The 72089-nt window shown below is 37.0% G+C and overlaps 7 protein-coding genes and 2 long non-coding RNA genes across 10 annotated transcripts; 7 read left to right on the top strand and 2 right to left on the bottom strand.

Annotated features, from left to right (window-relative positions):
- Positions 1-12927: 12927 nt before the first annotated feature.
- LOC110790542 (uncharacterized) lies at positions 12928-13818 on the top strand. Its single transcript, XM_021995319.1, has one exon. It carries the CDS (start codon positions 12928-12930, stop codon positions 13816-13818), a length of 891 nt encoding a protein of 296 aa, XP_021851011.1.
- A 1927-nt stretch (positions 13819-15745) lies between these two features.
- On the bottom strand, positions 15746-17681 carry LOC110790541 (uncharacterized). The gene is made up of 8 exons (XM_021995318.1): positions 17531-17681; positions 17177-17415; positions 16904-17056; positions 16683-16775; positions 16475-16582; positions 15997-16395; positions 15906-15913; positions 15746-15797 (listed from the first exon to the last, which is right to left on the bottom strand). Exons 1-8 carry the CDS (start codon positions 17679-17681, stop codon positions 15746-15748), a joined length of 1203 nt encoding a protein of 400 aa, XP_021851010.1.
- A 4804-nt stretch (positions 17682-22485) lies between these two features.
- Positions 22486-24546, top strand: LOC130459974 (uncharacterized). Its single transcript, XR_008919747.1, has 3 exons — positions 22486-22920; positions 23517-23578; positions 24426-24546. It is a non-coding gene; the product is annotated as an uncharacterized lncRNA (long non-coding RNA).
- A 175-nt stretch (positions 24547-24721) lies between these two features.
- On the top strand, positions 24722-26073 carry LOC130471703 (14-3-3-like protein; the record flags this gene model as incomplete). Its single annotated transcript, XM_056841970.1, has 3 exons — positions 24722-24910; positions 25020-25210; positions 26007-26073. Coding segments are annotated over 3 exons (447 nt in total), but the record flags the coding sequence as incomplete, so codon positions are not given.
- A 1225-nt stretch (positions 26074-27298) lies between these two features.
- Positions 27299-28926, bottom strand: LOC110790538 (uncharacterized). The gene is made up of 3 exons (XM_056841969.1): positions 28512-28926; positions 27852-28420; positions 27299-27778 (listed from the first exon to the last, which is right to left on the bottom strand). The coding sequence occupies exons 1-3, from the start codon at positions 28924-28926 to the stop codon at positions 27299-27301; spliced, it is 1464 nt and encodes a 487-aa protein (XP_056697947.1).
- Positions 28927-31070: 2144 nt separating this feature from the next.
- On the top strand, positions 31071-31691 carry LOC110790537 (uncharacterized). Its single transcript, XM_021995315.1, has one exon. The coding sequence runs from the start codon at positions 31071-31073 to the stop codon at positions 31689-31691; it is 621 nt and encodes a 206-aa protein (XP_021851007.1).
- Positions 31692-31758: 67 nt separating this feature from the next.
- LOC110790536 (uncharacterized) lies at positions 31759-32448 on the top strand. The gene has a single exon (XM_021995314.1). The coding sequence runs from the start codon at positions 31759-31761 to the stop codon at positions 32446-32448; it is 690 nt and encodes a 229-aa protein (XP_021851006.1).
- Positions 32449-35150: 2702 nt separating this feature from the next.
- LOC110790529 (BRI1 kinase inhibitor 1) lies at positions 35151-36503 on the top strand. Its single transcript, XM_021995312.2, has one exon. It carries the CDS (start codon positions 35307-35309, stop codon positions 36309-36311), a length of 1005 nt encoding a protein of 334 aa, XP_021851004.1. The 5' UTR covers positions 35151-35306; the 3' UTR covers positions 36312-36503.
- A 5008-nt stretch (positions 36504-41511) lies between these two features.
- Positions 41512-68511, top strand: LOC110790533 (uncharacterized). 2 transcript variants are annotated; one of them, XR_008932497.1, is made up of 7 exons: positions 41512-41843; positions 42468-42577; positions 42960-43028; positions 43291-43445; positions 56683-56759; positions 57132-57325; positions 68282-68511. It is a non-coding gene; the product is annotated as an uncharacterized lncRNA (long non-coding RNA). The 2 variants fall into 2 exon arrangements; XR_002533821.2 differs by having other exon boundaries at positions 56683-57325.
- Positions 68512-72089: the final 3578 nt, after the last annotated feature.

Genomic DNA, 72089 nt, shown 5'->3' with positions numbered 1-72089 from the left:
CTGTCTCGAACTTCCTCGTAAATCTCGTATGGACCTTCCCAAGTAGGAGTGAGTTTCCCTTGTTCATTGGCGCGTCCGACGGCTTCCATCTTCCTAAGCACAAAATGTCCAACTTTTAAGATTCTTCTAGAGACCCTTTTGTTGTACTCCCTAGTCATCCGGAGTTTGTATAGTTGCTGGCGCAAAGCCGCGTTCCCTCTAGTTTCTGGCAAGAAATCCAAGGCCGCTTTCATCATTTCCCAATTGGCGTCTTCGTTAAATAACATGACGCGCAGAGTTGGTTCACACATTTCAATGGGTAGGACGGCCTCAGCTCCATAGGCTAATAAGAATGGTGTTTCTCCTATGGAGTTCTTTGCCGTGGTCCGTATAGACCATAAGACATTGGGTAACTCGTCGGCCCATAAGCCTTTTGCTTCATCAAGTTTCTTTTTCATCCCCTCATAGATGATTTTGTTGAATACTTCTACCTGTCCGTTAGCTTGGGGACGGCCTACTGATGCAAAACATGCTGTGATGCCATGGTCAGCCAACCAACCCTCCAATCTGGGTGTCTTGAATTGTGGCCCATTGTCAAAGACAATGGACTGAGGCACGCCGAATCTTGTGATGACATTTTTCCAGATGAATGCTCTCACATCCTGGGCCTTAGTGTTTTTCAGAGCTTCAACTTCTACCCATTTGGTGAAATAGTCGACGGCAACTATCACATAACGCAGTCCACCTGGTGCCGTCGTATAAGGGCCTAATAGGTCCATCCCCCATTTGGCAAATGGTATTCGGCTGGTGAATGGTGTCAGTCTCTGTGCTGGTCGTCGAATTAGATGAGCAAACCGTTGACATTTATCACACCGCTTAACCAAGTCAAGAGCGTCCTCTTTGAGAGTGGGCCAATAGTATCCAGTTCTTAGAGCTTTTTCTGCCAGGGCCCTACCCCCTATGTGCGAGCTGCATAATCCCTGATGAAGATCTTCTAGTACTCATGCCCCTTCTCGAGGGTTACGCAGCGAAGAAGAGGTCGTGAGAAAGCTTTTTTGTATAGAGTCCCGTTCCATATCTCGAACCAGGTGCATTTCTTTTGTAATATTTCTACCTGCTTGGGATCATCAGGGAGTACTCCATTCATTTTGAAATTGACAATATCATCCATCCAGGTGGCTGTTCGGTCTAAGATGTCTGTTCTCGAGGCGTTAATGCTTTTGAACTATTTTACTTCCCAGAATACATGACGTGGCGTGTCGCATGATGCTGAGCTTGCCAGCTTGGATAAAGCGTATGCCTTGTTGTTTTCAGACCGGGGTATGTGTTGTATTTCAAAGCTAGTCAGCTGCTGAGCTTCTTGGTGGACCTTTTCCAAATATTTTATCATGGCGTCATCCTTAGCTTCATATTCTCCTTTTACCTGACTGACAATTAGCTGCGAGTCGGATAAAACCAGGACCTCTGCCGCCCCTGCTGCTTTGCTCATTTGGATTCCGCATATCAAGGCTTCATATTCAGCTTCATTGTTTGACGCATGAACGTTAAAGTGCATTGCATATGCATAGACATCCCCTTCTGGTGATTCGCAGATAATGCCGGCTCCACACCCTTTTTGGGTGGAAGAGCCATCCACGTGAACCACCCACTGGGTTTTTTCATTTTTCTTATAGGGTTGCCTAGTCATTTCCGCTATAAAGTCAGCAAAAGCCTGTCCCTTTATAGCCTTCCGTGGCTCATACGAAATATCAAATGCATTAAGCTCGATTGCCCAGTTGAGCATTGTCCCGGACGCTTCCAGATCGGTAAATGGCCGTTTCAGAGGTTGATCCGTGTACACTATTAGTCGATGGGCCATGAAGTATGGACGAAGCTTTTTGCTAGCCAAAAACAGAGCGAAGCCGAATTTTTCAACAGTTGGATATTTGAGTTATGCATTGTGCAACATGTGGATAACGAAATAGACAGGTAGTTGCATCCCATCCCTCTTTGTAAGTAGGATGGCGCTTAGAGCGTAGTCTGAGATGGCAAGGTAGAGACACAGAACCTCTCCTGAGAGAGGGCTGACTAGCCGCGGCAGAGTGTGCAGATGTTCTTTTAAACGAAGGAAGGCGGCCTCTGCTTGCGGCGTCCATTCAAACAAGGTGCCCTTTTTGATGGTACTGAAAAAGTAATGACACTTATCTCCAGCTCTAGACAAAAATCGTCCCAAGGCGGCAAGACAACCAGTTAAGCGTTGCACATCTTTGACCGTCTTTGGCGACATAATAGTGATGACGGCCTGTACCTTGTCCGGATTGGCCTCAATGTCCGTCTCATCAATCAAAAAGCCAAGGAACTTGCCAGAAGACACCCCGAAAATGCATTTCTTTGGATTGAGTCTCATTTGGTAAGTCATAAGTGTCTCAAAGGTCTCCCGCAAGTCGTCGAGGTGATCCATCTTTTGCTTGCTTTTTACAATCATATCATCAATATAGGTTTCTATATTCCTCCCTAGTTGCTTTGCAAAAACCGTGTTCACCAATCGTTGGAAGGTGGCTGGGGCATTTTTAGGCCGAATGGCATTACTTTGTAGCAGTACAATCCTTGTTCTGTGACAAATGATGTCTTCTCATGGTCTTCAGGCCACAAAGGGATCTGATGAAATCCGGAGTAAGCGTCCATGAAGCTCATCATGGCATGCCCTGCCGTTGAGTCGACGAGTCGATCTATCTTCGGCAACGGGAAACTATCCTTGGGGAAGGCTTTATTTAGATCAGTGTAATCGACACACATCCTCCACGTCCCATTGGGCTTAGGTACTAGTACTACATTGGCTACCCAGTCTGGGTACTGACATGGACGTATGAAGCCTGCGTTCATTAGCTTCTGAACTTCAGCAGCAGCGGCTAAATTTCTTGCTTCTCCATGATTCCTTTTCTTCTAACGTACTGGTTTCATAGCGCTATCTACATTTAGCTTGTGCACGGCTACTGTCGGATAAATTCCTGACATCTCCTCTACCGTGAAAGCAAATATTTCTTTGCATTCTCGAAGAAGTTGCACCAATGCCGTTGTCATGGGGTCGTTAGGGGGGACTCCAATGGGGACTGTTTGAGATGGATCCGCTAGGTCCAGAATTATAGTATAGTGTGCTCCCACTGGCTCAGGGCGTCTATCCGTATTATGTGCCGTGGGTGTCTCTTGGAGTTTGCGCTGGTTTGTCAGTGGTTTAACTTAACCAGTAGTAAATGGGGAACAATCACAGCTTTTAGATCATTGAGTGTTGGGTGGCCAAGTATGATATTGAATGCGGTGAGGCTTGCTACAATTGTAAATCGGATGACACCTTCCTTGGTCACCGGAGGGTCACCAATTGAGACTGGGAGCAAGATGGATCCAATTGGGCGGACGATGCTTCCTCCAAATCCTACTAAGGGCCTGAATACTTCCTCTTTTGCTCCGGCATCGTGCTTCAATTTTTGCAGACAGTGCAGACTGATTATGTCGGACGAGCTCCCCGTGTCCACCAGTACTCTCTTCACCCTGAGATTAGTCACCTTAATCTCTAGAACCAAAGGGTCATCATCATATGGTGCTGCCGCCTTTCTGTAATCGTCTTTGGAAATATCCACAGAAGGTAAATTCATTTGTGCGGGACGAAGATAAGATGGACCTGCTTGCCGTCCTTCCTTACACGGTTCTCCCGCAGCTATCCCCCCTGATATCACTGTAACGACTCCTTTGTCTGAATAACTATTGCTATTGGTGGGGAGACTGGTTTCTTTGCCTGCGCCCGTTAAACGGATGTACTGACGTAGGCGTCCTTTATCCGCGTGGTCACTCAGTATCTTCCTCAACATCCGACAGTTTTGAGTGTCGTGCCCTTCTTCTTTGTGAAAAGCACAGAACGGGGCCTGTTGGTTTGAGGTAGCAGGTCGTCGGGGGGACCGTTGTTCTATTCCCAGATTCTGTCCCTCAGCCAAGAGAATGTCTTCAAGAGTCGTGTTGAATATAAAGGAGCTTCTTGCCAACGACTTCCTTCGTTTTCTTTTTACTTCAGTGCCGCGGCCACTTTTTCTCAATGTGACGTTCTCATGCCGCCTTCCAGAAATCCTGAGAGAGTGATGACCCTGAGATTCATAATTTGTCTGCCGTGAAGCTAGACTCGTCCGCCTCCCCGGACGTTCTTCTCTTACATGCTGACTTTCCTTCTCCAGGGTGCGTCCTTCCAGAGGTGAATCAAGATCATCTGATAAGGGTTCCACCATTCTGCCGTTATCCTGCTCAGGGTTGGCTTTGTGGAAAGACCTGGTGATTTCTTTTTGGAAGACGTGCTGAAACCCTTCTTGCCATTCGTCCGCAATATTCTGATGGAGATCGTTCAACAAGTACTGCAGGGACCTCGCAGAGGCAGGTCGGCTAGTTGCTGCGTCACAATGATTGTTGGCCTTATTTTTAAGCGTCCTTTCATTGGTAGGAAATCCTGTTCTTTCCCCTGATCCGTCTTTGTGCTTTTCGCGCTCAGATTGCATTTCAGCCATGATATTGTACCTCCCCACAGACGGCGCCAAATGTTGTGGGATCTTTTACGGTGATGACGTGTCACGCGTTCCTCGGAGGTATCAAGTATGAGCTGGCAGGAACCTCTGGCAACCTGCAAAACAAGAATATTCCCGTAGGAATATTCCCTCCGATGCTTAAGTAAGTATAAGCTAGAGAGAGAAGTAATTTGTAGAGAAGGTAGAGCAAAGATAGTTTTTTGGTTGGTGGGAATTGAAATATCTTACCTTGGGATCTGAGCCTTTTATAGGACTAGGGTTTCTTGGGAAGTGATCCTTCAACTCTATCTGTGGGATGTGTGCCCCTTGGGGATTTGGGACATGTGTCCTTTAATCATGAGCTTTTCGTAAATTGGGCCAGAGATCGTGGGCTTTCCCAAATAAGGTCGTGCCTTTTATTTTGCTTGAGCATCAAGGTCCAAGCCTACTTCCTGGGCTTGAGCCATGGGTCAGTCAGGCTGGCTCGATTGAATATTATGACTTCTTTGGACCTTGTGGTGGCAATTATTAGGCCCACATCAGTACCCAAAAATACAAAAAAGATTAACCGAAAAAACCCCAAAATAGATTCAAAAAACTTTTTGGGTTTTTGTGGGATTTTTTTCGTACTTTCGGATATTCTGATTTAATTAGTTTTAGAATGTTTTTTAATTTTAATTAATTAATTAATTAATTAATTGAAGTATGAATTACGATTGAGTATGATATAATTAGTGACTAATTAGCAGAAATATGGACTAAAGTAACAATTAACAACAATAACGAAACATTATAGGTTGTAATTGACCACTTTTAACAACTTAGGTAGTAATTCGCAAAATCACTAAAAATATAGGTAGTAATTGACAAATTTTTCTTAATTTTACAAAACAAACTACATACGAGGCGTAAGACATATATAAATGGCTAAGGTTTATGTGTCATGCCTTTAGTTAACATCTACTCCCTCTGTCCCTTTTCTTTGCCCCATATATTTTTAGGGTGTCCATTTGAAATTGTTTCATATCTTAAATGAAAATTTTTTTCACTTGCTTTGTCTCTATCTCTTTTCTCATGGACCCACTTCAGCAATTCCACATGCACATTTACACTTAATTCATAGTAACGTGAATTTTGGGTATAGAGGAATTAAAAAAGGACAGAGGGATTATTATATTATAATAAACCATGCACAAGGAGTGACACGTGTCACTTCCTGTGTGCAAATTTTTTTCGCCAAAAACTTTTTGCTTAAAAATCTGAATTATTTATTTATTTTATTTTGTATCCTTTTTTATATAATGTTTATGTATGGAAAAATAATATTTGTTCATATATTTTGGAAATAATATAGTAATTCTTTTTACCCTCTAAAACAATCGAAAATTATTTTACCACCTAAAACTAAAACTTGTATTTTAGCACCTACAAAAAAATTAAAACTTGTTTTTTACCACCTAAAAAGGAAAAATAGACGAAACCTTTATGTCGAGGACCATAATAACATTAATATTTCTGATATTTTCTCTTCTTCCATGATTTCATGTAATTAGCTCCATTATCTTTCACGGAAGGAGTGTAAAAAATTGGAGGAACATTGAAATAGTGGGGCCCAAATAACGATTTTATCTACTTCCTCAGTTCCGGAAATATCGCACCATTTGTTTTTACACTATTCAAACTACGACTTTGGCCATTTTTTGTGATTCGTACGTAATAAAATTTTAGTCATGTGGGGTCATGTTAGATCCGTATCGATATATATTTTTTAAATATTAATTTTTTATAATTTTTACTTGCACACGATTTGAGATATTAAGAGTCAAAATAATGGTTAGAGGAGTAAAAGTCAACCATGGTGCAATATTTCCGAAAAGGAGGAAGTATGTATTTTCCGTTTTCAGGTGGTAATTAAAAAACAAGGTTTATTTTTTTACGTGGGGGGTTTTTTAGGTGGTATAAAAAAAATTATAGTGGTAAAAACTAATTTATTACAATAATCAGTAATATTCTTCCCTCATTCCCATAGATCTACAAAATAACCTAATAAAAAAAAATTACTCGAAGGAAAAGAAAAGTCCTATCTTTCAAGGGAATAAAGTTTCTCGCACAAGGAGGAAGCGTTATAATAACCTAAAGACAAACAAAACTAAATGAATAAACCAACAAAATAACAAAGATTGAGGATTTCCACCGATAAATATCGATGGAAACCCCTTCAAAATTCGCTAAAGGAGGCTAGGATTTGAGAGAGAGGGAGGGGGAAGGAGGAGCGGCGTTTATTTTCTTTTGGTTTTTGTGATAGTAAAATTATATATTAATAATAAAAGCATGTTTAGTCAATGTTTTGGTCAAATCAGGATATTAGTATATCAAATATTTTGGTCAAATTATCATATCAAAAATGTATCCATGTAATACGTAGTAGGACGAAAATTATATAATCCGTATTAGACAATTAAAATAGTATGTTCAAGATTTAGTAATTATGCAGTAACTTTAGGGAGAGGAATTTTAAAGTCAAGTATATTGATGTGGCATAAAATAGGCGGATATTGTGGCCTAATGATAGCTTGAAATGTGTCCTATGTAATGCTAAATCGGCAAAACAATCAAGTTATCTTGCATGCCAATGTGGCACAATATGCTTTCCAAATCCAGTAAAATAATAACTTATTAATTGGCCCAAGGCCCAAATAAATACTATCTATCACATCTGCTAAAACACTTGTCATTCCAAGAATGATCAGCCAATTATAGGCATTCTCTATTAGGGGTTTCCCTAGTTTGAAACCATATAAATACCCCCCATTTTCCATCGCAAAAGAGGAGGGTCTTCTTTTTAATAGATTACACATTACAAAGCAACATAGCTCTGCCTTCTCTCCAAACTTTTCCTATTTTCTCTCTCTAGAAAAAATATTTACTTAAGCATCGGAGGGAATGTTCCTTATGGAATATTCTTGTTTTGCAGGTTATCCAAAATATTGGGCCAACGTGTACCAAATACCTCCATGGAAGTTTCCACCTCAGCATCTGGAAAAAACCCCACAACATTTGGCGCCGTCTGTGAGGAGGTACGGTAACGTGGCCGATTAACAACCTGACATCGAGGCAAACAATAAGTTAGCTCAGTTGATCGACCTCCTCGAGGGAGGGATCCACCTAAAAGCACTCGTGAAGCCCTCGACACGGGAGCCAAAAGGAATTTACCTAACGTGATATTACATGACGTCAGTTAAAAAAATAATACTCATATATTACATTGATTAAACTAGCAGTAGTTATTACCAATGGATATTAGCAAGTGGTCCCCACTTGCAAAATCCTAGTGTGCCCCAATTAATTATTTGGAGCTCGTCAATCTTATCCTAGTATGGAGCTCGTCCATAAGGGACCAGTTGAGTCACTTAGAGCATCAACACTCATGGGGAACCCATGACTTTCTCTCCCCTCATCTCATTGGTCCACATCACTTTCCACTAACTTTATCACATAACCTTCCCATTTCACAATTCATACCTACATTCATTAACCTCCCCATTTACCTTATCTCTCCTACTTTTCCATACCCCACTACCTTTTCTAATAAATAAGATTTGTTAATAATTAAATCAAAATTTTTTAATTATAATTAAATAATTACCATTTAATTAATCGGATTAAATAATTAATTGTAGTACGTTAAAAAAAGCGGAATTTTTAATTACACTAATTTAATCGTTAATTGCTATTTGATCGTTAATTTAATAATTAATCGCGCTGATGTTGATGATAATTTTTATCATTGGAACAAATAAATACTTAAATAATAAGATTTGTAATTTGGTAGTGGGTCATGCTTGGGGACCACTAGTTTATTGGATGCTTCCCATATTATTTACCTCCTCATTTCTTTTATGATTATGAGATACATCTCACATTCATGGGAACCCTCCCTTTTCCATTTTTTCTCAAATGGGAAGGGTGAAATCCCATGAATGTTGATGCTCTTAGGATACATTCAATGGGGATTTACCTTGTAAAAATGTAAGACCCATTTGAGGGGCAAATGCGTGGAATAAAATAGGCGAATATCGTGGCCTAATGATAGCTTGACACGTGTCCTATGTAATGTCAACTCGGCAAAACAATCAAGTTGTCTTACATGCGAACCTGGCACAATATGCTTTCCAAACCCAGTGAAGTAATCACTTATTAATTGGCCCAAGGCCCAAATAAATACTATCTATCACATTTGTTAAGACACTTGTCATTCCAAGAATGATTAGCCAATCATAGGCTTTCTCCATTAGGGCTTCCCCTAGGTTGAAACCATATAAATACCCTCATTTTCCATCGCAAAAAGGCAAAGTCTTCTCCTCAATAGATTACACATTACAAAGCAACATAGATCTGCCTTCTTTCCAAACTTTCCCTATTTTCTCTCTCTAGCAAATACTTACTTAAGCATCGGAGGGATTATTGCATAGGAAATATTCTAGTTTTGCAGGTTATCTAGAAGATCGGGCCGTCGTGTACCAGAAAACTCAATGGAAGTTTCCACCTCAGCATCCGGAAAAACCCCACACAACATATATTTTATAAAAAAATATCAAATAATTTTAAAATATCAGTACATACACGATACTTAATCTAGTATGAAGTATATAACATATGTGACACCTCGCATCTAACATTGTAGTTTATGCACAAAATGCAGTCGTTTAGCTGTTTATTGTAGACCATGTGCATCTTTGACCTTCGGTCAAATGAAAAATAATTTATCTCAAATCCTTATTCTTTTTCCACCTCATTTTCCACTAACTTGACATACCTCTTACTTAATCTATCATTTTCCTTCTACAATCTTGACTCAAGGTCATTAATTTCTCATACCTACTTTTTACTTTTACATATACCCCATTTCAAATTCATCTTCAAATACAATTATTAATTTTACAAACATATAAATATGAAATTAAATTATCATGTAAAATTTTCTAACAAAAAAATTATCATGCAAAATTTTCTAAAAAAATAATAATATGCAAACCATGAAGTTGCATGGCAGCACACATTACTATAATTTGGTGCATGCATGGTGCAGGCTCTAGTTACTTATGTCCACATTTGGAGCAGTGAGCGGTATAGGAAGCAATCAAAATAGGTAATCCATGCAAGTTGCACGTGAATTTGGCCCCACATGGCCACATCCCTTATTTAATAACTTGACCTTGGATCACATATTCGATCCGGATCAAGTTAATAAAATTTTGAACCTTATACACTGTCAACATTGTAGTCATATATATTGTCTTGTCAATTATCACTTGACACAATCTACATGTCAAGGTTGTGTGTGCTATAACATTCGGTCAAGTGAAAAATAATTTCTCTCTCATCCTTCTCCTTCTTCCATCTCACCTTCCACTAACTTGACATACTTTTTACTTAAATTTCTCATTTTTCTTCTACAATCTTGACCCAAGATCATTAATTCTCTTACCTACTTTTTTACCTTTACATATTCTCCAAAATATGGTTCATGCACCCGTGTGCACAATTCTCATTGTGCACCCTGTTTTTAAATGAACATATAGTTCAAATACAAAGAACATATTGTTCATACCCAAAGAACAAAGAGCCAATGAACATATAGTTCAAATCCATATAACATTTAGTTTAAATATTTCACTATTACATGTACATTGAAATTATTCTCTATGTTCATTAGATTTTCAATAAATGTTCAACATAGAGCACAATAAGCACTGTGCACCCGGGTGTATAATTCAAATTGCGCATATACTCTAAATTCATCTTCAAACACAGTTATTAATTTCAACAAACAAATAAGTATGAAACTAAATAATAACATACATATAAATAAAAATGGCAACACAAAGAAGGTGTGTTTCACAATCTGTAGCACAACTGGTGTAGACACCTACTTTTATCCCCATTCCCGAAAGGGAATGTTCGATGATAAAAGCATAAATCTCCACTTGACAACGCATCTCCTATAAAATAACGAATCTCGATCACCCCTTTTCATTTCACCCGAAACCTGCTATTTATAGAAACCTGCTATTTATGGAAACCTGCTAAAAATAGTAACAGCCGTAATGGGTAGTTGTTAAAAGTGGCAAGTCATAAAAGATAGAAACCTGTCAGAATTAGGTGTTGCACTCCAACATAAATCCTAATGAGATAGAGATTACGAGAGAATCTTATTCCTAATATGATTCGAAAATAAGAGTCACGTATTAATTAAAATCCTAACGAGCCTAGAGTTCGTAACGGGCCCAGACGCATTCCGTCACAAGGTTAATACGCACTAAAAGACTCGATTAAGTCTCAAACACTCCGAATTCTAGGAATCCGAATCTGACTAAGAAAACAGCCCAGATCCTATTTTCAACGCCTGGCTCTGGGCGCCGAAATCTTCGGCGCCCAGGCCTGGGCGCTGAAATTACCTGGGACGTGTTCTTTCCTAATTCCTCGTGGACTAGAGCTCTACAATTCTATCTTTCCACGAACTCTTTTCTATAAATATAGCCCAAGTTCGACGTGAAAAAAACAACACACAATTATTATTTCTGAGTATTGACTCCAACCCCTGAGCCTAAGCCTCACGCTGCGAAATTGATCACGCGTTCTGTCGCAATCGAGCCATAAATCGAACAGAACGTATCCTGTCCCGTACCTTGAGATTCGTTAAATAAAAGGAGAAATAACAAAGTCAAAGTGGTTAGTTTTCTGAGAACCGTGACGCACCTCTCAAGGGTGCGTCGTAATGTGTCCCTTTTCTATGATTTAATTGCTTTCCTCGCCCTTTTTATGAACTGTTAAACTAACTAAATCTGATTGTTCTATCACTCCTAATAAATATGATATTTTTGGGAAATTGGATTATCATGTTAGGTCCCTTAATACAATCTAAATCAGATAATCGCGCTCGATCTAGTACTATATGTTGCATATTGCTAAAATCAACTCAGATTAGTTTAATAGTTAACATATGTCCCTTCAATTATTTATGCTGAGCTAGTAAGGATATCCTGCCTCTGGAGTTATCGAAGAACGAGTACTCCTTTCGGTAGTTACAGTCCTCCGAACCCTCAATCTCTACCTTGCGGGTGTATGTTGAGAGATCCCCACACCAGGGATCATAAGGGAACCTATGGCCGTCGTGGTCAAACATAATTGCACTCCCTTTATGTCACGATAACCGGGTTTTGTCAGTTTTTCTCATTGTCATTAAAAACTGAATGGCGACTCCTATATTACTAGTCAATTGGGTGTAAACTCACAGGAAATCCAATTACACTTGATTTGACAAAAAGAAACGTCACACCCACGAGGGACAAGGTCACGCATTAGCCTCGTGCTTTTTCGACCCCCTCACAAGTGGCTACTGTGGAGGTTCAGAAACCTAATGGATTCACTCAAGCAACTAAGTTCAGCAAAGTAGTTGGTCAGCAACTTAGACCAGTGATCACTGCTAACTCTTTTCAAGTTTTGTCTGAGTCTGAGTGTGAAAGGGAAAATGTAGAGGAGGAGAAAGGGGGTGTGTTAATTGGTGTTCCATCATTAGGCAGGGGTGTGACAGCCCCTATGCCTAATGGATAAAATCCTCTGCTGGAATGTAAGGGGTCTAAATAGACAAGATAAGTAAAAAGAAGTGAGACAGATGATTCAGTCTCACAATGTTGGTCTATTTAGTCTCCTGGAAACAAGGGTGAAGGCTTCCAAGATGGCCAACTTATACGTTTCTGTTTGTCCTAATTGGTGCTTCACTTCTAACCTCCATTGTCACAGTAATGGTAGGATTGTTCTGGCCTGGGACCCTTCCCTATTCACAGTGAACATCATCTCCATGTTAAGCCAGATCATTCATTGTTTCATTACTGCTAGGAATACAGGTTCTGGATTCTTTTGCTCCTTTGTGTATGGGTTGAACACTCCTGCTGAGATGCAATGCGAACATGGATGATAGAATTGGCTCTCCTGTCAGACTTAATGACATTTGGCCTATGAAACATTGTATGGACCTGTGTCAGCTTATTGAGGTCAAGACAGTTGATAGACACTTCACTTGGAACAACAAGCAAGATGGGGAGCAAGGGTGTATACTAGAATTGATAGAGTGTTGTCTAACTCCAAGTGGGATGATAACTACCCTGCTGCAGAGGCAATGTTTCTTCCTGAAGGAACTTATGATCATAGACCAATGATTTTGCATACTACAGTTCACAATACTCAGAAAAAGTCATTCAGATTCTATAACATGTGGATTTCTTCAGCTGATTTTATGCCTATTGTTGAGAATCATTGGCAGAAGTTTGTTTATGGTTGCTGTATGTTCAGAGTTGTGCAGAAGCTTAAGTGGATAAAGATTGACCTCAAATAATTGAACAAAAAAGGGTACAATGATGTTGAAATAATGAAAATTGCCAGACACAAGGAGCTTTTGGAGGTGCAGAACAAGCTACACTCAGACCCCACTAATATTACCCTCATTTCAAAAGAAAAAAGCTCTACTGAGACTTATAGAATGGCTAATGACAACTTCCTTTCTTTCCTACACCAGACAGCCAAGGTTCATTGGCTGGAGAAAGGGGATGAAAACTCTAAATTGTTTCATCAAAGCATCAAACAGAGAAGGAAGCACAATGCTATCCACTCTATCCAGAATGCTAATGGTGCATGGGTTACCACTCCAGATAAGGTTCAGGATGCTTTCCTTTATTTCTACAATTCTCTTTTCTGCTCTCAAATGACTAACAGAACCAGTATTGATCCTATCATCATGGATAGCGGGGCCAGGTTAACTGATGAGCATAGAACTTTGCTACACTATGACTTTAGTGTGGATGATGTCAAAAGAGTGCTGGATGCTATTCCTAGTAACAAAGCTCTTGAACTGGATGGTTATAATAGCCATTTTTTCAAAGCTGCTTGGGATACTATCAAGCATGATGTTCATGCTGCAGTTGCTGAATTCTTCAGAACAGGCAAGATGTTAAAGGAAATAAATGTAACTTCTATCACACTGGTGCCAAAGGTGAGTGTACCTGCCACAGTAGGGGATTTCAGACCTATTGCCTGTTGTTCTGTGTTGTACAAATGCATTTCTAAGTTATTGTGTGAAAGGTTAGGAGCTGTGTTGCCTGATATCATTTCCCAGAATCAGAGAGCTTTTGTGGCTGGGAGGTCCATTCTCCATAATGTACTCATCTGCCATGACATTATTAAGATGTACATAAAAAGTCAAGTGCAACCCAATTGCTTTTTGAAGCTTGATCTCCAAAAAGCTTATGACACAGTGGAATGAGATTTCATTCATGAAGCCATGCAGTATCTAGGGTTCCCTACTACTTTCATTAATCTCATCATGACCTGTCTAACCACTACTCAGTACTCCATTATGATCAATGGGGTGCCTTCTAAGTTTATTCACCCAAAGAGAGGACTGAGACAAGGTGATCCCCTCTCCCCCTTGTTGTTCCACTACTACATTTCTTATCAGATGCAACGCCTAAAAACGTTACATTAGACATCAAAATCCGTCGCGTTAGACCTAATGCGACGACAAATGACCCTTACATCCGGTGGCGTTGCATTAGGTCTAATGCGACGATCAGTGACCTAATGCAACGGTAAAATTAATACCGTCGCATTAGATAAACATCTAATGCGACGGTCATTAGATGGGTGTCGCATTAGTTCTTTAGCTAATGCGACGGAAATTTAAGCTAATGCGACGGTTTGTTTTAGCTAATGCGACGGTTTGTTTTCGCTAATGCGACGGTTATTTTAGCTAATGTGACGGGTATCTACAATGGCTTAAAGAAATAATGCGACACGTTTTAGCCTAATGCAACGGTAATTTATTGTCAAAATAAATCGATCTGTTGAGCACCTAATGCAACGGGTTCATTTATTCATAATAATAAAAAATAATTAAAATTATTCAAAATTAAGAAAGGATGTCAATAATAAAAGATTTTCATTGACTTAAAGAGTAATATTACAATATTAGTGCCCATAGGACACATGCATTACAAAATAATTGTTCACTAATAATTAATTTAGTGTATTTAATGACAAAATGCATAAAATTAAAATCCACATAAACAAATTCAATGTACATTACTAGAAATCACAAAATGACTCAAAAACAAACAAGAGTCTCCACTGTGTCATTTCTAGATCTACATTTCTTCTCCATTTAGCTCACCATGCTCCTGCAAGTTTAAATCACGAATGGGCACAAGTTAGAGATGGTGCACTAGCTAAAACACGATAAATTAAATAATTTAATAAACTTCATATTTATTCAAATAAAGCATGAAATTTCAGACCCTAAACTTACTATGAGATGAGATGATGAATCTGTGCAGCAAACGATTCTATGAGATGATATATATTGGCAATACCATTCTATGAGATGATGATTGTCAGAAATGTAGATAATATATATATGTCCAGCAAAAAATATATATTTATTGGCAAAACCCAATAAATAAGGTAGAAATGTAGACAATATATATATATATATATATATATATATATATATATATATATATATATATATATATATATATATATATATATATAGCAAACAATTATATGAGATGCAGACCCTAAACTTACTTCACTGAAATCCAATTCCACGCAATGTCAGGTCTCTTGGTTTTACCGAGATCAAACCATAAGCTGTTGAACGTGATGACAAGAAACCAACAGTTATATAGCTAGTGAAATGTAAAGTCTTACTATCTTACTAGTCAGTAAAGAATCAATGTGTCTTAGAGAAATAAAGTGAAAGTGAAAGCTCATATTTGGACTTTTGGAGGGCACTGTACATTTGTCCCTGCATGTGATGGTGCATTCTCTAAGAACTTGGGGAAGATAAGGTGAACAGGTGATTATGAGAATCTTAAAGCATGCTTACACAGACCAAAAGCCCAGAGATTGCATAAAAATCTAATCAGTTTTGATGTCTCTCATAACGAGCAACATTGATTTTGACTAGTGGCAATTAGTTAATAGAATCTGATTGCGAAGGAATGCAGTGAGTTGTGATGGAAAGTGGCTGATTGGCGGTAGTGCAGGCACTACGTCTGAAGTCAGTAGGGAGCAGAAGGTTTAAAGATAATTGAAATTCAGCAAATTTAAGCCTTTCTCTAATTCAACAAGGATAATTGAAATTCAGCAGGTCTAGTAGCTGAGATAGACAGACCAAATACACAAGGAGACTATGATTCACAAAGCTGCCCTAGAAGAGTTGCCATCAAATACACAAGGAGACTATGAACAAACATTTCAGTCATGAGAATGAATTAGCAGGAATTCCATGAAAAAAGTTGCATCTGTTAAGATGAAAGGTTCTGCCAACCTACCGAAAACTGAACGAACCTGTCCAACTATACAACCAAACACCACAACAGAATTTCAATAAAATAATGAGACAATGCAACATATTATAATGCAAAAACAAATACTTTACCTGGTTAATTGTCCTGCTTGTCCCATCAGACTGTCCATTTCGCTCACTGACATGCGGCGCACTAGATGCATCCTTTTGAATTGATGGTGTCACAAAATCAGGAATAACTATATTAATCTCGGGATTAGCTTCTTGAATTTGAGATACAATCATAGACACAACGTGGGGTGCAAGTTGCTGCACCAACTCTGTTTTCATACTCTGCAAGAACTCTTCCGGAATCAAGAATCCTGATTTTTTTTCCTTTTTCTTCAAGTCACTCTTTGTCACACCTTTTCCGTAAAGTGGTACACGGCTTTTGCTTTTGCTTTTGGGACCTTGTATCACTTCAGAGATAAGGTCTTTGGAGTTTCTCCCTTCTTCTCCGTCTTGGGTGGACTCTAAAGCATCTAGTTTTGCCTATTTATGGAAATTTAAGTCATTCTCTTACTATATTATCAAAACAATGCAAATATGTAATTGCAACTTGTTAACTTACAATATTCTCTTTGGTTTTCTCAGGGTTGGTAAGGTATGTTCTCCCTGGAACTCTTTTCCTTGATTCTTTGTAGACCTTTGCTTGAGAAGGTTCTTGCTTATCCGGATCCTGCTATTGCTATTAAAAAGCACAATAACATATATAAGTAACCTCTAATATGCAGCACCAAAATATAAGAAATTTACTAGAAATGAGAATAAGTTGTTACCAATTCATGACGTAAAATTGCAAACCCCTTACGGCCCATCGTGTGCATATCATTTAACAACAAATGATTTTCTCTGTTGGTCTTACTTTCTTCCTATGAGATAAAAACAATAAGTTACAACTACTAAGACCCATTCTTACATGAACATATAAGGAAATTTCATTAAATACCTCAACTTTTTCACATTTCTAGTAATTCAAGAGGTCTTGAAAATGAGGTACTGAAATAGTGTCTGGTTTATTCTTCCATCTTAACTCATCAGTGGCATATGCATAGAAATGATTCTTCTTAAATCTACATTTATAACTACGCCAACTTGTATTGACAGCCTCCATTGCATATTTTCTTCCGGCTTCAGGAACTATATATTTTTCCTATACCACTCATTGAAGTGACCATTAGTAATATACGAAGCCACAAAGGTCATAATATTTCAAGAAATATCAATGAATATCACTACCAAACTTGTGCAAAACAACAGTAATACAACATACCAAAACATAATCCCATATTTTGTCATGTGTGGGCAGATCTCGAAAATTGACATTATTGAGTGGCGCAAGCTCAGAATCCTTCCCCAAAGTTCCGAGGAAGAACTTAAACTCTTCAACAATTTCCTTTGTAGGTCCTACTGGTTGGCCAAATGAGTTCAGAATAATATATTGGCGTTCTTCTCTTGTACGCGCATGAACTTGTGTAAGCTTTGTTGGCCCTCGATGCTTCTTCTTAGGAGCTGTTTCAGTTCAAATATTAATTCAAGTATATATTCAGTATGCTAATAAGTTACAGGTTTACTAATTGACTCATAAATTATAACTGACTTCACAAATGTAAATGATAACTCATACCTTCCTTTTCGTTTTCAGCTATTGTCTCCAATTCTAAATCAAACCCAAGGCTATATCCAGCATCATTATTATTCAGTTGTACATCATCATCATTTTCGTCTCTTATTTGTGATGTTTCAGTATTCAGAATTGGATTACCGGCTGCAACCATTTCATTGTTTTCTAATTGCTTTTTTTCGAAAATCAAGATACCTTGTCATGGAACCTGCAGAACAATATGACTTCTGTTTTTGCTTCCTTTTCTTAACAATATCAAGCTGCTCTTGCTCTTTCTCAGAGCTTGTATTGTTGAAAGGTTGGTTCTTCTTGTGACTACATTGTTCTTGAACCTTCTGAACAGAGCTAGTTGAGTTATTATCACGACCTTGCTTAACCTGATGATGCTTCTGTTTGGGATTATTATTCTTCACAAAATCACCCATAGTCGGGGACTGAGCCACAACCTGTAGTATAAAGATCAGGTATACAACAGTCAGCATCCATCTCAAGTTAGCATTTTTTTTGGCAAATAAAGTATTACTACCTAAAGGAATAAGCAGTAACCTTATGTCCAATATCAGATATTATCACTGTATTTAGTTGATAATTTTCTTTCTGAAATTCAAAATAAGAATATTATGCAGAGTTTTGAGCTCCAAAATTCACAAAAGGGTACATTACCACAAGATAGAATGCGAGCTAAATCACATGTGTAGATTTGTGTGATCAAGTCTGAACTTGCCATAAAGGTAATGCAGACAATAGAGTAATGCGGAAAATGAAATACATCAGGATTCAATGCTTGTGATACTACTAATTGTAGTTGTACTATCATGAATCTCTTTCAATGCTATGGTTAATTTGTTCTACATTACATGCATATTCAACTCTATCTCGGGTTAAGAAAATTAATTCTGGTAGCCGAAGAACCATCCAACTTGATGATTTGACCATTATCTAGCCAACGCCATCTAACAGTCTAACACCAGTGAAAAATCTCCACTTCCCTTGCTATATTGAATGTTCAAATTCACATACCAATTCAAGAATCCTCTATGGTTTCTAACAGCCACCCAATGATTCTGTTGTTAATCAAACGAGCATCCTCTGCCAAAACATATTTCTGAATCCATGGACTCCTCACAGGGACTGTTTGATGTGTACTGGAATCAAGTAATTTAATAACGCAGCTTCATCTCCCCCTTGACATCAAAGGGTTTATTCCACATAATATAGACAGATGATATCTAATCTCTCATTCCCTTTCCATCACATAGTACACAAATTTGGATTTAATATCTAAAAAATCTACTAGTTCATAGTCTAATATCAATGGTAGGCCTAAAAAAAAACACAACAATCTTTGAAACCACCTATCTGACTAACAGCTCCAGGTCGATTAGTGTGTGGTACGGATTAACTGCTAACTCAAGGAATAAATACCGCATTTACAATAATAACAGTAAGTTGTATCTAGGCATGAAAATTGTAACAACCTTCAATTTGTGCCAAATAAGAATGTCAAGGAGCACCACATTGTACCTAATATCCCCATTCTTCACATCAAATATCATGTAGACCTTATATAGGCAACCTTCACAATCGTCTGACAAACACAAATCAATTATTATGTGCTAACTGCAAACTCAAGGATTATAAATGTCATGGATACCAAATTAAGTGAAGTTATATCTAGGCATGGGATAGAGCCATCGCATATACAAAAGGAAAAAAGCATGACCAGCACGAAAGGGTGCAAGCAAGGCCAGAGGCCATCCTAATTTAACAAATAATATTTAGATGAGCTTCTGTCATTTACCGATGGCAAGATCACACCTGTATCTATCCTTGTGGAAGTAAAGGCTTCATGTCATTTACCCTAGACAGTAGACAGTGACTACCAAATGCAACTCTCAACTTATTATACAAGGTAGTTAACAATAAGGCAAAGAGATGGATGTCATGCATAAGTGGAGTTTAAATGACCAAAGGTGTAACTATAATTGACAGACAAATCTAAACCAATAACAAGCAGCAGCAGCAGCAAAGTGACAAGTTTTGGTTAACATTTAATAGAAAAAAACCCAAAAACTTATGAGCACATTTCCTTTTTCCCACGAGGCTACTATAAATCTATAATCCAGACTGTAATGGATTTTCCTATTTTGTGTAGTGAACCATAAGAATATCGGCACACACCTCATGCACAAGCGCAAACAGGATATCCAGTTATATACTTCTACACTAATATGAGCTCTGAAGCTCAGGAAGGTTATTGCTTAAACACAAACCTTACAAATTCATCTAGAACTGTTTCGTTGATGCCAAATTGCTCAATCAACCAGAACAAAAGTTGAAAAACAAGATAATATTATAACGCCAAGTTCAATAGAAATCAGAGAATCACATTAACTAATTTCGTTCTTTATAGTCATAAATTTCGGAAAATTAAAATGCCACACCAGGGAATAAATTAAAAAAGTCTGTCAGTTTCAGTAACAATGAAGAACAAGATTTACAAACCAAGCAGCTAAACACACTAATTTCAAATTCTACCAGTAATTTCTTAATTTGAATTTAGACCTCAAATCTGTAATTCATCAGTAATTAAACAAATTCAACTTTTAATAGCTAATAAAAAACAAGTTTAAGCCTAAGAAATCCAAATTTTCACCCAGATTGATATTAAAAAAGAACCATAAATCAAAAATGAAAAACAGGTTAATAGATGAACTCAATTGGAACTTGGTGTATCATAAATTCACATACAGCCTGTGAGCATGCGCATAGCATGTTACTTAACAACGTTAGCCCTCACTTAATAGTTAATAACTCAATTGTGTGTATGTGTATCATATGAACAATTTATCAAATACATCTGTGAGGTGACAAAGAACGGATTACATTAACACATTAAGGGATGGCAAAGAAACAAACCCAATTCCACTGATTGTCACTGCCCCCTTCTAATAGAAGGGGATGGGAGCTGATATAATCACCTCGAGTGTAAAGATGTAACAGGTAAGGCTCCTCACACTCTGGGCAGAGTGTGGAAGACAGAACAGAAGAAAGAGAAAGAAAATTATAGGTGCTGGAAATTTTCTATTAAAGCAACATCTAAATTATGCACCACATGCTCATTAGAGACCTTAAAGAACAGCGAACTGCAAATTCAAGAAAAATTACTATCGAAACTTGTAATAACAAAACTTCTAGATGCGACAAGTAATAGAAGGTTTATGTGGCTTGTGAAATCAGTTTACTTGCATCATCGCACTTTTCATCAGTTTATTTTAGACTAACAAATAATGGCAATTAAAAAATGCTGCAAAAAATGCAATGAAAAACAAATGAGTGAGACAATGAGAACTAAACATTCAGATAAGTACTGTTGTACTGTAGTTATTCCAACCAGATGCTGCAACGTTACACTTCGAACTACAATCTCCTTTAGTCAGCTAGAACCGATAAGCAAGGATTGGCATGTTTGTACTAGCAGCACATCAAGTAAACAACGCAACAAACAGACTCATCAGTGATCAGTCATCACTAAGCCACAAACAGGACACAAACAGGAGTTAATGGCTAAAGCTAACAGTAAAATAAGAGTAGTTCCATTTTTTACCTTTTTTTTTATGACGGGTGAAAACTTCAATTTCCATGTTGCTAGTAGTTTCATCCTCATTACAGCCTCCATCATACTCAGATGTTGACTCATCATCTGGTTCTTCCACCATGTTATTGCCATTACCATCTGGAAAACCCGAACCTCGAAGTTTTTCTTGTAGTATTTTCTTAGCTAAGTACCCGGCACCTTTAGCAGTCATTCTGTCTACATTCATTTTCAAATTCTCCATCCGCATTCTTTCATATTCTGGAACTCTAGCCTGATGGTGTGAACTAGGAAAGTTGGCCTTATTGGCTTTCATCTGCAAATTTGAAAAACCATAAAAAGAATGTCAAAAAGAAAAGGCATGTACATATAGGTCAAAACGATATATGAAAGGAATAAAAAAATAAAAATAAGTTAGACTATGATGACAAACAATAAGTAATTTCAATACCATCAGACAATTCTCTAGGAGGGACTTGAACAGCATACTGCCACCCCTCCTTATTTAAATTTTCTACAAAAAATACTTGATGTGCCTGGGATGCTAAGATAAATGGCTCTCTCTCAGAAATTTTCTTATTCGTATTAACCATAATAATCTCATCATCATCTTTTTCCGAGTGAAACCACACACATTTAAATAAGACAACACTAAAATGACCATGATAAGATATCTCAACAATGTCTTGGATTGAACCATAATAATTGACGTCTCCCACAACAGGATTTTGATCTTTAGAACTCGCAAAGCTATGTGTCATTGCTGTGAGAGTGAATCCACTATTTTGAGTTACACACTTTGCATCACGCTTCATTGTATGAAATCTATATCCATTAACAAAGTAACCTGTATGCTTTTTGGCCACATAAGAAGGTCCTTTAGATAACCATATGAGATGGTCCGAGATAATTTCTTGACCTTCTTCAACTTCCAACTCAACTTTTTCCCTAAACCAATCGATAAAATCCTTGTTATGGTCTTGCGCACTATTCCATTTCCTCTTTCGTTTACTGCTTACACACGTCTTGTGTTCACTGTGATTAAAAAAAGAACATATTTCAAACAATATACAATTGGATAATATATATGCAAAACATAAGGATAGAAAAACTTGTGTTATGGTTTGATATCTTACTTTATGTATCTCTCAACGTCCTCACAATCACAATTGAATAAGACATAACGATGTGCTTGTGCCCATGTAATTCGATCAATCATATGTCCACAATGCTTTTTCTTTGAGGTCCTTCCCTTTCCTTTGATAGGACGTCCTATCTTAGGTAAAAATGATTGGGAGACAGTGCACTCATTGACATCATGTGTAGATATGTTTGATCGTTTTAAATGTCACTAGTAGAAAAATATTCATTGGCGGCTACGTCTTTGCGACGTTTTTTTGCATACGCCTCAAAATAATGTCCCGTTTTAGCATTTAGGCGTAATGACCATTTATTGGCGGCGTTAGTTCTAAAGAAAACGCCTCGAACCAATATTAAGTATTAATCCGTGGCGTTACTTTCTAAACGCCTCAAACGAATACGCTAAATAAACAAAACCTAGGTTTTTAATTTTCTGATTCACTCCCTTCTTTCATCTCACAGACCCTCTTCTTCCCTACCGTTTCGCCACCCTCTTCACTCCCTTCGATTCCTCGTTTTCTTTGTCCACCGTCCCCGTACCAGACTACCACTACCCAATCAAAGGCGTCAAGCTCAAGATCTCCTCTATCTTCGACGACTCATGAATCTTCCAGTAGGAGTTCTACGATTCGGATCAAAACGTCTCATGAATTCAAAGGTTTGCTTGAAATCTTAAATATTCGTATATGTTTTGCTCGCATTCTTTTTATTTCTCGACTTGGATCATTCAAGGTATCACCATGTTTGTTTCGTTAGGGTTGTTTTGTTTAGATTTTACTTAATTAGGTATTCAAATTGCGATCTCCCCGAAATATCGAACCTAAATCCTTCACATTTATCCAATAAACCCTAATTTAGTCGAAAACTGGTCGAATTTTCTAAACTCGTTTGCTGCTCAGTTCGTAAGCTTAAAGATATGATGGAAAATTGCTCGATTTCTGTTGAAATTAGGTCAAATTTCGACTTGCCGGTATCATCTATTTTTGTTTGATTATTTTTTCATAATTTTTTGTTTTTTGCTGGTGCAATTTCGATTTTGTTGGTAAATTGCTTATACATATTCTTTTTTCTCAAATCTTAATGTCATTTCTATGATTAACAATAATGGAAGGTTCCGTTGAATATTATTTGTGTTGAATGATTTATTCCAACAAATTGTAAGTTCTGTTAGTTTCTATTTCCTTATTGTTGTCTTTACAATTTGTAATTGGAGATATATTATTGAACTTGATTTTGGTAGTTTTGTATCTGCAGGTGATTCCAGGTTGGATAATTGCAACTTAAGTAATGTGTTGAATGATTTATTCCGACAAATTGTGAGTTCTGTTAGTTTCTATTTCCTATTTCCTGATTGTTGTCTTTACAATTTGTAATTGGCGATGTAATTTGTGTTTGTATGAATTTTGAATTTTTTAAGTGTTGCATCTATAATTGAATATGAATTAATCTATAGCTCCTGGAAATTAATGTAAATATGCAACATTGTACTATCTCAAGTCATGCAGGAAAGTTGCCAACTCATGTAGTCTGCTTGATGTGTATGTATTTAGCAAGGTAAGGAAAAAATGAGATAAATAGCTTACTCGAGCCTAAACGCTGATTATTAAGTCAAGCATGGCCTCGTCTTTAAGGGATTTTTTTATGGTTTCTTTTCCTTTCTCTATTTGATTGCAATTTTCCCACATAGCTGCAAAGTTATTAATTTGTTTTGGTTGACTTCTGGGGTTTTTGTCTCAAATAATTTAGATGTTGTTTTGTTGGTTGAAGGATTTTTGGTGCGAGAGTAGTAGAGTATACACTTACAATTTGTATACTAACCATTTCAACAGCATTTGATTAATAATCTAGCCACTCATAAAGGAACTATAAGCAATTAAGCATATAGTTTTAGTAATGACAGTACACAAGTGACTGCACTTTATCTGATTAATATACTTAGTTCTGATATTCCTCATTGCTAATCTGCTCTAGAGAAACTGCCTGATCAAATAAGAAGAAAAGAAAATAGCAAATGGAACACACATGATAACTAGCAATACAAGAATCAGCATATAGTTTAGTTTTTTTTTCTGGTTATTAAGAGTTAGGCTTTTTTTTCTGTTGCTGGCCATAAGTTGTGTTTAGGGTAATGAAATAATTCAGTTTTTTTTTCTGGTCATTCAGATGAGCCTGTAATTGTGAAGGATTTAACAAATGCTAAAAAGAAAAGGCAGGGGAAGAAACCACAAGTTGAAAGTGAAGGAGGTTAAAACTACTACTACTGCGGTGTTGCCTTATGTACGTTTGTTTGTTTGGACTATAGATTAAAACTGCTACTGCTACTGCTACTGCTACTGCTACTGCTACTGCTACTGCTACAGTGCTGCCTGCTTGTTAAAAATTAAAATGTTGATGTTACTGCACTGCTGCCTCTTTAAAATGTTAATGTTGATGTTGCTGCAGTACTTAATGAGTATTAGGATGATGTTGATGTCATTGTTGATTGTTGTATACAGGGAGTCAAGACTTGTAAACTTAATTTATGTTTAGATGTGGCATACCATATTTACAGGAAGGGTGACTATCACAGGTACCTTGCTGAGTTCAAGAAAAGAGTTGAGCATAAGGAGGCTACTGAGAATACCCTGTTGGCTTACAAGTCTGCTCGGGTGGGTTTTATATTTCATGATGTATTGGTATTGATATTTTTCTACTGCATTTATCACAGTATTCTTGTGGTTCAGTTGTGCTGACTCCAGTTTTTTTGTTTTGTTCAAGGACATTGCTCTTGCTGAATTGGCCCCTACTCATTCCATTAGGCTTGGGCTTGCTCTAAACTTCTCTGTGTTCTATTATGAGATTTTGAATTCACCTGACCGTGCCTGCAATCTTACAAAACAGGTATCTTTACTAAACCTTAACTTTCTGCGAGACCTTAACCTTAACCTAACCTTATTAACTACAAACCTATACCTTAACCTTACAATAACTACAAAATGCTAAAGGAGTATCTTTTATCATTTTGTAGTTATTGTTAGGTTACAGTTTAGGTTTGCTTGAACCTGATTTATATTCTTCCAAATAGGCATTGAACTTCTTGTCTGAAGATACTGGGATTATGTGTCCCTGCTATATAAGTTGTCAAATGTTTTCGGTTTCACGTGGAAAATATCCCGAGTCATCGTCTGAGGCTTTGAGCACTTTAAATAGCATACCTTGAGCTTTTGGATCATCTATACGCCTTTTCAAATATAGCAGTGTACTCTTCTTTTCACTAGCTTCTTATGGAAATTGCCAGCCTAGTAAGTATGGCATAAAAAGTAGTATGACTTCTCTTAAGGGAAGTGTTACCCCACTACCTATTTGTCCCTTAGTAAGTGACAGGCTTGCAGCGTTGCGAGACAAACATTATTGCAGTATTGCTTTAGAAATGAGATCATCTTATCCTATTTTGTCACATAAGAGAGAAATCTCAGCGTGCTGTACTCCTGTCAGTGGGGGGATTGTAGTTGCACAATTTTCCCCCATATGCCACGTGATTGTGAAACTTTGTAGTAGAAGTATTTTATTTACGCTTGAGAATCCTCTAAAAATTTGCCTCATAAATGGAAAACAGAGTAATGGCAAGGTAGCTTATTGAATGTTTGGCACGGCAGTTAACCTGTCCTATCACTTTATTTGGTTCTCTTTGAAGTACTGTTGTTTTTGTATCACAATGTTGACTATTACACCACTTTTTAACAGACCATGCACAAATCTATCTACTGAGGAGGAGAGTGGTGACGAGATTAAGGAAGCTGAAGGAAAGCGTGAATCAAGCGAACAACAGTGATAAAGATGGAGAATTGTGCTCTGTATTTTTAGCATAAGATTTTGAATTATCGACTTGAAAGATATATTTATTATCGACTTGAAACTATTTAGTTGGTTTATTTTTGTAAACATATGATGGTGGTATTATATGTAAAAATCAAAGTTTATTGGAAGTTATTGGTGGTTGATGATACTTTTGGACATTGTATAAATGTGGCGTGAGTACAGGTTCTACATTTTTTGGCTTATTGAATATAGAAAATAAATTATTTTATAAAACAAAATTACACATTATTCACGGCGTTTTAACTCCTGAAATTTTACAAAGTTTGAGGCGTTTAGGTACAAAACGCCGCCTAACAATACTATTAATTTGAGGCGTTTTTCTACGTATACGCCGCAAATGAATCATTAATTAGAGGCGTTTTTTAACGCCGCAAATCAATCCTATTCATTTGCTGCCACTCTAATTGCTGCTACGCCAAAAACGCCGCAAATGAATATAAAAGTGACGCCTCAAATGAATGTTTTTCTACTAGTGTGTCTAGCAATGAAAGCAATACATTCTTTAGCTTGGTAACCTTCTGCCATTGAGCCTTCTGGACGACCCTTGTTTCGAACATCCAACTTTAACTCATGAAGATACCTCTCAATTCCATACATACAATTTGAACTAACAGGTCCACCCAGCTTAATTTGCTTCACCAAATGTACAGGTAAATGCACCATTATGTCAAAAAAGGCTGGTGGAAAAATCCGCTCAAGCATGCAAAGTGCTTCAACTATCTCAGAATGGAGTTTGTCGAGATGTCGAGGATCAATAGTTTTACTCCATATGCCTTTGAAGAAACCACAAAGTCTTATTAACGGTGTAGCAACATCTTTGGGTAATGTTGTTTTCACGGCAATAGGGAGCAAGTAATTCATCATAAAATGAGCATCATGGCTCTTGTAGCCTGTGATTTTCCGATCTTCGACTTGCACACATCGAGAAATATTAGAAGCATAGCCTTGTGGTAACTTCGCATTTTTTATGACTCGGCAGAACTTGCGTTTTTGTTCCAATGACATCCAGAAGCGAGATCTTGGGAATACTTCTCTACCATCTACCAATTTTGGTTGAAGCTCCGGCATGATTTTCATTTTTACCAAATCTCGACGAGCACTTTCATGATCTCTAGTCTTCCCATGTATGTCTAATAATGTCCCAAGAACATTATCAAACACATTTTTCTCAATATGCATTACGTCGAGATTATGGAGATTCGAACAATGCTTCCATATGGCAACTGAAAAAGTATGGACATCTTTCTCCATGGAATTGGATCATCCTCATCACCCTTCCTTTTCTTTTGGTTTTTTCCAAATTCATTTGGAAAATCACGCAACACATACTCAACATCGGTTCCTTTCAAAGGAATAGGCTCACTTCTTTCCTCAATCACTCCGTCAAAATTCCTCTTATTATAACGCCAAGGGTGACCTGGATCAAGAAATCTACGAGTTGCCCTATAACAATTCTTGTTGCTACAAGGCAATCTCTCCAAATCAGTGTCATAATGACAATCAGGGCATGCAAAATATCCTTTTGTGCTCCACCCGGACAACATTGCATAAGCTGGAAAATCACTAACAGTAGTCATCAAAGCTGCACGCATGTCAAACCTTTGATTGCTTGAAGAATCGTAAGTTTCCAACCCAAACTCCAACAATTCCTTTAGATCCTTTATTAGTGGCAGCAAATAAATGTCAATATCATTACCGGGGGAAGAAGGACCAGGGATAAGTAAAGCTAACATCAAAAACTCTGGCTTCATAATCATCCATGCATGGAGGCAAGTTATAATTGATCAATATAACTGGCCATGTACTATGTGCAATGCTCATTGAATTGAATGGGCTAAATCCATCAGTAGCTAGCCCCAACTTGACATTGCGCGGATCCTCAGCAAAGTTTGGATACAAAGAATCAAACTCCTTCCAAGCTTTTCCGTCTACTTGATGTTGTAAAAGATGATCATTTTCTCGCCCACTAGTATGCCATGTCATGTAGCTTGCAGTCTCTTGGCACATAAAAAGCCTTTGCAACCTTCTTTTTATTGGAAAGTACCTAAGGATCTTTTTGGGAATCCTATGGATTTTTCCATTTTCAAGTGGTGTGTCGTTCTCTGTATCATTCGACTTCCATCTTGGCATATCACAAACATGGCAACTTGTGGCATTTGCATTCTCTTCCCAGTAAAGCATGCAATCATTGGGGCATGCATCTATCTTAGTATAATTCAACCCCAACACCTTTAAAGCACTCTTCGCTTCATTAAAAGACTTAGGCAATTTGGCATCAGGAAACGCCTCCCTTACAAGGTCTGCAATATCAGCATACGCACCATTGGTCAACTCTTGATCACACTTTGATTAATAGTCTGATCATAAAGGAAAGTTTTGAATGCGTCTTGCACCCGGGATACAATTCCTCCTGGCCTCCTTCAAGTAACTGGAAAAACTTTTTTGCCTCATCATTCGGCCCCTCTCTAAAAGCATCATGTGCATCATGTAACAACCCTACTAGATCATCATCCAAATCATCTTGGTTCGACCGTTCATCAGCATCCAAAGTAGGTATTTCTCTTTCAAAGTGCATCCCTAATTCTGACAACTTGTCCGCTCTTGGCACAAAACCATTGCAAACTAGGTGATATCTCACAACTTTTTCATCACACCAATAACGATAATGACAACTACCACATGGACAACAAAATTGGTTTCCTTCAGACTTGGTAGAAAAGGCCCTTTTAATATATTCGTTTATTCCTCGTTCATACTCTTCACTCCATTTGGCAGCCATCCACCATTCTTTATTTCCATTATCCATTTCCGCAAGGTAATAATTAAGTGTGTTAACTCTAATAAAAACCACAAGAAAAAGAATTATGGTAACCACCAATCAAATTCAATTAAAGAAAAGAATAGATAGATAAATTAGCTACCTAACTTCGTATAACTATATAATACACCTATCTTATTTCATTAACGTTAAAGAAAATAATAGAGGTGTTCACCATTTCCCAGCGTATGCTAAGATTTCTATCTCTTCAACTTAAATTTTTTGGCCAGTCAAACAAAAACCAAATATTTAATGTAGAAAGTAACAACTTATATTATAACAACTCTCAACTCTAACAAGTCAATTTCAAGGAACACGAGCAAACTGGTCGACTTATATTATTATTTGAGCAGCAAAGAAACAGATCAATGAGGTCTATTATGTGTTAGATTAATTATTAAGCTCTCTTATAAGCAGCATCCTAAGATGAGTCTGATGATTTCAGAATTACACGCAACAGTTGGAAACTTCTACAGCTATTCACACTGCATATTTCCAAATAAACAGTTACTACTTACATTCAAAAGGATAAGTAACCGAATTAATTGATCACGAAACTAATAATAGGAAGTTTCTAGACATAAATATGCAGCAAGACATAATTGATTTCAATTGCATGGGAATAGTTGTTTATGGTTTACCACCCTCCAAAGACACTACGTGTGCACAATCAGGGCGTCCCCTCTTCAAAGTCTAAATTCATCAGAAATAAGGGACAAGAAAAAACAAAAACACAAAAGCAACAAATACCTCTAATCCATTTCCAAAAGAAAGGGGCAAAAAGTAGCTATCTTAATTCTACTGTGGAAAACATCAATCAGAAACAAAGCTATGGCAAATTACACTAAATTACAATATATATCATCACCAAATTTGCTTTAGATCCTGTTTGGGACTTGGAATATAATCCCTTTCACTATTGTATCCATTATTTGTGCAATCTTTCTGCATCTAAAGCATCTGTTCTCTGCATCTAAAGCACATAACATAGTTCATACTTCGTATATTATATAACATTCTGATAATACCAAGTTCATGCTGCACCCCTTCTAACATCTTTCATATTACATTTGCCGTAAACATTTTGAGTGGGAAACCCCTATGTCTATTTTCTAATCCAACTCATCTGGATATCTCACTCCGTATGACATGAATAATCCAATTTTAAATTTCGTTGCTGATACAAAGAACTTTTAGATTCAAGTCACACATCAGAGAGACTCTAGACGCCGTGAAATGTCTGTTCCTTATATATTTGACTTGCTGAAAGCAAAATTTCATCTTACGAAAAGTTCAGTAAAACTAAATCAGATACACAAATTTACAGAATATCTTACAATAATCAACTATGAAGAAATTTAAAAAGCGTGTAATTATGCTTACTAGAAAAGGGGGAAAACAGAACAAATGTCAAACCAACACAAAACTATCCAAAATTTAATACACAAACCTGAATTGTGAGTTGATTACATACCGTGAATTTCTACTCCTAACTTGTTCGAATGCAAAACCCCAATTCAACCTCCAACTCGATTAACACACTATTTCAAGCACCGGCGTGAGAGGGAATTTCGCAAATGATTTCGCGTTCCAATTTCGCAGAGAATTTCGCAGCCAGTTGCAAGAATTTCGAATTAAGGTCGAGCCTGATTGTGAATCGCAGACCAAAATTGTTAAACTTGGCCAAAGTTTTGATGAAACCCTAACTACGTAAAGAAACTCTACCTATTTTCTCTCTCCAGGATAATTGGAAAGGAAAGGAAAGTGCAGTACGTGTACGTTTGCGTGTGTTTTTTTTTTACTTTTCTCTTTTTTTTTTAATTCCAGTGGGTTGGTTTTGAAAATTTGTGAAAATAATGGGAGGGAATAATGTAATAGTAGGCGGGAAATATTAATTGGTACACCCGTTGCATTAGCCTAATATGTCGTCGCATTTGACCCTCTATTACAACGGCTTAGAGACACCGTCGCATTAGCCCGGGTTTCTAAAATATTATACAAGATACCGTCGCATTAGCCCTCTCTATTGCAACGGTTCTCGATAAGGTGTCGCATTAGCCTTTTCTTGACCGTTGCATCTGAACAAAAATGTAGTAGTGTTCACTCTTTGCATGGAATATTTTTCCAGATCAATGAAGATTGTTGGTGATCACCCAAGGTTCAAGTTTCACTCTAGATGCAGAACATTAAAGGTAAATCACCTGTGTTTTGCTGATGATTTACTCATGTTTTGCAAAGGGGATAAGGAAGTGGTGCATCTGATGATGGATGGGTTTCTCTTATTTTCTAAGACCACTGGTCTTGCTGTTAACTCTGCTAAGTCTTCCATCTACTGTTGTGGCATGAACGATCAAAAGGTGGCTGAGATCACCACTTTGACAGGTTTCAAACATGGTTTGCTTCCTTTCAGATACTTGGGTGTTTCTGTTAGCTCTTGCAAGCTCAAGGCTAGTGACTGTGATCAAATGGTAGACAAGATGACAACTAGGATTAAATTATGGAGTTCTAAACATCTATCTTTTGCTGGAAGAGCTCAACTCATCAATTCTGTTTTGATAAGCATCTGTGTCTACTGGTCACAAATGTTCCTTTTCCCCAAAGCTGTCCTCAAGAGAATCAATGCCATTTGCAGAGCTTTTCTGTGGTTTGGCACCTTTGACTGTGCTAAACCCGATTCTGTAGCATGGGATCAGTTGTGTCAGCCCAAAACACATGGTGGGTTAGGTTTTAGGAACTTGCTCCTCTGGAATTAAGCTGTAGTAGGTAAACAACCCTGGGATATTGCTCAAAAGCAAGACAACCTGTGGGTCAAATGGATCCATGCTGTGTATGTCAAAGATCTCGATCTCCTGGGATCAGTTTACTATCCCTACTGCTGCTAGTTGGGTGGTAAAGTTTGTTTGCAAGGTGAAAAATTATTTCAGTGACCAGATTGGTTACCAGTGGCTTCAGAGTGCCAAATATTCTATAAAAGGGACATACACACAGCTAAGATGTTTGGGAACTAAGGTTCCTTGGCAAAAGTATGTCTGGAACAGGTTGACTATCCCAAAACATAGATTCATTATGTGGCTTGCTATGCTGGATAGATTAAAAACAAAAGACAGATTGTTCAAGGTGGGAATCAGCACAGGTGACAGTTGTCCCATCTGTGGTGCTCAGGTTGAAAAGGTGGAGCACCTGTTCTTTGAGTGTGAACTTAGCAGACAGTGCAAACTCCTGGTGTTCTCCTGGTTAGGGGTTCAGCTCAACAGGGTCACTGTGTTCAGTCTCCTTATGGGGGTTCAGAAGTATAGCAGGAGCAAGTATAGGAGATTTATCATTATCACTGCAGTGGCTAGTCTAGTTTACAACATTTGGAGGGCAAGGAATGCTGCTATTTGGTCCTTGCATATCCCTATTGTGCAGTCAATAGTCAAAACCATTCAAGCAGAAGTGAAGGGTAGGGTGATGAACTTGTTAAACAGCAAAACTAGTTCCAGGGACCTTGATTGGTTCCATAGTTTGTAATTGTTGTCTCTAGGCTTGTTAGCTTAGTTTGGTTTTTTGGCTAAGTGTTCTTGGCCTTCTTTGTTGTCTTCAGCTGTTGGGCTGCTAGGTAGGTTGTAATACTGTTTTTGTGTAATCAATATAAGCTTTATTTGCCTACCAAAAAAAATAATAAAAAATAAATAAATATGTAACGTATAACCTTGAACATACATATGTAGCACAATGAAGTAACATTATATATCATGCAAAATTTTCTACAAAAAATAATATGCATTGCATGCATGGCAGCACCACATAGCCCAAAATAAAATAAAATTGCATTGCATGCAACAATACAAAATGATACTCCCTCTGTATTTATTTAAGAGATACACTTGATCGGGCACAGATATTAAGAAGACGAATTGAATGAAATAAAGTAATAAAACAAGTGTGGTTGAGTAGATATTTTAATAAGTAAAACAATTGGGGACCATGTCATTTTAGAGGGTGGGGGTGGGGTGTAGTTCTGAAATTATTTGTTTAAGGCGCGTTCTGTTCACCTTAAAAAAAATAAGTTTCAGGTCCAATAAGTTCAGATAAGTTCAGATAAGTTTCAAAAAGTTCCAATAAGTTCAAATAAGTTCGGATAAGTTCCAATAAGTTCCAATACTAATAATAATATTATTTATTATTTATTATTTATTATTTATTATTTATTATTTATTATTTATTATTTATTATTTATTATTTATTATTTATTATTTATTATTTATTATTTATTATTATTATTTATTATTTATTATTTATTATTTATTATTTATTATTTATTATTTATTATTTATTATTTATTATTTATTATTTATTATTTATTATTTATTATTTATTATTTATTATTTATTATTATTATTTATTATTTATTATTTATTATTTATTATTTATTATTTATTATTTATTATTTATTATTTATTATTTATTATTTATTATTTATTATTTATTATTTATTATTTATTATTTATTATTTATTATTTATTATTTATTATTTATTATTTATTATTTATTATTTATTATTTATTATTTATTATTTATTATTTATTATTTATTATTTATTATTTATTATTTATTATTTATTATTTATTATTTATTATTTATTATTTATTATTTATTATTTATTATTTATTATTTATTATTTATTATTTATTATTTATTACTTATTACTTATTACTTATTACTTATTATTTATAAGTTTCAAGAAGTTCCAATAAATTTCAATGAGTTTAGATAAGTTCAGATAAGTTCTAATAAGTTCAGATAAGTTCAGATCAATTAAGTTGAACAGAACGCACCATTAATAGGGTGATGGGACATAGGATATATTAGATAGATTATTTAATTAGATGGTATGGTTGATAAGTTACTCCCTCTGTATTTATTTAAGGGATACACTTGCCTTTTCCGGCCGTATTTATTTAAGAGATACACTTGTCATTTTTAATAACTTATCAACCCCACCATCTAATTAAATAATATATTTACACCCCACCCCCACCCTCCACTCCCTAAAATGACATGGTCCCACTTGTTTTTCTTATTAAAATATCTATTTAACCCCACTTGTTTTATTACTTTATTTCATTAAATTCTTCTTCTTAATACCCGTGCACGGCCAAGTGTATCTCTTAAATAAATACGGAGGGAGTATTAAATATGACAAGTGTATCTCTTAAATAAATACGACCGAAAAAGGCAAGTGTATGCCTTAAATAAATACGGAGGGGGTATTAGTCAATATTAATACTCCGTATGCCAACAAAAACCAACAATTGCCTAGGCTCCATGCAAGTTGTGCAAAAATGTGGCTCCACATCCCATTTTAATTAACTTGACCTTGTGTCACATATACGACTCGGGTCAAGTTAATAAATTTTTGACCGTTGTATAATGTCAATATCGTAGTCATTTATTCTGTCAATTATCACTTGACCCAAGTTACATATCAAGGTTGTGTGTGCTTTAGTTGATGTCACCGAGCCCAATTTTACGATCGCCATTTTGGTAAAATAGTTAACTAACCCATAAATTAGAGATATTCTCAGCCGCTCCTATAAAATATTAAAGAATGCGTACTCATTAAATCCCGTGTCGATCAAAGTGCACCAATCTTTTTATATATACGGAGGGAGTATCTCTTAAGAATTACAATTGACCTTGATAAAAGATAAGAGAGTTAATCACTTAATAAGATTAAGGGGCTACTCTCCTTATTGCCATATGGTTTTAAGGTAGAACCTCATTTGGATTTGTTAAGTGGATTCTCTCTCTCTTGATGACGGGTAAGCCTAGACACGCATTTATCATGGAATTAGAGCCAAACCCACGACCTTGAACCGTTAATACACTAGGCCAAATAAAAAAAAAAAATACTTCACATGTGAGGGGGAATGTTGAAGCATGCTTCACCAAACAACACATGTCAGTGCCCCTCATTGATAAAAGATGAACTACTTCGCTTATCATAGTTTTAAGATAGAACCTTCTTGAAATTTGTTAAGTGGACTCTCCCTTGATACGACCAAATCCTTATTTAACAGGACCCGCTACTCTTTTAACGTATACATATACAGCTAATCAGATGACACCCCACAAACGCACTACGTCAAATTTCTGTATGTGAATATGAATATAATACAATACTATCAGTCCTTATATTTTGTATTCTTATTATTATTACTTGGTATTTATGTAGTCCTTTTTTCTGTATTGTTGAGTGTTCTTAAAAAGACATTTCATTTCTCCTAAACAAATTTATTTCTTAACTCTGTAGCTTTAACTCTCTCCAACTCCCTGTCATCATCCATTCTTACTACTGGTACTACTAGTACCTTAAAATCCATTCCATGGATAATACTGATACACATCAACACGAAAATCGCATAGTAACAGGTGCAGCAGTGAATTCGCCACCGGTGCTTTCAGCGTCGTCTTCACCATCACATGAATTCTCATTTACAATCTCATTGGATTCCTCAGTGAAAACCACCACGAAAGCATCGTTGTCGCCTTCTGTAACAGAAAAAACTAAGCAGCAGCAGCAAGGTCCATTAGCTATTGATTTATCTCCTGCAGATGAAATCTTTTTCCATGGTCATTTACTTCCTCTTCACTTCCTATCCCACCTCCACGCTTCCTCTGCTCGCCCCTCGATTCATTCATTGGATAGCTTTTCGGGTCCGATTCAAGATGTGTTACAGGAAGAAAAGCCGCTAACAAGTAGTACTATAGAAAACAGCAGCAGCAGTTGTAGCTGTACTGAAGACGACCACTGCATCTCATTCGACAAAGATGACAACGAAATTAAATGTAATATCGATTTCAGTAGTCACCACAAATGCATCAAAAAGGAAAGAAGCAGCAATAATAAATCAAAATCGTTTTCTCTCTTTGGATTATCCAAATGGAAAAAACCGTCAGAAGGTACAGAGAAGTCTCAAGTCATAGAAAACTGCAGCAAGCGAAACAAGGTTAAGTTTGATGTGACTCAATTCCTTAAAAGGTACATAAATATGGTGAAGCCACTTTTATCTCCAAAAAGTGGTGGGCGAAGAGATAATGTACGAGGTCGAAGGCAATCGTACTCATTCTCAGGGACGGTCACTCCTCGAGATAATCGAGAGATAATAAGAGGAAGACGAGGAGAGTTTTCAGCTCCTGCATCCATGAGAACTTCACCTACAAACAGCGGTCTTCTTTTGGCTACTGCAGGAGTCCCATCACCTGTAAGTGAGAGTACCATGGAAGACTTGCAGGCTGCTATTCAAGCTGCTATTGCTCATTGCAAAAATTCTATTTCAACTCAAGAGAATAAATCACATGAAATATCATCATCAATTCCTGTTAATTAGATTTTTTTCTATCTCAATATAAATCAATTTTTTCATCTTCTTTTTTTCCCCTTCTATTGTACGTATTTTAATTCTCATGAATGTAAAGGGGGATGGAGGAAGGATTTTTTTTCTTTTTTGGTGAAATTATTTTTGTCCTCTTTTCTCATTTATAAATCTATGGAACAAGACTATTAATCTATTATATCTGAATGGAAGTGAAGATAAATGTCTGTAGGTCAGTATTCAGTAGGTGTTTCCGGGTAGGCGGTTATATTAGAGACCTAGGGTCGAATTCTCTCTACATCATTTCCTTTCGTTTGTCTTTCTATTGTTTCACAAAAAAAATACAGAGGTTGGACAGTAACAACTACTGGCCATCTACCCCATATTCCATACAAAAAATAATAAAAAATTCAACCCATACTCTACCCTTTACACATTTCCCACTAACTACATTAAAATAATACCCCACTATCTATTAAATTAATAAGTCAATTCAAGTCTCTTAAACTCTATGCCGGTCAAACCGGGTCGAGTATTAAGGGACGGAAGAAGTAGCTTAATTTACTTGATAAACATGGTAAGGTTTTGTTTTAGTATCGAGTTTAAATAACATAATTAAAAATGATTAAATCTAGGAAGAATATTATTTTTTTGTTGTAAATGAGCCACAAGGGCAATATAAATTACAAATGGGGACGGGGGGATTCGAACCTGAGACATATTGTACACAGGCCCTCAGTCTTAACCACTAGGCCAAGACATCATTGGTAGGAAGAATATTATTGCATATGAAGTGAAGTTAATTATTGTATCGAGACCTGGTGTCTAATTTTGTCTACATGCATCACTGTTTTTAGTGGCCCGATATATACACTATATATATTGTTACACCAAAAAAAATTGAAGGATGGCTCGCTATCCTAATTAGCTTACATATTGAACATGGTATTGTTGCGGCTAAAAAGACTTGTCAACCTTAGATCAATCGCAACACCATATGTGGCACCTTTTATGCCAAGTTTTATATATTTCGAAAAGTGGTATAGCCAAATACAAGAATTGAATATGTTAAGAAAAGTCTAAACTGGAGGCCCAAGTAATAAAGAGGCCCATTAAAGCCTATGTTTGATCATAAGTCCTAAAGGATTAAAATGAAGTGTCATTGTTTAATTGTTTTCATGTTATATCTTGTGTAGAGTTGTGAGTCTCTTTAAACATAACATACTAATTAACGTAACGTGTAATCCGAATGAGCTTCAAAACTCTTGAAACGTATATACATTGAGCATCAACAATGGGGGGAGTCGCGTCGGAAAAACTCGTACTCCTTGAATGATACAAGACGTTGTTTCATTCTTTTTGTTATCGCTTGTAATGCGCAGGAATTCCGTCGTTATGGTCCGACTGTCGGTAGAAAGCCCGACCTTAATTATTGGGTGCTTGGTGGGCTCCCAACACCCTCAATTTCCCTCAGTTGTTTTGTTATTATATTTTACCCGTTCGAAGCTAATTCTTATTAATCTGTGAGTTAAAAGTCGTGTAAAATATCGAGTCTGTCTCCATGATTAATTGTTTATTAAATGGCTTTTGCATGTGGATTATTATATCGAGTCTGTCTCCATGAGTGAAGCATGTTAGACTAGGATTTCATTTTAGCTTGTTCGTACTCAGCTTTTGCTGATTTCATGCTTCATGTCTTTCGGTCATGGCCTTCGCCTTAATGACCCTATGCTGATCCATCATTGCACTTGCGTTGTTGGGGAGTAGTTTTCAATAAGCAAGTTCGTATAGATGACTAGCTTGCGGGAGAAGTTATCAGGGAAATTGTGTTGAGAGACTTTTTATTCTTTCGTATTTATAAACTCTATCTTGATTTTTAGTCATGACTACTATAATTACTTAAACTATAGTTAATGAGTTTTAAATTATTTAATGCTTTGGTATTGGGCCTTAATGGTTCCAGTTTGTTAGATGATTATTAACTATTTAATATGTTTTAATGTTAGTTATTTCCGCTGCGTAATTTTGGTAAATAGCCTTAGCCGTTATCATGGTGGCGGTAATATCTTGGAAATTCTTTTATATTAGTCCGAAAAAGGTAATTATAAATAAAAGGAATTATCAGGGTGTTACAAAGTGGTATCAGAGCTCTAGTTTGAGAGCTGCATTGCATTAATCAATAGTGCAAAGTGGAAAATCCTTAAACTACGATTTTAAAAACTACTTGATAGTAATTCATACTATTTGAGTAAAATTTGCGGAACTTTAGGATTTTCGAAAATTGTTTTCCTAAAGTCAAAACGTTATTTTTGAGTAGTCAATATTTTGAAAAGCCAAATACCAACTATTTAAAGTTATTTGAAAATTTATTGATTTTATTATAATATTTTTCGAATTTATTAAATTCGAACAAATTCGAATTAATTTTTTTTTTAAATAAAAGATAAAAAAGTAAAAAAAGAATATCCATTTTCGGATTTTCTGAATTTTTCAAAAAAATAAATAAATATATATTTCCAAAGTATCTATTTAATTAATTTATTTATTTATTTTCGGAAAATAATCGAATCAATTAATTAAATTATTCGATTAATTATTTTATTTTCGATTTTAATTTTGATAATATCGCTTATATTTGAAGTTATTTTTTTAATTAATTTCGAAATTTATTTATTCCTAAGTGAGAAAGGGTAGATTAAGAAGGGCATATTTAGGCTAAGTATGCATTTAATATTCAGTGTGCATTTAATTAAGTACTAAGTGTTAAGTAGTAATTGTATACTATGTATTTAAGTTTGATAATGTTTTATGCTGTTTTATGTGATTAATTGCATCACGATTCATGATTAAGCATGTATTTGTGCGTTGAAATTGTATGGCTCCACGAACTTACTTTGTTTTGGAACGTATTAGTAAGACTTTTTAGTTGTGTACTTTCAGGACTAAGATGTTTCTTTCAAAGTTCGCTAACCTAGGACACCTAGAGAAGCTAGACTGTGAGACGCCGCACATTTACGTGCAAAAGAATTATTATATATTTTTTTTGGCAAAAACAGATGTTATTAACCAAAGATAACGATACAACCAAACCACAAAGCACTAGGAAACAACATAGGACAACCCCTAAGCTTTACACCCAAAAATCAACTATCTTGCCTACAAGAAGCTCTAAACAAGATTCTATTAACCACAGTACTACAAGAATCTAGCTTGTTACTAAATATTTTGGAGTTTCTTTGAATCCAAATTGCATACACTGATTCAATGAACAAAATACTTCTATAGACATCAACTATCTTGGTGCTTCTACTCTTTTTAGCAACCCACTTAATGATCTCAGACCAGTTCTGAGTAGCCCTGTGAACACCACAAGTGTGCATCACCTTATCCTAAATTTCAGCAGAATACTCACACTCAAAGAAGAGGTGAGCCACATTTTCTGGATGCTTCTGACACAGGACACAAGTTCTATCTATGTTCAAGTTCCAACTCAACAATATATCCTTTGTGGCTAGCCTGTTTTGAACAGCAAGCCACACAATAAAAGTACTTTTAGGGCTAGCTCGACTATTGCAGATGATTCTTTTCCATCTTACTGTAGTAGCTTAGGTTTAAGGAACTTATAAGCTCTGCACATTCTGAATTTGCTACCATGAACAAAATTGTGAATACCTCCTGCTTGGGAAAGTATCTCTCTCTGGTGCCATATCTTCCTCATAGACCATGTTAGCCCATTAGGAACAGCCATGGACCAGAAGTCATTGTTTTTATATAATACCTCATGCATCCATTTTACCCACATTCTATCTTGTTTCATAGCCAAAGCCCAACAATGCTTGAGATCATCAGCTTTATTCCAAATGATAAAATCCTTTAAGTTCCAGCCACCCCAGCTTTTAGGAAGACAAACATGTTCCCTGAGATAGGAGATTTCCTAGACCCACTGTCAGCACCTGACTAGAGGAAACACCTACACAATCTTTGAATCTCCTTAATCACCTTTTTTGGCATGACAAAGATTTGACACTAGTACAGCTGAATACCGCACAGAACAGACTTGATGAGTTGGAGCCTGCCTGCATATGATAGGATTTTAGCTGACCAGCTTTTAATTCTTGCTACAATCTTCTAATTTAAAGGTTTACAGTCAGAGTAGTTTAACTTCCTTCTGGTCAAAGGTACTCCCAGATATTTGAAAGGGAAGGAACCTCTCAAAATACCAAATTCAGCAGAAAGCATCTTAGCAAATGAATCAGGAACACCTGCAATGTACACTTCACTTTTCTGTAGGTTGGCCTCCAAACCAGAAGCTGCTGAAAACTTAGTGAAAGCATGAAACATAACCTTAACATAGCGAGTGTCAACTCTTGAAAACATTAACAGATCATCTGCAAACACCATGTGGGTGATCCCAAGCCTTTTGCATTTTGGGTGGTATTTAAAATCAGGACCAAGGTTAGAGAGACACCTTGACAGGTATTCCATACCTATAGCAAAAAGAAAAGGGGACATAGGATCCCCCTGCCTGAGGCCTTTTTTTAGCTTGGATAGGGGAAGAAGGAAATTCATTAACCAAAATGGAATATGATACAGTAACAAGGCATTGCATTATCCACCTAACAAATTTATCAGGGAAACCCAACTCATACATCATACTCTGCAGGAAAGGCCATTCAATTGAGTCATATGCCTTCTTTAGATCAACTTTAATCATGCATCTAGGTGAAACATGCTTCCTAGAATAGCATTTTATTAGCTCAGAGGCTAACAAAATATTGTCTGAAATATTTCTCCCAGGTATAAAACCAGTTTGAGCAGAGTTCACAACTTCACCAATGACTAAATGCATTATGTCTGTGAAAATTTTGGAGATAATTTTGTAAACAACTGAACAACATGCAATTAGCCTGTAATCCTTAATACTAGAAGCATTAAGTACTTTAGGAATGAGAGTGACATCAGTGTTGTTCACCTGCTTTAGCATGCTTCCAATCTCAAAAAATTTCTGAACTGCTTTGTACCACTAGAAGAAAAATTGTCATGTCCTTCCCTTCAAGTGCGGCTCATTTTATAATTTGGCAGCACTTGAAAACCCACAAAAAAAACATTTTCACAAGTGCGGGCTCATTTCGAAAAATTGGCAGCACTTAAGTTCAAGTACGGGCTTTAAACTCAAATGCGGGCTCATTTTATAAACGAGCCACACAAAATATTTCTAAAAATGTTTCCCCAAAACATTTCCTTTTGCGCTTCTCCGCCTTCCCCTTCTTTGGTTACTGCAATTCCCTAAAAGTTCTTTTTATTCTCTGGTTCTCTGCTCCCCCTCTCTGGTTCTCTACTCCCCCTCTCTCGTTCTTTGCTCCTTCCCTTCTCTAGTTTCTAACAAAGGCGCGAAATTCATCATTCACAAATACACCGACGACTAGTCGCGTCGCCGCTGTTGTTCCCCTACCGCCGTGTAGCCGCTGCTGTTCCCCCATCGCCCAATCCGTCCTCTTTTTGCCGCCGCCGCAACACACACTCGTCGCTTCTCCTTGTCGCTTATAGGTTTGTAATTTAAAACCTAACTTTTATTTAATTATTTGTTTCCTATAAACTTGTTAGGTTTTAAAAATTGTCAGAGGATTTAATTAAGGTTTTAAAATTTGAAATTAATCAGAACAACTGGTGTAGAATTGGTGCCCCGGTGGAAGGTGTTATACCTGCCTCAAAGTTTTTGTTTGATTTCCAGTCTTTAGTGTTTAATGTTCATAACATTTGACTGAGTGCAAAGTAAGAACTGCTGGTTTTTGTAATGGTTTTTTCTGATAATTTGTCAGGAAGTTTGAGCAGGAAAAATATTGATCAACTGCACCCACCTATAGTCTTCTATAGAAATGCTGATTATTTTTTCTTTATATATATTTTAAAAGAAAACGTTTAGTTGTCTATAATTTGTCATTATTGTCGTATCAAATGTAGGCTAGATATTCCGTTGGGCTTGATATGATATATGTGGTACCATTGCTTGGAACTTTAAGTAAAGTTGATTTTAAATTAGTTTTAGAAAATGAGTTAGTTTAGTCATCTGTTTATTTAATTAAGGCGTTTTGTTTTCAGTTTGTGAGGGTATAGTTAGACTTGGGTACTTTTTGGCATTGTCTGACATCAGCTATTGATTATGATTTGCAGTTGAGGTTGTTGCAGGATCAACAATTTGGTTAGGTAAAGGGCTTTCCTGTGTTTGTGCTCAAAGAAGAGATAGTGATGCTCGACCATCATTTGATTTGACTCCTACTCAGGTAATTAATGTTAGATTACAACAGCTAACCAGTTAATTTTCTCCTTTTTGTTATTTATTAGAATCGTTCATACCATTGATTTGTTGTTGCTTACTTGACACCCTTCTCAGTTGATGTTTGTATGAATTTTTTGCGGAGCCTCTTCACTAGTCATGATTTTTTTATCCCATTTGATTATGTGAGTTTGCAGTTATATTTCTTGTACTGTTTATAACAAACCTAACATTTAGTTTTATGCCAGAGGTGTTTTAGATATACATTTCATTGAGTTAGTAGATTAGTTCCCTATGTGCTTCATCTGAGGTTGTTATTTGTTAAACATGCTCATTAGATATTCTTGTAGGATCTCTGAGTTTCTGGTTTTTGGTTCATGTGCTTTTAGGAAGAGTGCTTGTAACTGCTGCAGAGCCGTATAGATGTTCAATATGACAGTTCAAACCCAGACCACCAGGTATATCCTTCCTACTCTTTCAGAGGATTTCTTAGAGATTTGATATGAGGGATATTGATTGTGCTCCATCATTTCCTGTTCACCTCCTTTATTTACTCTTATGCAATTGTGGTTTCAGTTTTCTCTTATCTAGATGGATATTAGGATTAGGGTATTATTGCTGACAGGGTATGAAATCAAATGTGTTTATTTACCGCTATAATAGCTTAACGCAATTTGCAGGCTAAAGATTTGAGAGAAAAGAAACTTGTGAATTTTGCAGGATACACAAAGATCACAAACAGTACACAAAAGATAATTAATGAGAATTAGGTCAGGCAGCAGTATGCGGGAGATCAGATGTTGAAATTACTGCTACAATCATGAAATTATGGATCTCAACCAATTACAAAGTGTTATTTTTACTTGAAAATGGAGGTAACTCAACCCCAAAAGTTAAAATTTCATTTCCTATCCTATATTAGCTATATTTGTAACTCAATGTTATTGTTTTATTTGCACTGCGCGCTTGACTATGTATGAATGCTGGCAGAATTATTATAGAATTATTGTGCAGTCGAAAAGGTAAAAAAGTAGTTTTAAGTATGCTGTTTGATTAGCTAAACAAATGACACACACCAAGAAGTAATTCCTTACGTGTATGTAGACACCTACTTTTGTCCCCATTCCCGAAAGGGAAGGTTCGATGATGAGAACATAAATCTCCACTTGGCAACGCATCTCCTATAAAATAACGAATCTCAATCACCCTTTCATTTCAGTCAAAACTGCTATTTACAGAAACCTGTTAAGAATAGTAACCGACACAAAAGGTAGTTGTTAAAAGTGGCAAAGTCATAAAAGATAGAAACCTGTCAGAATTAGGTGTTGCACTCCAACATAAATCCTAAAAGAGGTAGAATTTGCATTCCTGGTATAATTCGAAAAAAAGAGTTACGTATTAATTAAATTCCTAACGAACCTAGAGTTCGTAACGGGCCCAGACGCATTCCGTCATAAGTTAATACGCACTAAAAGACTCGGATAAATCTCAAAAGATCCATATTCTAAGATTCCAAATCTGACAAAGAACTCGGCCCAGATCCCATTTTCAACGCCTGGATATGGGCGCTGAAAATGCCTTGGGCCGTTTTACCTCCGGATTCTTTTTGGATTCGTATCTTAAAATCTATCTTTCCACACACCCTTTTCCTATAAATACAGCCTAAAATCGACGTGAAAAGAAGACACAATTTCATAACCTGAGTATTGACTCTAGCCTTAAGCCTAAGCCTCACGCTGCTAAATTGATCCGGTGTTCTGTCGCAATCGACCCAAAAGTCGAACAGAACGCGTCCTGCCCCTTGTAGCTTGAGGAATTAAGCCTAAATACTGGAACATTGCTTAGAAACCCGAGATTCGTTAAATAAAAGGAGAAATAGCAAAGCCAAGTGGTTAGTTTTCTGAGAACCACAACGCACCTCTCAAGGGTGCGTTGTAATGTGTCCCTTATATGATTTAAACGCTTTTATCACCCTTTTATAAAATTGTCAAACTATTAACTTGATTGATCTATCACGCCTAATAAGATAATACCTTGGACAATTGAATTATCATGCTAGGTACCTTAAATCAATCTAAATAAGATAATCACGATCGATTTAGTATTATGTGTTGCATATTGCTAAAATCAATTCAGAATAGCTTAATAGTTTAACGCATGTCCCTTCAATTATTTATGTTGAGCTAGTAAGGATAACCTGCCTCTGGAGTATTATCGATGAGCACTCCTCTCGGTAGCTACAGTCCCCCGAACTCTCAATCTCTGCCCTGCGGGTGTACGTTAAGCAATCCCCACACCAGGGATCACAAGGGAACCTATGGCCGTCGTGGTCGAACATAATTGCACTCCCTTTATGTCACGATAACCGGGTTTTGTCAGTTTTTCTCATTGTCGTTAAAAACTGAATGGCGACTCCTATATTACTAGTCGATTGGGTGTAAACTCACAGGAAATCCAATTACACTTGATCTGACAACGTCACGCCCACGAGGGACGAGGTCACGCATTAGCCTCGTGCTTTTTCGACCCCCTCACAGCGGCGAATCCACTGGGGAGGTTAATGAAATACTCGTGCTCGTAGGTAATCAAAATAGCCGAAGGGTGAAACGATCCTACCCCGCGTTTATTTCCCTATCAAGTTGGGACGACCTGAAAATCAGCATATTAATGTGAACGGACAGAACCGCATAACGAATCTTGGCTCCCTTGGCGTGTTTCATCTCGGGAGTTGGGAATAAGGATACCCATCGCCACCCGGGGGGTGCATACGCTTCGAATGTTGTCCACTCGGCACCTTCGCTAGTAGTACACCTGTCCCAAACCCAATCGCTCGCCCATTAGGTCCCTCTCATTGGTGCATGCCCCCTTGGCTTACATCGTGATTGGCCTCTTGGGACGAAATTCGCTCGTGAATGCACTACCTCGACCGGGGCATGTGTTGGATCGACGATAGAAGCGGTACCAAGCCGGCGCAAATATTACCCATAGAAGCCTATCATAAACTACGTGACATATTATTTTGCTTCATGTTGTAATGTTAGTTATGTGTAGCGAATTATGTGATTGTGTGTGACAAATAATACTAGAGAACCAACGACCCTAAAAATTGCCCAAACATTTATAAACACCAATTGGCCAAAGAGTTATACCAAAATACGTGTTCCGTAGCCCCGGGTGATCGCCACAAAAATAAGCGACGCCCAGGACAGCCTGTAACGGATCCCACAACGCTGCACAACGCGTAAAGGACGTTATTAGGCGAGCACGCAAAATTAAGTCGTATATACGAAAAAAGGATACGCGAACAAAATACGAGTACCAGTCAGGGACGCATTTTCACCGCCCCTGGCTGGGCGCCAATCATTTTCAACACCCAGAGCTGGGCGCTGAAGTTGCTGCCTGGCCTTTTGGTCAGGCACAACAGCCTCGGTACTAGCGCATAAAGTACACGTAGCAATAAAAAATTCGTAAAAAATTTGCTACGAGGACGTATGGAAAAAGGCACTCGATTCTAAGAACGACTTATAAAATAAATAACTTCTTGTGTCGTTGTTAGGCTTCCTAGAACGGCAATGTTCGGCACCAAAACCGAGCATGCTAATTAAAATAACCTTGAATGTCACACGGGAAAATGTTTCGAAAAACCAAAGAATGACCAAAAGAAGAGCCAATAGTGTACCAACAAAAGCGAGAATAGAAAACCAATCGAAAGAGTCAGAAGTCTAGACTAAGTAAATGCTTAACTTTGGGCCTAAACTTTAGCTTGTCTTATACATAGGGCTGGTTCTGCCACTTGGCGTCGATCTGAAAATCAAAGGTTAGTGCGTCTCGAAGCTACATCACCAACACAAGGTCTAGTAACTCCAAGCTCCATCCGTCATTCCCCCTTTCAAGGATCTCCGCTTCTCCAACCTCGATTCGCACCCTCAAACACGTCCATGGAAGAATTACGAGACCAAATGGTCCAAATGACCCAACTTATGAATCAATTGAAAATGGAAAACGAATCCTTAGCAGCAGCGCAAGCCAAAAATGACCTCGATAACGAGAAGAAGATCGAAAAAATGGTTCTGCAGCAAACCATGGGGAGCAAGTATTTCTCCCTCGATCCTAAACCTTTTCCCGGCAAACTACCGGAAAAGTTCAATTCATCTGACTTACCAAAGTTCAAAGCCACGGACAATCCCCGTGATCATCTCTTGAGTTTTGTGAATGCCATGAACTTGAAAGGTGTGGACAAGTCCATGTATTTGCCTGCCTTTCCTTTGTCCTTGGAACCTGTGCCACTCAAATGTACTACCACCAGGACCCTAAGCTCTTCCCCATTTGGGAGGACTTTGTCAATGTCTTCGTCAAGCAATACTCGTCAAACATGGATTTTCATGTCACCATGCGCGAGTTAGAAGTCCTCTTCCAAAAGAAAAATGAAGGTTTCACGACCTATTTTGCTAGATGGAGAGACCAAGAGGCCCAACTAATCAATAGGCCTCCTGAAACTGAATTGGTCCAAAAATTCATTGACAACCTAGACCCAACTTATAAACAACAGCTTAGGTACTTGGGCCTTGATACCTTCAAAAGGGTTTATGATGTAGGAATAAAGATCGAGGATGACCTCGCAAAAACAATACAAAGCAAACCTGCATACAAAAGTAACACCTACAACAGGGGCCACACGCCCCAAGCCCAAGAGGTCCACGCCGTAGAAGAAACCCCAAGCCGAAGGAGCCCTGGAAGGTGGACTCGAGATCGAAAGTTTGCCCCACTCGGGTCGACTCTGGTACAAGCCTTCCAAAGACTAACCAATCAAGGAAAGCTAAGACCCATAGGCCCCACACCCGACCCTTCATTCAAAAATAATATTGGGTCGAGGGCACCTATTGCAAATTCCATCAGGGAAATGGGCACAATACTGAAAACTGCTGGAATCTAAAAAACACGATCCAGGATATGATAGAGGATGAAGTAATACCTCTCCCTAACGTTGGCAAACCCAACAACAACAAGAGCCCACTCGGTTCTTGTCACATCTCTCTCGATCAACCAGAAAATAAGAACTTTGACCCTACGGTGTATATTACGCCTCAAGGAGCACCACTCGCCATGGTCCCTATGGATCAAATCGAGAGAGAAGTGTACGGTGTGTGGGATGATGACGCTGAGGATGTCTACCTGTCTCAAGTATCGGGCCAGGACCTCTTTACTGAAACTTGGCCCGGGCATGCCCCCATCGACACCACCCCTCAAGAGTCCGAAGTTGACAATCTCACTCGGTCCGGAAGGGTATACCAACAGGATATTCGCCCACCTCCCGGGGACGACATCCCAGTCAGACAGACTCCTGAAAACATATGGCACACCACCGTCGCAGAAGTCATCGAAAATCCTCTCTTGAAGCAACTAAAAAGAACTAAAGCCGAGATTACCATCTGGGATCTCATGTGCACTTCATAGGAACATCGTGAAAAACTTATTCGCTCACTTGACCTCATCTCAGTCCCTACGGACATCACACCTAACTCGTTGGTTAACCACGTCACAAGAGATGTTGAGGAAAAAGCAATAGTTTTTACTGACAAAGACTTACCTAAAGAAGGAGGCGCCCACAACAAGGCCCTCTATCTAGTGGTTGGATGCAAAGGACAAAACATCCCCCTAGCACTCGTAGATAACGGTTCAGCGGTAAATGTTTGCCCATTGCGAACCGCCCATTGCTTGGGGCTAGGAAGCGATGACTTCCAAACCTCCACGCAAGGGGTACGAGCTTATGATAACTCTCGAAGGCCTGTGTTGGGAAAAATCAACCTCACAATACAAACCGGGCCCGTGGCACGTACCACGGAGTTTCAAATAATCGACATCAAGCCCACTTTCAACCTCCTCTTAGGACGCCCTTGGCTCCATGACTTAGGAGGTGTGGCTTCTACCTTGCACCAAATGGTTAAACTTAACCGTAACGGGGTAATTCTAGAAATACGCGCCCCTCCTCTCGACGTCAGTTGTACTATGGTTGGAACGGCCGAAACTGCAGAAGACCTTTACGGTTTTCAAGTGGATGAAGCCATCCAAGTCATTGAGGACTATAATTTAGCATTTCTAGATCCGCGTGCATCCCGGGTCATCCCTAAAATATTGCTAGCTCAAGGCTATTTCCCGGGAACTCCATTGGGCATAAGGAAGAAGAACTACATGTTCCATCCCCTACCCAACAAATCTACTCCCTTTGGCCTAGGCTATGAGCCCACGGAGGAAGATATTGCTGACCACTTGTCTAGGCTACGCCTTAAGCCAGCCAAGACAAAACAAACCACCCTTCTTCCCCCATATCAAAGAACCCTTAACGGTATGTTTGTCCGGGAAGGAGAAGAACACCCATGCTGCGACTTCCCTGAACCCTTCGTTCAGGATGGCCTGCTAAAACCCGGATTTGAAATTTTCCATGCTTGTCATACTTTGGATGAGGCACCCCACCTCACCAAACTGAAACAACTGAAATATTGGACAACCAAGCTCTATGGACATTGTTTAACGAATCGAGGCCTATGGAGGACGAGACTGTGATGACTACCCTAGCCCTACAAGATGAGAGTTTCGATCCAACTCGGTTAATCGCTCCTACATCAAGACTAGAAGAGGCCGAGAACGGATGGGTGAAGACATGTTAGTGGGTCAACGCAAAGGGAATAGAGTTCAAGATGAGTACAGGCGAAGGACCAAGGTTCTACGAGACTAAACCCAAGGCTTGAGCAGTAGAGAGCACTTTAGCAAAATGCCTAGTAGTTCTTTAGATGATAGAAAGAATAAAGCTCTAGATATGTTCCTAAGAACCCTTAGAATATTGATTAATTTTATTTCAGTGTGTTTTCCTTACTTTCCAAATTAATAAAGGCGTAAATTTTCTCCTAGAATATTATTCTAACACTAAATAGGCACTAATCATACTTGCAAATATAAAAATAAAAAAATGTAAGGAAGCAACCCACTGTAGGCCCAATAGCAAGGCCCACTCGGTCTTGAATCGTGACATCGAAACCAATTCCCGAAAATCCACAAAAGAAACCACACCATCCCCTTCATATTTCCAAGACATAAAGGTAAAACCCGTGCAACCCAAAGAAACCAAAAGAAATCAAATCCAAACAATGCAAATGTTGCTCAAATTTTTTTTTTTTTTGTATAAAACATGAACCCATCATCCCCACCATTAACAACACGCACCTCAACCCACCCAAAAAGCCTAGGCAAAGATCTTCATATCTTCCGCACCCTAACTCCATTTTTAAAGCCGTTTTGAGTCACGAATAGAGAAAATTAATCCGAACGAAAATGCGTCTAACGCTAACAGTCCCAAAAGCTTCCGAAATAGCGTCAAAATTGATTTATGACGAATAAAAAGTAAAATGAAACAAAGAAAAAGAAATAAATGCAAGAACATGTGAAGCAACGCGCCAAGAAATATCCCCAGGAATCATTTTCAACGCCCAGAGCTGGGCGCCGAAATCTTTAACGCCCCAGCCTGGGCGCTGAATCTCTCTGCTTGCCAAACTTTTCCCAGAAGTGCTCGTCATTTTATCCGCACATACACGGAAAAATAACGAACACTTGGGGGGGGTACAACACGTATTCAGATATACGTACCAAAAAACACATGAAAAGATTTTTGTGCAAATACATGTACTCAAAAAAAAAAACAATGTGCAAATACATGTACTCAAAAAATAAAACAAATTCTTGGCTTACGGAAAAGCAACAGATTAAAATAATAATAAACTTCACTTATTCTACCGTTTCGAATAATATGTTTCCATCTCAGAACGTACTTATCAAATTCGGCATCCTAGAATTCATTCTAGCTAGAACTACGCGCGACCTGATTCTATGTTAAAGTTGTTTAACAAGGATACGTAGGCAATCCTGTTTATGGATTCGGTCCAATCAAATAAAAATATAATGTGCATAAGTGTTGGAAATGAGCAAACAAAAGAAAAAGGGGAGAAGCAAAAGGAAAAAAGAAAAATAAAATTACGCCTTTATTAATATTTAAAAATAAATAAGAAGGAAAACAAAAAGTGCTAAGGAATGAAAAACAAACACAACTGAAATAAATAAAGGGCACCTACACCCTAACAAGAACTACACTACTAGAGTTCTTCCGGATCATCAAACAAAGTTTTGTAGAGGGCAATGTTCGCAGGGTCCACCTCTACAGGCTTCTGCGCTCCCTATATCAATCTCCATAAGAACAGGCTCCTTGACACTAACTTCCAAGGATGCCAAGGCCTCAGAAACATTCTCAGTTTGAACAGCTATAGCCCGCTCAGCCTCAAGGGCACAAACAATGGTAGGGGAAGGATTATCAACATCAATTGGATTAGCCACTGGTTCTACTAGGGGCTGAACTTTCCTACCCCATATATTATTCAGGCGACGATCTCCGCGAGAGCTTGCATTTCTTTTGTGAACGGCAAGCCCCTTCGTGTTAGGCACCTTTTTAGGCCTGGAGCTGGAACGGGGAGGAACTTCCTTTCGCTTTCGATCAGGACGAGCTTTTACAGCCTTAATACCATGGTCGCGAGGATTAGCAGTATCACGGCTCTCATACTTAGCCCTACCTCGAGGTATCAAAAGATCAGCCGGCTCTTCATTTCGAGCCTTAGTTCTCACAGCCTTATCATCGAAACTCATCCACAACTTGTAGTTTTCGGAAAGACCCACAAAGCCATCTCTAGCCACGGTCCAACGCGGGAGGCCACCATAATATTTAGCCCACGCTTGAACCCGTTCTTCGGAAAAGACCGCTACTTTAGGTGGTACCGTATCGGAAAACGGGATAGTCTGCCTTTGGCCGTATTATCGCATGACTCGGTAAGGAAAGATGTAAACAGGGCGAGATAGCCCCAACAAAGAAACATAAATTAATGCCTCGGAACCCCCCGTCATATTAGTCAAACCCCACCACGGTACCACCCACTTAATAGAGCATATGCCATGAGTAAAATAGGAGGCCCACTCGGCCTCGTCCTGGCCTTGGTGCAAATACTTTCGGTTACCCAAGGCTATAGGGCGATAACGTTTAGGATCCGCAGGAGCTTCTAAAAGCCTAAGTCGTTCCATGAGCCAAATCTGCAAAAAACGGGTACGATCAGAAAAATAATAATAAATGAAAGTCCTGCCTGGGGCGCACTTTCAACGCCCAGGACCAGGCGCCAGAAATTCCGACGCCCAGCTCTGGGCGCTGAAAATCAGCTCCAGGCAGGGGGCTGTTGAGGCAAACGAAAAAAGAAAAGAAAGAGAAAAAAAAAAGTATGTGTATTACTTTGCGCGAATAAACGATCGATTACCTGCAGCAATAGGGGGCTCCCCTTAAAAATTTCAGACTTGGCATCCTTCTTTAACTCATCCGCACTCAGTAAGGTCTCGGCAACAACCAACGGCATAATGGAATAGCAACTCTCCATCTGGCTGATCAAGGGGATCAACCTTATGTCACCGAACTCGCCATTGTTATTCGACAGTAAATAGTGGTTCAACAGGCAGAATACAAGTGCTCGAATATTCAATTTCTGTTCGGTCATATTTTTACTAGGTCTAAAGTGATGTTTTACAAGCTTTGCCAAATTAACCTTATCACCCACAACTATCTCAGCGAGAATGTTAGCATCTAGTCCTAGGAAAGCCCCTATAGTTGTTTTACCCTCTTCAACAGTGCCAAGGGTAGCAGGAGTAGCATTAGTAGGATAACCAAGGATCGCGGCAAATTCATCTGGCAAAGGGCATACTTCATTGCCCCGAAAGACAAAAACATGGTGAGCAGAATCCCAAAAGTCCAGGGCCGCATACAGAAAATTATAATCAATATTAAATTGTTGTAAGCCTAAGAGTGCCTCTAAGTGGTATCCTTTCAACAAAGCCTTTTCTGTGGGATTAAGGGCTCTTAGCCAGCGCCTAACAACTCGTTGGAGGGATAAGAGAGGAATCGACATGGCAAGAGCAGGGAAAAATAAAAGCTAAGCAATCGCAAAAAAGAGGAAGATTGAGAGTGAAAAATAAAGACGTACTTAACCCCTATATATACAAGAAAGCATCGAGTGACATCCCAATCCCATTCGGAAACGCGAAAAAAAATCCGGGAACTGCCAAAATAGAACTTCCAGCGCCCAAGGCTGGGCGCCGAAATTTTTAACGCCTGGCCTGGGGCGCCCGAAATGTAGCCCAAGGCCCGGATCCTTCAAAACACGGAGCGGGAAAGGACTTAAAACCGTGTTAATAGACACGAGGCCCTTCTGTAATCAAGATCAACCCCAAAGCACCTTTAGAGCCCGAATAGTGAAAACAAATGTTAAAACTTGTCGAAACTTAGACTCATCTCAAGGAAAAAATATGTGTACATTTTTCAAGGCAATATAGAAAAAATAAAAATCAAGGTCATTCTTCGAAACACAAAAACAAAAATCAAGTCGTTGGTTTCTCAAATTAAAAAGCGTTTATTTGTCAAAAGATCAATCCGGGCCAAGTAAGCTCGATGTATTAATTATTGAAAAATGAAGCAAACTGTGTCACCCGGAAAATGAAGTCGCACTCCACGACTTCAGCAAAGTAGCATACCACTACAAAGATCGCTCGCACTTACGAGCACGATCCCAAACACGATCAAGGACATTACAAAATGCGTATCCCCAAAGAACCTCTTTGACAAGAACCGACCGTCAAGCATGAGTGCTTGGGGGCTCGAAAGAAAATATATATTTCAAAAGAGAGTATGCAAAGTTAAAAGCAATATTCCCAGATTACGCTGTACGAAGTCCCGTGTTTGGATAATCTCAAAAGATAAAACCGGATTATGACCTCAAGACAAAGGTCGCCGTTGATACTTATACATAGTCCCCTAATCAAGGACCCAGATAGTGGCAAAATTGAGCGGTAAATACTAGCTCAAAACCATGAAAGATGATGACCACAAGACAATGGTCCGTCTAAGCACGTTGTCAACCCACATTCAGGTTGCAACTAAATCCGAGCATCCCTCGAAAGAATTCGCTCTTACAAGAATGAATAAAAAGAAATTCTCAAAAGAAATCACAAGAACAAATTAAATAGGGACTTGCCGACCTCAATCGGGCAAGATCGCGGCACGTACCACGCGAGTCCCAAAATCGAAAAGACGAATTCAGGTTCGCTCACCTCTAATGGGCGGGGCGTCCACCCTTAGCGGACAGGGCTCTCCTACCTTCAGCGGGCGGGGTTTGCGTCACTAACCGCGCAGGTCCTCAGTTTTCGAAAATGAAAAGAAAATAAATTCTTTAAAAACAAAACAGGCTCGCCATCTTCAGCCGGCGGGGTCTACGTCACAAACCGCGTAGGTCCTTATTTTCAAAACATCAAAACAGATTCGTCCATTTCTATCGGACGGGGCGTCCACCCTTAGCGGACAGGCTCGCCCTCCTTCAGCGAGCGGGGTCTGCGCCACTAACCGCGCAGGTCCTTACTCGCTGCCGCGATGACTTTTCCCGGTTTATCCTTTTCCAAAAATCAAAGGATGGTTTCCCTTTTCCAAAAATCAAAGGATGGTTTCCCTTTTCCAAAAATCAAAGGATGGTTTCCCTTTTCCAAAAATCAAAGGATTGGTTTCCCGTTTTTTCCAAAAAAGAGCGATGTGCTGGATTTTCCTTCGCTTTACGTCCTATAAAAACAAGGGGGTTTTCTCGTTTAGCTAACCCTGAAAATGAGAATCTTTAAAATGTTTTACCTCGTGATTGGGCTTGGCCAGGCCTAGTTACACTTTATAGCTTTGATTTCGAAAACATCTTTAGATACTTCCAATGACAAAGTGAGGGAGTTTCTATACTATCAGTTAAAAAAATTCCAATGACACGTGAGGAATGTGTTAACACTTCAAAGTGATGACCCTTAAGTCAAATTTTATCACTCGGGGGCTCGTGAGACCCTCGCAAAACAGGTCACATACACCATGGCTTGTATGACGCACTCCGTCTAGTACTTTGACCATCGTCTCATCTCGAGACTCGGTCAAAGTGGGGGCTAACTGTAGACACCTACTTTTGACCCCATTCTCGAAAAAGGTAAGGTTCGATGATGAGAACATAAATCTCCACTTGGCAACGCATCTCCTATAAAATAACGAATCTCAATCACCCTTTCATTTCAGTCAAAACTGCTATTTACAGAAACCTGTTAAGAATAGTAACCGCCATAAAAGGTAGTTGTTAAAAGTGGTAAAGTCATAAAAGATAGAAACCTGTCAGAATTAGGTGTTGCACTCCAACATAAATCCTAAAAGAGGTAGAATTTGCATTCCTGGTATAATTCGAAAATAAGAGTTACGTATTAATTAAATTCCTAACGAACCTAGAGTTCGTAACGGGCCCAGACGCATTCCGTCATAAGTTAATACGCACTAAAAGACTCGGATAAATCTCAAAAGCTCCTTATTCTAAGAGTCCAAATATGACAAAGAACTCGGCCCAGATCCCATTTTCAACGCCTGGATCTGGGCGCCGAAATCTTCGGCGCCCAGCCCTGGGCGCTGAAAATGCCTGGGGCCGTTTTACCTCCGGATTCTTTTTGGATTCGTATCTTAAAATCTATCTTTCCACACACCCTTTTCCTATAAATACAGCCTAAAACCGACGTGAAAAGAAGACACAATTGCATAACCTGAGTATTCACTCTAGCCTTAAGCCTAAGCCTCACGCTGCGAAATTGATCCGGCGTTCTGTCGCAATCGACCCAAAAGTCAAATAGAACGCGTCCTGCCCCTTGTAGATTGAAGAATTAAGCCAAAATACTGGAACATTGCTTAGAAACCCGAGATTCGTTAAATAAAAGGAGAAATAGCAAAGCCAAGTGGTTAGTTTTCTGAGAACCACAACGCACCTCTCAAGGGTGCGTTATAATGTGTCCCTCATATGATTTAATCGCTTTCATCATCCTTTTATAAAATTGTCAAACTATTAACTTGATTGATCTATCACGCCTAATAAGATAATACCTTGGACAATTGAATTATCATGCTAGGTACCTTAAATCAATCTAAATAAGATAATCACGATCGATTTAGTATTATGTGTTGCATATTGCTAAAATCAATTCGGTTAAGATAATCACGATCGAATTAACGCATGTCCCTTCAATTATTTATGCTGAGCTAGTAAGGATAACCTGCCTCTGGAGTATTATCGATGAGCACTCCTCTCGGTAGCTACAGTCCCCCGAACTCTCAATATCTGCCCTGCGGGTGTACGTTGAGCGATCCCCACACCAGGGATCACAAGGGAACCTATGGCCGCCGTGGTCGAACATAATTGCACTCCCTTTATGTCACGATAACCGGGTTTTGTCAGTTTTTTTCATTGTCGTTAAAAACTGAATGGCGACTCCTATATTACTAGTCAATTGGGTGTAAACTCACAGGAAATCCAATTACACTTGATCTGACAACGTCACGCCCACGAGGGACGAGGTCACGCATTAGCCTCGTGCTTTTTCGACCCCCTCACAGTGTATATTATACATTTATACATGACATCTTGTCAACCAAAATGACAGAAGTTCTAATGTTGTTATTCATCTATTTTCACTGATATTTCTTTTGTTGTGTTTCCCCAACTAGCCATTGCCCGTCCGATTGATATTGTTGTACTGGTAAATTATTTAATGGCGTCTATTCAGTTCTTTGATGATGATAACTGATATTTATGGTGGTGATTGGTGAATGTGACAAGTCTAGAACAATATAATGATAGCCATTCAGCCGGGGTCATCTATTTATATCTTCCGTGAAGAATTAATTAATCGTTTAACAACTTGATAGTAATTGCCGAACCAGGTTTTTTTTCATGATAAGAATTGCATTCTCAAACAAATCAACAGTTCAGCAGATCAGAACAACAATTGTGAAACTGATCTACTCCTGCTTCTGATCTGATGCTGCAGATTTGTTGCGAGCAGATCAGAAGCAGCAGCAGATGAGAACATCAGTTGTGAAACTGATATCTGATCTGCTCCTCTTCTGATCTGCTACTTCCAATCTGTTGTTCGAGCTTCCCATTTGGATAAATCCTTCATGTTGACTGTCTTTTTGTTTTTATGCAGTTCTTATAACTTGTGGAATTGGAGGTCATGACTGCATTCAAACCATTGGAGTTCTTTGGATCAGCTTTTGATGCTTTGTATCCTTTTGCAACATTAGCATACAGAATAACTTGTGTTGGATGTGTCTGATTATTTGTGTAGAGTTAGATACATTCCTGCATGCTGCAATATTATCAACTAGTCAATAAAAACATCACACTTTTCCTAGTAGATACTGGAGCGCAATAATTATTCTTGGTGTTTCAGTTTGTTCGTCAAAGATAGTTGTCTGAAATTGTGTCATACTGAAATGAGAAACAATGAGTTCATAATACTTCTTGGAAAGCAAGCAATGTCTCTCTTGTTTATTTACAAACAACTATTTATAAACAACATGTGCAACATTGCTATGTTTTGAATGATGCAAGTATAGATATTCATGTAAATAAAGTGCTTAAAATTGTGACAAGAATCCTTATCCTACATCTCGGATATTTTTCTGTTCTCGCAACACTGAAAACAAGCAAGCTGCAGGAAGTTTCGTAATGCTTGAAATTCTGGTTGGTGGCCAGCAAAATGTCATGTTAGTTATATCAATGATGTCTCCTTTCTTCCTCCCTTCAATGTGCACATCAGTTTCAGTGTCTTCGGTCTACTATTCAAGGTACACGTAGTCTTTGTATTTAATTTCAATGATTGTTTTATGACTTTATCTTATTGTTTATTGGTTATATCCGGTCTTCACTTATTTTATTTTTTTTTCTGTTTTTGAATATGATACTTGTCTTTCCTCGAATGCTTACATCTTATCAACAGAAAACATCAGAGTGAGTAAGTGAAACTACTTTACAAAATCTTAAAGAGTGGAAATTCTTAACTTGATAGAATTGTTCAAACGAGAAAAAATTACAAAATGGGTTAGAATAAGTCTTTGAAACATAAAACTAAGTGTATTAAACATGGAAAGACTTTAAAATACTAATTTAAGTTCATTAGTTGAAAGTTGGGACCGAAATTAACCATTTTAGTCAAAATGTGACCGATAATGAACTAACGAAGCTTAAATGTGCATAACTTCACCAAAGTGGTTGAGAATGAGTCTTTGAAACATAAATCTAAGTGTATTAAACTTGTAAAGGGTTTCAAATAGTCATTTAAGTTCATTAGTTGAGAGTTGGGATCGAAATAACCCATTTTAGTGAAAATTTGACCTATAATGATCAAACGAGTCTTATATGTGCATAAATTGACCAAAGTAGGTTAAAATGAATCTTTTAAACATAAAGCCAAGTGTACTAAACTTGTAAAGCGTTTAAAATATTTATTGAAGTTCATTAGTTGAAAGTTGGGACCAAAATAAGCCATTTTAGTCAAAATGTGACCGATAATAAACTAACGAGACGTAAATGTGCATAACTTTACCAAAATGGGTGAGAATGAGTCTTTGAAACATAAAACTAAGTGTATTAAACATGGAAAGACTTTAAATACTCATTTAAGTTCATTAGTTGAAAGTTAGGACCGAAATTTGCCATTTTAGTCAAAACGTGACCGATAATGAACTAACGAATCTTAAATGTGCATAACTTCACCAAAATGGTGAGAATGAGTCTTTGAAACATAAAAATAAGAGTATTAAACATAGAAAGACTTTAAATACTCATTTAAGTTCATTAGTTGAAAGTTGGGACCGAAATTAGCCATTTTAGTCAAAACGTGACCGATAATGAACTAACGAAGCTTAAATGTGCATAATTTCACGAAAATGGTGAGAATGAGTCTTTGAAACATAAAACTAAGTGTATTAAACATAGAAAGACTTTAAAATACTTATTTAAGTTCATTAGTTGAAAGTTGAGACCGAAATTAGCCATTTTGGTCAAAACGTGACCGATAATGAACTAACGAATCTTAAATGTGCATAACTTCACCAAAATGGTGAGAATGAGTCTTTGAAACATAAAAATAAGGGTATTAAACATAGAAAGACTTTAAATACTCATATAAGTTCATTAGTTGAAAGTTGGGACCGAAATTAGCCATTTTAGTCAAAACGTGACCGATAATGAACTAACGAAGCTTAAATGTGCATAATTTCACGAAAATGGTGAGAATGAGTCTTTGAAACATAAAACTAAGTGTATTAACCATAAAATGACTTTAAAATACTCATTTAAGTTCATTAGTTGAAAGTTGGGACCGAAATTAGCCATTTTGGTCAAAACGTGACCGATAATGAACTAACGAAGCTTAAATGTGCATAACTTCACCAAAATGATGAGAATCAGTCTTTGAAACATAAAACCAATTGTATTAAACATGGAAGGACTTAAAAATACTCATTTAAGTTTATTAGTTGAAAGTTGGGACCGAAATTAACCATTTTAGTCAAAACGTGACCCATAATAAACTAACGAAGCTTAAATGTGCATAACTCCACCAATATGGTGACAATGAGTCTTTGAAACATAAAACTAAGTGTATTAAACATAGAAAGACTTTAAAATACTCATTTAAGTTCATTAGTTGAAAGTTGGGATCAAAATTAGCCCATTTTAGTCAAAACGTGACCGATAATGAACTAACGAAGCTTAAATGTGCATAACTTCACCAAAATGGTGAGAATGAGTCTAAGAAACATAAAACCAAGTGTTTTAAACATTGAAAGACTTTAAAATACTAATTTAAGATCATTAGTTAAAAGTTGGGACCGAAATTAGCCATTTTAGTCAAAACGTGACCGATAATGAGCTAACAAAGCTTAAATGTGCATAAATTTCACCAAAATGGTGAGAATGAGTCTTTGTAACATAAAACTAAGTGTGTTTAACATGGAAAGACTTTAAAATACTCATTTAAGTTCATTAGTTTAAAGTTAGGACCGAAATTAGCCATTTTAGTGAAAACGTGACCGATAATGAACTAACGATGCTTAAATGTGCATAAATTCACCAAATGGGTGAGAGTGAGTATTTGAAACATAAAACTAAGTGTATTAAACATGGAAAGACTTTAAAATACTCAATTAAGTTCATTAGATGAAAGTTGGGACCGAAATTAGCCATTTTAGTCAAAACGTGACCGATAATGAACTAACGAAGCTTAAATGTGCATAACTTCACCAAAATGGTAAGAATGGGTCTTTTTAACATAAAAATAAGTGTATTAAACACGAAAAGCCTTTAAAATACTCATTTAAGTTCATTTGTTGAAAGTTAGGACCGAAATTAGCCATTTTAGTGAAAACGTGATCGATAATGAACTAACGATGCTTAAATGTGCATAACTTCACCAAATGGGTGAGAGTGAGTATTTAAAACATAAAACTAAGTGTATTAAACATGGAAAGACTTTTAAATACTCATTTAAAATTATTAGATAAAAGTTGGGACCCAAATTAGCCAATTTAGTTAAAATGTGACCGATAATGAACTAACGAGGCTTAAATGTGCATAACTTCACCAAAATGGGTGAGGATGAGTTTTTGAAACATAAAACTAAGAGTATTAAACATGTAAAGACTTCAGAATACTCATATAAGTTCATTAGTTGAAAGTTGGGACCGAAATTAGCTATTTTAGTCAATATGTGGCCGATAATGATCTAATGAGTCATAAATGTGCATAACTTCACCAAAATGGGTGAGAATTAGTATTTGAAATATAAAACTAAGTGTATAAAACATATAAAGACTTTAGAATACTCATATAAGTTCATTAGTTGAAAGTTGGGACCGAAATTAGCCATTTTAGTCAAAACGTGACCGATAATGAACTAACGAAGCTTAAATGTGCATAACTTCACCAAAATGGTGAGAATGGGTCTTTTTAACATAAAACTAAGTGTATTAAACATGAAAAGCCTTTAAAATACTCATTTAAGTTCATTTGTTGAAAGTTAGGACCGAAATTAGCCATTTTAGTGAAAACGTGATCGATAATGAACTAACGATGCTTAAATGTGCATAACTTCACCAAATGGGTGAGAGTGAGTATTTGAAACATAAAACTAAGTGTATTAAACATGGAAAGACTTTTAAATACTCATTTTAAATTATTAGATGAAAGTTGGGACCCAAATTAGCCAATTTAGTTAAAATGTGACCGATAATGAACTAACGAGGCTTAAATGTGCATAACTTCACCAAAATGGGTGAGAATGAGTTTTTGAAACATAAAACTAAGAGCATTAAACATGTAAAGACTTCAGAATACTCATATAAGTTCATTAGTTGAAAGTTGGGACCGAAATTAACCATTTTAGTCAAAACGTGACCGATAATGAACTAACGAAGCTTAAATGTGCATAATTTCACGAAAATGGTGAGAATGAGTCTTTGAAACATAAAACTAAGTGTATTAAACATAGAAAGACTTTAAAATACTTACTTAAGTTCATTAGTTGAAAGTTGGGATCAAAATTAGCCCATTTTAGTCAAAACGTGACCGATAATGAACTAACGAAGCTTAAATGTGCATAACTTCACCAAAATGGTGAGAATGGGTCTTTTTAACATAAAACTAAGTGTATTAAACATGAAAAGCATTTAAAATACTCATTTAAGTTCATTTGTTGAAAGTTAGGACCGAAATTAGCCATTTTAGTGAAAACGTGATCGATAATGAACTAACGATGCTTAAATGTGCATAACTTCACCAAATGGGTGAGAGTGAGTATTTGAAACATAAAACTAAGTGTATTAAACATGGAAAGACTTTTAAATACTCATTTTAAATTATTAGATGAAAGTTGGGACCCAAATTAGCCAATTTAGTTAAAATGTGACCGATAATGAACTAACGAGGCTTAAATGTGCATAACTTCACCAAAATGGGTGAGAATGAGTTTTTGAAACATAAAACTAAGAGCATTAAACATGTAAAGACTTCAGAATACTCATATAAGTTCATTAGTTGAAAGTTGGGACCGAAATTAACCATTTTAGTCAAAACGTGACCGATAATGAACTAACGAAGCTTAAATGTGCATAATTTCACGAAAATGGTGAGAATGAGTCTTTGAAACATAAAACTAAGTGTATTAAACATAGAAAGACTTTAAAATACTTACTTAAGTTCATTAGTTGAAAGTTGGGATCAAAATTAGCCCATTTTAGTCAAAACGTGACCGATAATGAACTAACGAAGCTTAAATGTGCATAACTTCACCAAAATGGTGAGAATGAGTCTTAGAAACATAAAACCAAGTGTTTTAAATATTGAAAGACTTTAAAATACTAATTTAAGCTCATTAGTTAAAAGTTGGGACCGAAATTAACCATTTAAGTTCATTTGTTGAAAGTTAGGACCGAAATTAGCCATTTTAGTGAAAACGTGATCGATAATGAACTAACGATGCTTAAATGTGCATAACTTCACCAAATGGGTGAGAGTGAGTATTTGAAACATAAAACTAAGTGTATTAAACATGGAAAGACTTTTAAATACTCATTTAAAATTATTAGATGAAAGTTGGGACCCAAATTAGCCAATTTAGTTAAAATGTGACCGATAATAAACTAACGAGGCTTAAATGTGCATAACTTCACCAAAATGGGTGAGAATGAGTTTTTGAAACATAAAACTAAGAGTATTAAACATGTAAAGACTTCATATTACTCATATAAGTTCATTAGTTGAAAGTTGGGACCGAAATTAACCATTTTAGTCAAAACGTGACCGATAATAAACTAACGAAGCTTAAATGTGCATAACTCCACCAAAATGGTGACAATGAGTCTTTGAAACATAAAACTAAGTGTATTAAACATAGAAAGACTTTAAAATACTCATTTAAGTTCATTAGTTGAAAGTTGGGATCAAAATTAGCCCATTTTAGTCAAAACGTGACCGATAATGAACTAACGAAGCTTAAATGTGCATAACTTCACCAAAATGGTGAGAATGAGTCTTAGAAACATAAAACCAAGTGTTTTAAATATTGAAAGACTTTAAAAGACTAATTTAAGCTCATTAGTTAAAAGTTGGGACCGAAATTAGCCATTTTCGTCAAAACGTGACCGATAATGAGCTAACAAAGCTTAATTGTGCATAAATTTCATCAAAATGGTGAGAATGAGTCTTTGTAACATAAAACTAAGTGTATTTAATATGGAAAGACTTTAAAATACTCATTTAAGTTCATTAGTTTAAAGTTAGGACCGAAATTAGCCATTTTAGTGAAAACGTGACCGATAATGAACTAACGATGCTTAAATGTGCATAAATTCACCAAATGGGTGAGAGTGAGTATTTGAAACAAAAAACTAAGTGTATTAAACATGGAAAGACTTTAAAATACTCATTTAAGTTCATTAGATGAAAGTTGGGACCGAAATTAGCCATTTTAGTCAAAACGTGACCGATAATGAACTAACGAAGCTTAAATGTGCATAACTTCACCAAAATGGTAAGAATGGGTCTTTTTAACATAAAAATAAGTGTATTAAACACGAAAAGCCTTTAAAATACTCATTTAAGTTCATTTGTTGAAAGTTAGGACCGAAATTAGCCATTTTAGTGAAAACGTGATCGATAATGAACTAACGATGCTTAAATGTGCATAACTTCACCAAATGGGTGAGAGTGAGTATTTGGAACATAAAACTAAGTGTATTAAACATGGAAAGACTTTTAAATACTCATTTAAAATTATTAGATGAAAGTTGGGACCCAAATTAGCCAATTTAGTTAAAATGTGACCGATAATGAACTAACGAGTCTTAAATGTGCATAACTTCACCAAAATGGGTGAGAATGAGTTTTTGAAACATAAAACTAAGAGTATTAAACATGTAAAGACTTCATAATACTCATATAAGTTCATTAGTTGAAAGTTGGGACCGAAATTAACCATTTTAGTCAAAACGTGACCGATAATAAACTAACGAAGCTTAAATATGCATAACTCCACCAAAATGGTGACAATGAGTCTTTGAAACATAAAACTAAGTGTATTAAACATAGAAAGACTTTAAAATACTCATTTAAGTTCATTAGTTGAAAGTTGGGATCAAAATTAGCCCATTTTAGTCAAAACGTGACCGATAATGAACTAACGAAGCTTAAATGTGCATAACTTCACCAAAATGGTGAGAATGAGTCTTAGAAACATAAAACCAAGTGTTTTAAATATTGAAAGACTTTAAAAGACTAATTTAAGCTCATTAGTTAAAAGTTGGGACCGAAATTAGCCATTTTCGTCAAAACGTGACCGATAATGAGCTAACAAAGCTTAATTGTGCATAAATTTCATCAAAATGGTGAGAATGAGTCTTTGTAACATAAAACTAAGTGTATTTAATATGGAAAGACTTTAAAATACTCATTTAAGTTCATTAGTTTAAAGTTAGGACCGAAATTAGCCATTTTAGTGAAAACGTGACCGATAATGAACTAACGATGCTTAAATGTGCATAAATTCACCAAATGGGTGAGAGTGAGTATTTGAAACAAAAAACTAAGTGTATTAAACATGGAAAGACTTTAAAATACTCATTTAAGTTCATTAGATGAAAGTTGGGACCGAAATTAGCCATTTTAGTCAAAACGTGACCGATAATGAACTAACGAAGCTTAAATGTGCATAACTTCACCAAAATGGTAAGAATGGGTCTTTTTAACATAAAAATAAGTGTATTAAACACGAAAAGCCTTTAAAATACTCATTTAAGTTCATTTGTTGAAAGTTAGGACCGAAATTAGCCATTTTAGTGAAAACGTGATCGATAATGAACTAACGATGCTTAAATGTGCATAACTTCACCAAATGGGTGAGAGTGAGTATTTGAAACATAAAACTAAGTGTATTAAACATGGAAAGACTTTTAAATACTCATTTAAAATTATTAGATGAAAGTTGGGACCCAAATTAGCCAATTTAGTTAAAATGTGACCGATAATGAACTAACGAGGCTTAAATGTGCATAACTTCACCAAAATGGGTGAGAATGATTTTTTGAAACATAAAACTAAGAGCATTAAACATGTAAAGACTTCAGAATACTCATATAAGTTCATTAGTTGAAAGTTGGGACCGAAATTAACCATTTTAGTCAAAACGTGACCGATAATAAACTAACGAAGCTTAAATGTGCATAATTTCACGAAAATGGTGAGAATGAGTCTTTGAAACATAAAACTAAGTGTATTAAACATAGAAAGACTTTAAAATACTTACTTAAGTTCATTAGTTGAAAGTTGGGATCAAAATTAGCCCATTTTAGTCAAAACGTGACCGATAATGAACTAACGAAGCTTAAATGTGCATAACTTCACCAAAATGGTGAGAATGAGTCTTAGAAACATAAAACCAAGTGTTTTAAATATTGAAAGACTTTAAAATACTAATTTAAGCTCATTAGTTAAAAGTTGGGACCGAAATTAACCATTTAAGTTCATTTGTTGAAAGTTAGGACCGAAATTAGCCATTTTAGTGAAAACGTGATCGATAATGAACTAACGATGCTTAAATGTGCATAACTTCACCAAATGGGTGAGAGTGAGTATTTGAAACATAAAACTAAGTGTATTAAACATGGAAAGACTTTTAAATACTCATTTAAAATTATTAGATGAAAGTTGGGACTCAAATTAGCCAATTTAGTTAAAATGTGACCGATAATGAACTAACGAGGCTTAAATGTGCATAACTTCACCAAAATGGGTGAGAATGAGTTTTTGAAACATAAAACTAAGAGTATTAAACATGTAAAGACTTCATAATACTCATATAAGTTCATTAGTTGAAAGTTGGGACCCAAATTAGCCAATTTAGTTAAAATGTGACCGATAATGAACTAACGAGGCTTAAATGTGCATAACTTCACCAAAATGGGTGAGAATGAGTTTTTGAAACATAAAACTAAGAGTATTAAACATGTAAAGACTTCATAATACTCATATAAGTTCATTAGTTGAAAGTTGTGATCGAAATTAGCCATTTTAGTCAAAACGTGACCGATAATGAACTAACGAAGCTTAAATGTGCATAACTTCACCAAAATGGTGAGAATGAGTCTTAGAAACATAAAACCAAGTGTTTTAAATATTGAAAGACTTTAAAAGACTAATTTAAGCTCATTAGTTAAAAGTTGGGACCGAAATTAGCCATTTTCGTCAAAACGTGACCGATAATGAGCTAACAAAGCTTAATTGTGCATAAATTTCATCAAAATGGTGAGAATGAGTCTTTGTAACATAAAACTAAGTGTATTTAATATGGAAAGACTTTAAAATACTCATTTAAGTTCATTAGTTTAAAGTTAGGACCGAAATTAGCCATTTTAGTGAAAACGTGACCGATAATGAACTAACGATGCTTAAATGTGCATAAATTCACCAAATGGGTGAGAGTGAGTATTTGAAACTAAAAACTAAGTGTATTATACATGGAAAGACTTTAAAATACTCATTTAAGTTCATTAGATGAAAGTTGGGACCGAAATTAGCCATTTTAGTCAAAACGTGACCGATAATGAACTAACGAAGCTTAAATGTGCATAGCTTCACCAAAATGGTAAGAATGGGTCTTTTTAACATAAAAATAAGTGTATTAAACACGAAAAGCCTTTAAAATACTCATTTAAGTTCATTTGTTGAAAGTTAGGACCGAAATTAGCCATTTTAGTGAAAACGTGATCGATAATGAACTAACGATGCTTAAATGTGCATAACTTCACCAAATGGGTGAGAGTGAGTATTTGAAACATAAAACTAAGTGTATTAAACATGGAAAGACTTTTAAATACTCATTTAAAATTATTAGATGAAAGTTGGGACCCAAATTAGCCAATTTAGTTAAAATGTGACCGATAATGAACTAACGAGGCTTAAATGTGCATAACTTCACCAAAATGGGTGAGGATGAGTTTTTGAAACATAAAACTAAGAGTATTAAACATGTAAAGACTTCAGAATACTCATATAAGTTCATTAGTTGAAAGTTGGGACCGAAATTAGCCATTTTAGTCAATATGTGGCCGATAATGATCTAATGAGTCATAAATGTGCATAACTTCACCAAAATGGGTGAGAATTAGTATTTGAAATATAAAACTAAGTGTATAAAACATATAAAGACTTTAGAATACTCATTTAAGTTCATTAGTTGGAAGTTGGGACCGAAATTAACCATTTTAGTCAAAATGTTGCCGATAATGATCTAATGAGTCTTAAATGTGCATAACTTCACCAAAATGGGTGAGAGTGAGTATTTGAAACTAAAAACTAAGTGTATTAAACATGGAAAGACTTTAAAATACTCATTTAAGTTCATTAGATGAAAGTTGGGACCGAAATTAGCCATTTTAGTCAAAACGTGACCAATAATGAACTAACGAAGCTTAAATGTGCATAACTTCACCAAAATGGTAAGAATGGGTCTTTTTAACATAAAAATAAGTGTATTAAACATGAAAAGCCTTTAAAATACTCATTTAAGTTCATTTGTTGAAAGTTAGGACCGAAATTAGCCATTTTACTGAAAACGTGATCAATAATGAACTAACGATGCTTAAATGTGCATAACTTCACCAAATGGGTGAGAGTGAGTATTTGAAACATAAAACTAAGTGTATTAAACATGGAAAGACTTTTAAATACTCATTTAAAATTATTAGATGAAAGTTGGGACCCAAATTAGCCAATTTAGTTAAAATGTGACCGATAATGAACTAACGAGGCTTAAATGTGCATAACTTCACCAAAATGGGTGAGAATGAGTTTTTGAAACATAAAACTAAGAGTATTAAACATGTAAAGACTTCAGAATACTCATATAAGTTCATTAGTTGAAAGTTGGGACCGAAATTAGCCATTTTAGTCAATATGTGGCCGATAATGATCTAATGAGTCATAAATGTGCATAATTTCACGAAAATGGGTGAGAATTAGTATTTGAAATATAAAACTAAGTGTATAAAACATATAAAGACTTTAGAATACTCATATAAGTTCATTAGTTGAAAGTTGGGACCGAAATTAGCCATTTTAGTCAAAATGTTGCCGATAATGATCTAATGAGTCTTAAATGTGCATAACTTCACCAAAATGGATGAGAATTAGTATTTGAAATATAAAACTAAGTGTATCAAACATATAAAGACTTTAAAATACTTATTTAAGACATTATTTGAAAGTTGGTTCCGAAATTAGCCATTTTAGTCAAAATGTGACCGATAATGAACTAACGAGGTTTAAATGTGCATAATTTCACAAAAATGGGTGAGAATGAGTCTTTGAAACATAAAACTAAGTGTATTAAACATGGAAAGACTTTATAATACTCATAAGTTCATTAGATGAAAGTTGGGATCGAAATTAACCAATTTAGTCAAAATGTGACGATAATGAACTAACGAGGCTTAAATGTACATAACTTCACCAAAATGGGTGAGAATGAGTCTTTGAAACATAAAACTAAGTTTATTAAATATGGAAGGATTTTAAAATATTTATTTAAGTTCATTAGATTAAAGTTGGTATCGAAATTAACCAATTTTATTATTATACGGTTCATTATTTCTTTGTTATGAACAAATTATGTCTTAATTTATTGTACGATTCAATATTTATAATATAATAAAGTGTATATATATTTTTTGATGGTCGATCTTTTTAAGGTATTCAATAATTTGAGGGAGCGGCCTTTCACCTTTGAGGAGATAGATGAAGTTCGAGAAATGTTGACAAACTTCATTACCAGTGATTGTCTTTGATATTTTCTTGTACTGAATCTTAAATTATGGATGCTAGCTAGTTTTTCATATGATTGTAATGTAATCGACTTTTATATTTACAATTATATACTATTTAATTTAATTATCTATATAATTGAATACTTTTTATATGACGTATGGAGGTTAATTAGTGGCGTGGTCCAATTGTAATATGTAGCTGGGAAATCGATTATACATAAAATCTAGATCAAGTGCGGCTCATTTATAGGCCAAGTGCGGCTCATTTTTATGCTTGTGCTGCCCATTTCTATGTCAAGTGCGGGCTCATTTTCATATTTGGCAGCACCAAATATGTCAAGTGCGGGCTCATTTTCAATATTGGCAGCACCAAATATGTCAAGTGCGGGCTCATTTTCAAAATTGGCAGCACCAAATATATCAAGTGCGGGCTCATATTCTAAAATTGGCAGCACAAAATATGTCAAGTGCGGGCTCATTTTCTAAAATTGGCAACACAAAATATGTCAAGTGTGGGCTCATTTTCTAAATTGGCAGCACTTGAAACATCAAGTGCTGCCAATATTTTGGCAGCACTTGAAAAACATCAAGTGCGGGCAGGCCATGTGCTGCACATGTAAAAGCCCGCACTAAACCCCTTAAAATGAGCCCGCACTTGATGTTTTTTCCTCTAGTGTACATATCTTCTTTTAGGATCCCCCATGCTTTCTTAACAAAGAAGCTATTCAATCCATCCAATCCTGGTGCCTTATTCACATCTATTCCTTTTAGAGCTTGGTCTATCTCATGTGTTGACACTGGTCTCACCAAGCTTTCTGTAGCTCCAGCTGCAGCTGACAGTTGTTTTCCTCTCCTGGCCACCTCACCATCAATGCCAACTAAAGAGGGAGCTGCAGTACCAATCAAGGTTGTGTAAAAGTTCCTAATTTCTTCAGTGATCTCCCTATTGGTAAGAAGTTTTTGACCTGAATTGTCATACACCACATCTATACTGCTTCTGGAATTCCTCTCCTTCATGGCACTGAAGAAGAATTTGGTTTTTGAGTCCCCTTTTATGAGCCATTGTATTCTTGATTTCTACTTGAAGGCACTCTCCTGAATTAAGAGGAATTTCTTCAGTCTTGTGCTCATCTGTTTCTCATCACTCTGTAACTGACTATCAGTGTGATCCACATCAAGTTGGTTTTGAATAAGGTTTATGTTAGTTCTCATAGTGTCTATTCTCTCCTCTAGTTTAGCAAACTCCTTATGATGTAGTGTTTTGAGGCCTGCTTTAATGCTCTTCAGTTTGCACCAAATTCTGAACATAGCAGTACCTTGGATTTCAACCTTCCACCCTTCTTGAACAATCTTCAGAAAATCTTCATGTTCAGCCATGTAATTGAAAAACTTGAAGGGTCTCCCCCCTTGTTACATGTTAACCTTTTACCTTATGAGAAGAGCTGAGTGATCAGAGAGGCCAGGGTTCAAGTATTCCACCATTGAGTCAGTATAAGTAAGATGCCAATCTGGGTTGCCAAAATCCCTATCTATTCTTGAGAAAATTCTCATTTTACCTTGCCCTTTATTACTCCAAGAATAGAGATGACCATAGCTCTTAAGTAAGTGAGATCAGCAGTAGTGACAGTCTTCAAAATCTTTAGTTTCAATATTTGTGAAATCAGTACCATTTATTCTATCACCTGAAAACAACACAGAATTAAAGTCTCCCATTACTAACCATGGTCCAGTAATAACAGTTTTTATCTTACAAAGATCATCCAACATAGACCTCCTGTTTTCAATAGAGTGCATACCATAGACAGCTGTAAAATTTGCAGTGAATTTTCCATTCTTAGCAGTAACATAACCATGGATCATCTGTTCAGAAAGAAAGATAGGTTGGAATGTTATAATGCTATTCTTCCAACCTACCCAAATTCTCCCCCTAGGGGAGTAGCTGTAGTTGACTTCCCACCTCCAAGCACCACCAAACTTCTTTTGTAACTTGACACAATTACTTTCTTTAACATTAGTTTCAACAAGAGCTATTATATTACCAATTGAGGTTGGCATGAGTGGTTAAGGGCCTCTTGCTCCTTAACCAAGGTCTCGGGTTCGAGCCTTGGGAATGGAAAAAATCTCAACTGGGAGGGATGCTGCCCATCAAGGTACCCATGAAAACTCCCGCGGGAGATTAGTCCACTCGCCGAAGGCGGTGGGAACTCCTCGTAGTAGAACCAAAGAAAAAACAAGAGCTATTATACTAATGTTATTATTGCTTAAGCACTTCTTTATTTCAACTAATTTTGAGGGATTATTCATCCCCCTTACATTCCAGGAGGAGATATTCATGTTGCATATATTGGGAAAGTCCCCATGTCACCTCCCCCATCTCCACCACGACTGCTTCCTTGTATATCATCATGCACTTGAGCTAGCCCCACACTGTTAATAATAACTCTAGGTTCTCTATTTATCTTAATAACCACTCTCCATCCCAAATCCTCAGTGATAGAAGAAGCTATAATGGTAGAATCAGTCTGGCCTACTGCAAGTTGGTCACCTTGTGTATTCTCCCCACTTTTATCTCCAATCTCCTTTTCCCCCACTGGTTGGTTATGTATAGTTTTCTTAGGTTGCCACACTTGAATAACCTTTTTCTGTTGTCGTCCTGCTGGATGAAATCTGGTTCGTATTACCCTGAGTCTTCCCACACACATGTCCAACAGTTTGTCATTTGGGACAGTATGGAGGGGGCCACTCATATACAACCTTCTGTATTATAGTTTTACCCGAAGGATCTTGCACAGCCACAGATTTAGGTAACTCCTTGGTTACATCAACTTCAACTAGTAACCTTGCAAAGGAGATTCTCATCTGTTTAGATGTGCATTCATCTGCAATATAGTGGCACACATAGTAAGCTTCCAATTCTACTGAGGGAATCACACCCCCAACAATTCAATGGTAAGTTGGGTAACCTGATCCAAATAGGAATCACCCTCAATATATCCTCCTGGAAATTAAAGTTTGCAGACCATGGCTTAATCACCATTGGTCTACCAAAGAAAGTGTAGCGGCCATCAACAAGCACAGTATCTCTCTCATTTCTACTCTTAAATCGAATGACAAAGTAACCATCATCATGTAAAACTACTTGTGGTTTGCTAATGTTACACCATTCCTTCTTAATATACCTTATCACAACCCCAATGGAAGGTTTATCCCCCAAAACATACAAAATCAAAGCACTATCCCAGTTTTTTGCCATTTTTGCAATATCCATCCTATCCACAACAACTACTGGTTTACCATCAGATATTGAGGGAGCAATGAAGGACAGAGTTGTACCTTTAGATGTGAGAGATACACCAGAAAAGAGGCTTGCCCAGGGTTTCTTTGGTTCCAAGTCATTCTTATGCAGTGAAGGTGGATTTCCAGCATCACCAATATCCTCTTCATCATGCTCTTATTTCTGAAATGATTACTTTTGAGTTCTGGCCATGGTTATCACCCGAACTACGAGCCAAACCCAATGCAGCATTCACACTCCGCATTACTTCTCTCATCCGGGACATCGCATCTCCCTCCATTTGTTGTCCACCCTACAATCTCTCCACAACATCCTCAATCAACAATGGGGTATGAACCATGGTTGCTTCTCTAGGTTGGAGAAGACGTCGTCTAACAGAGTCAAGGTAAGCTCTGATAACCTCCATTAGTTCCAGTGAAGGTGGTCCGTTGCTAGAAA

The sequence above is a fragment of the Spinacia oleracea genome, chromosome 4, assembly GCF_020520425.1.
Source record: "Spinacia oleracea cultivar Varoflay chromosome 4, BTI_SOV_V1, whole genome shotgun sequence".
NCBI classification, from domain to species: Eukaryota; Viridiplantae; Streptophyta; class Magnoliopsida; order Caryophyllales; family Amaranthaceae; genus Spinacia; species Spinacia oleracea.
This window is presented reverse-complemented; position numbering and strand designations above follow the sequence as displayed.

Excerpts from the sequence above, each read along its gene's own strand:
- LOC110790529 (XM_021995312.2), top strand. The coding sequence starts at position 35,307 with ATGGATAATACTGATACACATCAACACGAAAATCGCATAGTAACAGGT.
- LOC110790538 (XM_056841969.1), bottom strand. The coding sequence starts at position 28,926 with ATGGATAATGGAAATAAAGAATGGTGGATGGCTGCCAAATGGAGTGAA. Across the intron at positions 28,421-28,511 it reads GGAGGAATTGTATCCCGGGT|ACCTTGTAAGGGAGGCGTTT; the intron begins GCAAGACGCATT and ends CTGATATTGCAG. Across the intron at positions 27,779-27,851 it reads ATGAAGCCAGAGTTTTTGAT|GATCTAAAGGAATTGTTGGA; the intron begins GTTAGCTTTACT and ends CCACTAATAAAG.
- LOC110790541 (XM_021995318.1), bottom strand. The coding sequence starts at position 17,681 with ATGGTTGCAGCCGGTAATCCAATTCTGAATACTGAAACATCACAAATA. Across the intron at positions 17,416-17,530 it reads AGCTGAAAACGAAAAGGAAG|CTCCTAAGAAGAAGCATCGA; the intron begins GTATGAGTTATC and ends GAACTGAAACAG. Across the intron at positions 16,583-16,682 it reads CAATTTTACGTCATGAATTG|GATCCGGATAAGCAAGAACC; the intron begins GTAACAACTTAT and ends TAGCAATAGCAG.
- LOC110790537 (XM_021995315.1), top strand. The coding sequence starts at position 31,071 with ATGAAGATTGTTGGTGATCACCCAAGGTTCAAGTTTCACTCTAGATGC.
- LOC110790542 (XM_021995319.1), top strand. The coding sequence starts at position 12,928 with ATGAAAATTGCCAGACACAAGGAGCTTTTGGAGGTGCAGAACAAGCTA.
- LOC110790536 (XM_021995314.1), top strand. The coding sequence starts at position 31,759 with ATGCTGTGTATGTCAAAGATCTCGATCTCCTGGGATCAGTTTACTATC.